This window comes from Coffea arabica, chromosome 2e, assembly GCF_036785885.1.
Source record: "Coffea arabica cultivar ET-39 chromosome 2e, Coffea Arabica ET-39 HiFi, whole genome shotgun sequence".
Taxonomy (NCBI): Eukaryota; Viridiplantae; Streptophyta; class Magnoliopsida; order Gentianales; family Rubiaceae; genus Coffea; species Coffea arabica.
Genome location: NC_092313.1, coordinates 14,643,907 through 14,713,521, shown reverse-complemented (window position 1 = coordinate 14,713,521; position 69,615 = coordinate 14,643,907). Strand labels below are relative to the sequence as shown.

General features: G+C 35.5%; 7 protein-coding genes, 2 long non-coding RNA genes and 1 pseudogene across 18 annotated transcripts in view; 4 read left to right on the top strand and 6 right to left on the bottom strand.

Moving 5' to 3' along the window:
- Window positions 1-11,240: 11,240 nt before the first annotated feature.
- On the top strand, window positions 11,241-15,900 carry LOC113731657 (uncharacterized). 3 transcript variants are annotated; one of them, XR_003458574.2, is made up of 7 exons: window positions 11,241-12,131; window positions 12,905-13,117; window positions 13,215-13,310; window positions 14,039-14,184; window positions 14,877-15,096; window positions 15,302-15,378; window positions 15,449-15,668. XR_003458574.2 is itself a non-coding variant. In XM_072079158.1 (7 exons), the coding sequence occupies exons 1-6, from the start codon at window positions 11,997-11,999 to the stop codon at window positions 15,311-15,313; spliced, it is 822 nt and encodes a 273-aa protein (XP_071935259.1). In that variant the 5' UTR covers window positions 11,241-11,996; the 3' UTR covers window positions 15,314-15,358; window positions 15,449-15,668. The 3 variants fall into 3 exon arrangements, 2 of the variants coding, with proteins under 2 accessions (XP_071935259.1, XP_027112837.1); XM_072079158.1 differs by having other exon boundaries at window positions 15,302-15,358; XM_027257036.2 differs by lacking the exon at window positions 15,302-15,378 and having other exon boundaries at window positions 11,242-12,131; window positions 15,449-15,900.
- Window positions 15,901-19,333: 3,433 nt separating this feature from the next.
- LOC140036706 (uncharacterized) lies at window positions 19,334-20,283 on the bottom strand. Its single transcript, XR_011840251.1, has 2 exons — window positions 20,152-20,283; window positions 19,334-19,422 (listed from the first exon to the last, which is right to left on the bottom strand). It is a non-coding gene; the product is annotated as an uncharacterized lncRNA (long non-coding RNA).
- Window positions 20,284-20,581: 298 nt separating this feature from the next.
- LOC140004576 (uncharacterized) lies at window positions 20,582-24,347 on the bottom strand (annotated as a pseudogene).
- Window positions 23,833-28,878, top strand: LOC140036705 (uncharacterized). Of its 2 annotated transcripts, XM_072079156.1 has the most exons (9): window positions 23,996-24,575; window positions 24,762-24,845; window positions 25,753-26,023; window positions 26,124-26,185; window positions 26,799-26,985; window positions 27,098-27,194; window positions 27,704-27,786; window positions 27,932-28,087; window positions 28,489-28,719. In XM_072079156.1, exons 1-9 carry the CDS (start codon window positions 24,531-24,533, stop codon window positions 28,494-28,496), a joined length of 993 nt encoding a protein of 330 aa, XP_071935257.1. In that variant the 5' UTR covers window positions 23,996-24,530; the 3' UTR covers window positions 28,497-28,719. The 2 variants fall into 2 exon arrangements, with proteins under 2 accessions (XP_071935258.1, XP_071935257.1); XM_072079157.1 differs by lacking the exon at window positions 27,932-28,087 and having other exon boundaries at window positions 23,833-24,575; window positions 28,489-28,878.
- A 147-nt stretch (window positions 28,879-29,025) lies between these two features.
- On the bottom strand, window positions 29,026-32,963 carry LOC113728716 (ATP-dependent Clp protease proteolytic subunit 6, chloroplastic). The gene is made up of 9 exons (XM_072077404.1): window positions 32,704-32,963; window positions 32,534-32,610; window positions 32,258-32,330; window positions 31,060-31,261; window positions 30,902-30,967; window positions 30,552-30,686; window positions 30,141-30,194; window positions 29,733-29,825; window positions 29,026-29,452 (listed from the first exon to the last, which is right to left on the bottom strand). Exons 1-9 carry the CDS (start codon window positions 32,961-32,963, stop codon window positions 29,333-29,335), a joined length of 1,080 nt encoding a protein of 359 aa, XP_071933505.1. The 3' UTR covers window positions 29,026-29,332.
- A 2,951-nt stretch (window positions 32,964-35,914) lies between these two features.
- On the bottom strand, window positions 35,915-37,389 carry LOC140037201 (BURP domain-containing protein BNM2A-like). Its single transcript, XM_072081387.1, has 2 exons — window positions 37,098-37,389; window positions 35,915-36,905 (listed from the first exon to the last, which is right to left on the bottom strand). Exons 1-2 carry the CDS (start codon window positions 37,152-37,154, stop codon window positions 35,997-35,999), a joined length of 966 nt encoding a protein of 321 aa, XP_071937488.1. The 5' UTR covers window positions 37,155-37,389; the 3' UTR covers window positions 35,915-35,996.
- A 1,484-nt stretch (window positions 37,390-38,873) lies between these two features.
- On the top strand, window positions 38,874-42,203 carry LOC140036704 (uncharacterized). The gene is made up of 3 exons (XR_011840250.1): window positions 38,874-39,194; window positions 39,609-41,346; window positions 41,836-42,203. It is a non-coding gene; the product is annotated as an uncharacterized lncRNA (long non-coding RNA).
- Window positions 42,204-49,716: 7,513 nt separating this feature from the next.
- LOC140036703 (calmodulin-binding transcription activator 2-like) lies at window positions 49,717-59,429 on the top strand. Of its 2 annotated transcripts, XM_072079154.1 has the most exons (14): window positions 49,717-50,338; window positions 51,175-51,294; window positions 51,629-51,744; window positions 51,967-52,055; window positions 52,687-52,729; window positions 53,622-53,799; window positions 53,984-54,106; window positions 54,195-54,329; window positions 54,428-54,486; window positions 55,467-56,036; window positions 56,444-57,135; window positions 57,505-58,087; window positions 58,580-58,903; window positions 59,180-59,429. In XM_072079154.1, exons 1-14 carry the CDS (start codon window positions 50,299-50,301, stop codon window positions 59,294-59,296), a joined length of 3,189 nt encoding a protein of 1,062 aa, XP_071935255.1. In that variant the 5' UTR covers window positions 49,717-50,298; the 3' UTR covers window positions 59,297-59,429. The 2 variants fall into 2 exon arrangements, with proteins under 2 accessions (XP_071935255.1, XP_071935256.1); XM_072079155.1 differs by lacking the exon at window positions 51,175-51,294 and having other exon boundaries at window positions 50,151-50,338.
- Window positions 59,430-62,156: 2,727 nt separating this feature from the next.
- LOC140036702 (ubiquitin carboxyl-terminal hydrolase 3-like) lies at window positions 62,157-66,277 on the bottom strand. 2 transcript variants are annotated; one of them, XM_072079152.1, is made up of 6 exons: window positions 65,755-66,270; window positions 65,347-65,463; window positions 64,075-64,173; window positions 63,306-63,479; window positions 62,840-63,021; window positions 62,157-62,762 (listed from the first exon to the last, which is right to left on the bottom strand). In XM_072079152.1, the coding sequence occupies exons 1-6, from the start codon at window positions 65,869-65,871 to the stop codon at window positions 62,357-62,359; spliced, it is 1,095 nt and encodes a 364-aa protein (XP_071935253.1). In that variant the 5' UTR covers window positions 65,872-66,270; the 3' UTR covers window positions 62,157-62,356. The 2 variants fall into 2 exon arrangements, with proteins under 2 accessions (XP_071935253.1, XP_071935254.1); XM_072079153.1 differs by lacking the exon at window positions 65,347-65,463 and having other exon boundaries at window positions 65,755-66,277.
- A 3,107-nt stretch (window positions 66,278-69,384) lies between these two features.
- LOC140036701 (tobamovirus multiplication protein 1-like) overlaps window positions 69,385-69,615 on the bottom strand; it is a 4,468-nt gene continuing 4,237 nt past the window's right edge. For all 5 annotated transcript variants that reach the window (XM_072079146.1, XM_072079151.1, XM_072079147.1 and 2 more), the window contains one exon: window positions 69,385-69,615. This exon is cut by the window's right edge and continues 743 nt beyond it. The gene's annotated coding sequence lies outside the window, so the exon portion shown is untranslated.

Genomic DNA, 69,615 nt, shown 5'->3' with positions numbered 1-69,615 from the left:
GAAAAGAAATGGAAACGATCAACATCAACTTCTTGTGATTATCTGGACTTAATTACATACGATCGAACAATTTCATTTGACAGGGTAATAATAAAGGAAATGTATGAGTCCGGGTCCTAAAACAACCATAGTCATGTTTCACAATTAATTTCATCCATTTAAATTCAAGCTACCTTTGGTAATTGGACGACCAAATCAAGAAGATGCTCCCATACAGAACTTATTAATAAAAAGGCCTGTCTAACAAGTGTCCATAAGATAGGGTTTAAGTGTTAATATTTTTTAAAAATAATAATGTCATAAGTGTATATTAATTGGTGGATTAGATGGTAAATTAAGTACGACATAAGCGTATTAGCGAGTGTCTAATGAATTACGAAGTACTCTTAAGAATTTAACCATATTAGTTGGTGGATTATTGTAACCAAAACATCATGAGTTCATAATTGCCACGGGAGTATTCCCGCATCAGCTTTCATTCAGCCTTTAAAAATAAAAAAAATAGGACAAACGTCAAAAGAATATTCAATTCATTCTTCGTTCTTTTTGATCTCCTATCAACGATTAAAATTTTTTTAAAAATAGACAAATGAATATGGCTACTAAAATACCGGAAAAATCCATGATCATAAAAACTCTTGGAATCCCTACATGATAGAGTACACCTAAAATTCCACAAAGGTCGATTTCAATAGGAAATGCAGGGGACAGCCGCATTTTCTTGGTTAATGTGAGAATTTATATAGATGTTCATATCATTTGATAATGTACCAAAATTTTGACAACATAATATGCTTGTGCTTCATCCGACTTTACTACCGGCCGTCAAGTTCATTGAATTTGCTGCATTGAGAAGAGGGGCAAATTGATAACAATTATTTGGGCTGTCAACTTAGAAAATACATACGGGCCTCCACATCATTCCTCCCTTGAGCTCTCGGCATTTTAAATCCACTAAACAAATGATGGGTCTCAAAGGATTGGGTCCAAGCCTAGCGGCATAGGTTTCGGACCCATACTAGCCCGGTAACGTGAATGTGCGATGCGGGTATTATTATTTTTTACCTTCTTTAAAAAAATTTTTTTTTTTTTGGTTAGCAAATTTTTATTTTTAGGAGCGATGGAAGTCTCCCTTCGCAAAGGGCAGACTGAGCGGGCGGGGGGGGTCCCGGCTCGTTTCTTGGTTGGTTCGTTTTCTCGAATCTAGGCGTCTGAGTTCTTCGGTTGTTGGATTTCGTGACCTTACGTCACTCTCTCTATCCACTCTACATTATTGTTTCAAAATTACAAAAAAAAAATTATACATTATTGTTAGTTTAAGGAACGATTGAAGCACAAAGAAACGTAAATAACCGAAGTGGATGCCGCGGACGGAGTTTGTTTGGATAAGAGTTTATTTGAATGATTTATTTGAGATAATTACTGTAATATTTTTTGTGATGTGATGTATGCGAGATAAAAAGATGATTAGAAAGATGAAAGGGTGGTTGAAATTTATGAAATAAATTATTTTATTTCAAATGGGTATTAATTTTGGGGTTTTGGTGTTGGCCGGTTGGGTGGTTTTGTCGGTGGCGGTGTTCAGGTGGGTTCACCAGAGTCGTCGGAGAGTGGACCAAAAGTATTTTACTTACTAGTGCTAGTAAAAAGAGCTAATGACGGTGTATCGAGATTTTTCACCGGTAAATGCACCGCAGCTGCTCGAAAAAGGCAACGGTGCCGACTTTGTGTTTCTCGTTTCAATGCTTTGTTTGATTTGGATGGACGTTTTCGCCGCGTTAAATGTAAACTGGAATTTGGATGAAACTTGGAAATGCAACAATAATACTTAGTAGAGAGGAAGGAAATGGACTGAGTTAAAAAATATATATAACAGCTTTCTCCATTAACACATTTCTCTAAATCCTAACAGCTTTGTTTGGATTCTAAATTTTTTAGAGTTTTTATAAAAAAAATATAACAATAATGATGTGATGTATGTAAAATAAAAATTTATTAAAATAATTTTAATAAAAACTAACCATCTAAACCAGCAATAAATTTATCGATGCCATACGAATGCATGAATCACTCAAACGCAACATGTTCAAATCATTCAATTTCTCTCTTCAAAAGACTGGGAAATCCAGGTAAAATTTCAAACTCGTCGCGGTCATAATAATTAGATTTTTGCTACCCTCGTGCGCTCGATTGATTATTCAATTCTAAACGATATTCATCTAGAAACTTTCTTAATTCATGCTCTTCAAAATTATTAAGCTTGACAAAGTTCAGCACAAAACGGGTTGTGTTTGTTCCCAACGCCCATACTTTTATTATTTCTACTCAAAAAATGCCAAAAAAAAATAGAGGAGGAGAAGCGTAACATATTTTCCAACCTTTCTCGTGATTGCATGACATATTTTCATTTTTTTTTTAGTTTTACTTAAACAGTATGCCACAAATTCTGTTTGACCATTTGATTTAGGAACATTGGGCTTTCTTGCTGGTAAAAGGTGAACAATGTACAAACTTTTGAAGTGGCATGTTTGAATGCGTGTGAATAAAGCCGGATGGAGGTAGGAGGCACGAAAAGCATTTCATTATATATACTAGTGTATACTCCCAAAGTCCACAGACTTGGCTTGTAATTGTCGCCCTTCAAAATTCGACCATGAATAAAAAATCACGTGTCCGTGTGCGTGTGGAGGTGGTGAAGTGAGGCGTTGTCGGCAATCTGAGGCTGGTCAAATTTGGACGAATCAAACTTATCTAATCACCTTTGCACCAGTCCAACATCAACCCCCGGTGGCCGGTGGGGGCCCCTATTAGTATTAGTATGATTTGGCGTTGTTCTTCTTCTTTTGACTTAAATGCTGGGCCCCTCTGGTTCTGATCTCACCGGTGATTAAACTAGCGGCAGCCACGTGTAAAACTAAACACCCCCTCCTTAAGGCTCAGCCTTCCTGGCCAGCCAGTATCTGTGCATTGCATGCTCTGCCAATCTGCTGCTACAATTTGCAGCAGGGGATAAGATAAGCTTCAGCTTCAAGTTCTGTGCTAAAAGTATGTAATGGGAATCAAGAATTAATTGAAGAAGAAGCACTGCTTCTTTTTTTTGCCAAAATGTATCAGCTAAACAGGCTTGTGATTGCTGACAAAAAGGCAAATTTTGCTGCCTCCCAATATCAGTAGCTTTGACATTTTACTGACTTACTCTTTTAGTTTTGTGGTCCAACTCCGATCAATTATTGTCCACCCAAAAACTTAGCGGTGTTTGGCCTGCAATTTTGTGTAAGAACGTGAAACGCATTTCTCAATCACCACGTTGTTGACTAATCGGCGTAAACGACGAATACCCAAAAGGGCATTTTCTTTCCCTGTCAATTACTCCGTCCATCGGAAAGGGGTGCAAGAATTGCCATTACAATTGTTATAATCGCGTCCAACGCAATTGGTTAATAGAAAGTAAATTGCCGTTTGTAATCGGTGGATAATGACAAAACAACCTTCTTTATAAAAAGTAAATTTAACATTCCGACTCTGAATGATGTAGGTTCTCTAGTAGTAGTAGTCTCCACACTCAGAGCAAACAGTCGTTTTTTTTTTTAAAAAAAAAAAAACAATTTTTATTTAAAAGTGAATTTAACTTTGCGTAAAAATGAAGGAAAAACTCACCTCAACAGGTAGCCCGTGAGAGCTTATCCTCTCTTTATCTTATTGCGCTTTTCAATTGTCAGCGAATCACATCTCATAATTGGAGAGACAATTATAACAAACTCCTAAGACTAACAAGAGATGAGATAGCACAGTGAAAGTGACCTTGAAGGCCTTTTATCCGCTAAAAATGATCGATTAAGAGAGTATGTTGGATCAACAATGATGGAGCTCTCAAGTCGGTTGTTTGCATCAAGTGTCAACTACTAGGTGTTAAAACATACTTATCACTCATTAAACTACTAATCCTCATTAGTATAAAATTTGCATCAAATCCCGCTCAATACCAGAGCCATAGATTCTAGTAATGCTGGAAAAAAGGATTGATCAGGTCAGGAGCCCGTGGAGGCAGGTAGCTTTAACGTTTTCATGGTGGAAAACAGTTGTTGTCCATAAATGCGAGTTGTGTTCATGTAACTAGTTTTGAGCCATCAATGGGTGAGAGCGGCACACAGCCTACAGTTGTGCAGTTCAGGCCCATCAAATTATTTAGCTAGCTAACGTATTAGTGTTTGGATTATGATGAATCTTTACGACGATAATGTGATAAAGATAAACTTCTACAATATGTAGTATGCTGTTTTTTAATATGTAGCATGCTGCATTCAAATCTCAAGCATGACAAATGGAAAAAAAAAAAAAAAAAAGGATGGGTTTGCCTAATAAACTTCAAAAGAGTGTGTTTGGACGGGAGATTATTTGTCCGAATTTATTTGCTTATATCATCATTGCGATTTTCAATATATTTTTTTATTTTTTTAATTATTTATATATATATATATAGTAGTCATTTTGGTGGGGCTGAGAGAGAGAGAGAGGGTGGGGGTGGGAAAGGAGTGTCAAGGAATAAGGACGTGATAATCAACCGTACCAAGACATAACATCTACCAGAATTTTGAGGCAGATTGATGAAGTAATCAAACGACAAGAGTATCCGAATAATAGAGTAAGGGGTCAACACTCCTATCTACAAAATTTGTAGCATGATTTTTGAGAGCTCCTCTTCGATTTGATGCCCATCATTCTCCCTCCCAGACGTCTCTTTTCTTGACAAAATGGCCATATCATGTACATGCCTCTATGTTAAATGCAATTTGGACAGCTACCAATCAGCTGTACAAATAGCTCCTCAAGTTACATGAATCTGCCCACCCGCATTCAAGCCTTTCAATTCCTACTACTACTACTACTACTTAGGGGGCGTTTGGTTCGCACGTCGGAATCGGATTCGGATTCGGAATCGGATATCTTGGGTTTGGAATGAGGTCATTCATTCCAATATATTTGTTTGGTTCAAGTACCTGGAATGTGTATCATTACTATAGTTGATGTTTGGTTCGTCGACTCTTTCGGAATGGAATATAATAAATATATTATAAACCACATCGTAAATGATAATTATTGGCTCTTTGTAAATAAGATATAAGAAATTTTCACTAATTAAATATATTAGTATAAATGTATTAGTAAATATATTAGTATAAATGTATTGGTAAATTTAGATAATAATATTATCATTATAAATTTGTAACTAATTCAATTCAATATCATATATATAATTAAATATAAATATATAATTATATAATTATATAATATATACAAATATTAATTATACTAATATTTTATATAAATATAATATATATTACATATTAAATATAGTTATTATTATATATTATTATATTTAAAATAATAATTATTATAATTATATAACTTATTAATATTACATACATGTATATATTATAATTATATGCACATATAATATACATTTATAAATATACATATATATTATAAATATTATATTATATAACATTAATAAATTTATAATATATATTATATAAGTATAATTATATTTAACTAAATAATTATAATATATAATTATATAATACAATAACATCATTATTGTAAGTTTGTAACTAATTAAATTAAATGTTATATATATAATTAATTATAATTATACAAACGCTATAAAATAAATACATAATTATAATTATATAATATATAAATATTAATTGTACTCATATTTTATATAAGTATAATGCATATTAATATTAGATATAGTAATTATTATATATTATTGTATTTAAGATAATAAATATAAATATAAATATAATTATATAATTTAATGTTATATACATGTGTATATTATAATCATATGCACATATAATATGCATTTATAAATATACATATATATTATAAATATATTATTACATAATATTAATAAATTTATATATATATTATATAAATATAATTATATTTAACTGAATAATTATAATATATATTTATATAATGTACTAATATTATAATTATAATATATTATATATATGTACATAATTATAATTATATAATATATAAATATTAATTGTACTCATATTTTATATAAGTATAATGCATATTAATATTAGATATAGTAATTATTATATATTATTGTATTTAAAATAATAAATATAATTATATAATTTATTAATATTATATACATGTGTATATTATAATCATATGCACATATAATATGCATTTATTAAATATACATATATATATTATAAATATATTATTACATAATATTAATATATTTATATATATATTATATAAATATAATATATATTTATATAATGTACTAATATTATAATTATAATATATTATATATATGTATATATTATAATATATAATATATATAAATATTAATTATATCATTGTATAATTATAATATGTAATTGGATTTGTTTCTTGGAATCAAACTTGGGAATCGGACAAAACCCACCAAAATACTAGGGAATGGAGAAACACCAAATTTTTAGAAATCATTCCAAGATTTCAATTCCCATTCCAGTGAACCAAACACCATTTATGGGGTTCATTCCATTCCCCGAATCCGATACCCTCTTACCAAACGCCCCCTTAGTTTCTTGAGTAAGTTGGGAACGAGGTCCACGAATGTGTGCATTGGTTATTTCTAGGTCTCTTTTTTCTTTTTTTTGCTTTACACGCCAAAGTTTAGTTAGGTCGCTTGATATCCTAAGATGTTACGATTAAATTCCGGCAAAGGCCACTCATTGGGCGTGTAGTCTATCAACTATTTATCGAAATTCAAACGCGAAAATTTCAGTTCATTCACATAGATTTTTTAAATAAATATATGTATATATTTTTCTTATTTTTTTAATTTCATATACATCACTTTACAGGAAGCACTGTAACAAAAAATTTACTTGAAAACTGCAATCCAAGCAAAGCCGATTGGAAAAGAGTTGAACCCTGGCACTAACTAAATCATGAGAAAAATGGTAAGTTTGTTTATGGTAATTCTTGAACACAGGCCGCCCGCAGCCATTAATAATACTACGTACCGCCTTCTGCACAAAAACAAATAAGCAACACGTGTGATAATGACACGTCGGTCAGAAGAATTCCTTCGCGACCTAATTTGACGTTGACGAAACATTACGACATCGTCTACTCATACTCAATGCGACGGCCATATTTTAATAGTATTAATGATTCTCTCGGTCCAATTTCTGACCAGTCCCAACTGTTCCAAAACTCAAAATTAAAAATTTTCTTCTACCGATTTTAAGAAAAGTTGCTGACGTGCAAAAATAAGGTCATGGCCTACACCATGGTCGGGTTATCCGCTTGAAAATTATCCGAATAACTGAGATGAAAAATATTTAACAAGCATCAACTGTATGATTTTTTGTAATATACCCCAAGAGAGAATAATAGGTCACCACCACATTTTACCGCACTGTTCTATCTTTCATTCTCAAGACTCGACTTAACTAGTAAAGACGTTAACCAAATACAAGGGAATTTTTTGGACTGAGAAAAAAAAAAGTTGAATCTCTTCTTCAACTTGCGTGTGTCAATGGAAAAAGAGAGAGAGAGAGAGAGAACAAAGATGATTAGTTTCCTAACTTTCATTTCAAACAGTTTAAGTTTAAAATTCAAATTTTGCTCATATGTCATTCATCTAACATCATTATAGTGTCATGCGTATCAATCATCTTAATGAAAAATTGCAATAATCTTTTTAGAGTTAATCTTATATACATTTACAGTGTATATATTGTTATCATTAGATGCATGGCAACTCATCTGAATTTAAAATTCAAATTTTGCCTATGTGTCATGCATATAACCACGACAGTGTATACATTATCTATCATGATTAGATGCATTATAGTATATGAGTAAAATTTGAATTTTAAATTTATATTTAGACAATTTGTCGTGCATCTAATTAATTTATCTTCCCAAGACAAAATTAATTTATCTTCTTAAGAACTATTATGCTCCATGAGAGAGGGGGGCAATGCAATGTAAGATTACCCCGTGCGTTAAGTCACAAACAGTTTGGTTTTTGGTTGTGCATGCGTCAGTCACAGCTTGGAGTTTCACGGGGAGCGTTATTACGTAGAGGTAAAGTTATGAGCCTATTATTAATAATAAGGACAGATTCGCAGCAAGTTGCAGAATTTTGTTGACTCGATAAAAGACTGGCTCGTGGAGCCAATTAAGAATTAATGCAGGTGAAGAAAATATACTTGTAATGCAGGAAGGCATATCCCTAAGTAACTCCAAGGCCTGAATAGAAGAATCATATGGTTTTTTTTTTTTTTTGGGTATCAAGAAGTTGTACGTACCGACATATAATTGTGCAGACTAATTATTATTGATTAGTATGTCATTGTCAATAGCAGCTATCCACCTAATTGATTTTTTAGGATGCATCCATCCTTCCTTCCATCCATTCCACATAAAATGTATGCATCCATTATCCAACTAAAGTATGCAGTTTAATCGGCGACACGAGTAATTTCGTGAGTACTATGTTAATGCAGGGAGCAGTCAAAGTAAAAGTCTCTCTCACTATGTACAACGAAATGTACCCGACCGCTTTTCCATAATTAATCGAATTGAAAACGTTAATCATGACAATTAACATTATATGGTGCGCCGGTAATAGAATTTGTCATCTCCGACTTTTTCAAATAGTCTTGTATTCAAATGGTTTTTCCGGTTAATGTTTATTGAAGGGAAGAGTAGGAGCGTAGTGGTTAAGTCATAAAACCGTATGTACCAAGCAAATAAGAAGCGCTTGTGATTCTAGTTTCTGGCGGCAGTAATTTTCGGCCCATTGACCATAAAATCATACATCAACAACAACTTCCAGTTCCAAGCAAGTAACGGGCAATTCCGTGCAAGTAGACGAACGAAACCAACACCTCCAATCCAAAGCTCCAGCTGCCTCAAGCAAGTAACTCCATGCGTGCTGTGGGTTGCGATCGGTGATGCTGATATAGTAGTATATGGTCCGGAGTTAGCTTTGGATTGGTCAAAAATTTGAGGCGGCTGGAGCTTTGGATTGGAGGTGTTGGTTTCGTTCGTCAGCTTGCACGGAATTGCCAATGCCTGGCGAGATGACAACTGCGCAGCATTCAAAACATTTGTGCTTTCTTAATCTTAATAATGCCTGGCATACTCATTTATTTGAAGATCCATATACACTACTGTATTTTGGTGAAGAAGACTACTACTATAAGTCTATAACCAAGCTCCTCTTTGTTCAACACTTTGACAGACATGAACGAAAGTGACTGACGACTTATTAGTCTTACTTCTCTTTTTATTCATATTTATAGTTTGTGTGTGTCTGTCTATATATATATATTGGGCTTTAATTAATGGTTATCTGCAACAATCTGTTAAAAAAATACGGCTCAATCGGAACAAAATTCAGAGAAAAATCATCCTTACTGTAATATCAAAGGCACTGTAACAGCCCTGTAAGTTACTGTGCAAATACTGCAAGACTAACGATGGAGCAATTCTTTTCTACCTCAACATCCAAACAAGGATATATATATATATATATATATATATATATATATATATATATATATATTCTTCAACTCTGTGACAAATATAAAAGTTGCACAAAGACTTTAGTGAGTGATGTAAAATTAACCTACATCTCAATTATTGGAAGTCTTCTTGACAATTTATGCAAGTTTTTGGCGGTAGGGAGGCCGGATGGATCAGATTCCACGGGCCGTACAATCACGTAGACCTGACCTGATTTATCATTTTTGTCCCTTTTCTCGGTCTTTCTTTTTTTCACAAATGGAAGTAGTAGTACTAGTACCAGTTAGTGCAAATTTCAAACTCGTGTGATGTAGATTTGTCCAGCTTTCTTTTTTATTTTTTTCCTGTGTTGGTCTTCGGTTGTTGTAATATCACTGTCCACTATTTAATCTCATGAATTGTAGTAGTACTTCTTTTCATTATACAATCCCTTGTCTTTGTCGGGCCGCATTTTTAGAATTAACCGGTCGACAAGACGTGAATGTTTTGCAACTGCATTATTATGCCAAAAACTCTTTCAACTCCTCCTTTCCCTTCCCCCTCCTCCCCTCTCCCCATGCCACCCCCAATTTTCATTTTAGAGTACTGATATTTTTCATTTTTTCTATTCGACTATTTCTTTAATTATTCACTCATTTTTCAATTACTTTTTGAACTTCTTGTTTTGGGTCAAAGATTTTGATAATACTACGTGATGCATTTATGAATGCAAAAAGTTCAAGACAATTGTCTCAAAGCAGAGTTGTTTAGGGAGTCTGACGAAGAAGCATCGCTTTGTTCGGATAGAACATTATTTTAAATAATAATATAATATTTTTTGTGACATGATGCATGTGAAATAAAAAGGTGATGAAGAAAATTTTTTTAAAAAAAAAGGTTACAAAATGTATTTATAATAGAAGCGAAATAATATTTGTAAATAACGACTATTTTAATGATACGAGATTCCTGGGCTGAAATGATTATAATCGTGTGGGCTTTTTATAAGCCCCGTTCCTATTAAGAAATTTGAGTCACGGTTCTGGCTCTAGATGAAGCTGCTGGGCTTTGCCTAAAGTGTTGAGGTAAGAAACGATACACAGCCCGATACGTCTTGAGACCACTTAGGAATCCCTTTATATAATCGTGTAATCGATAAACCAAGGTACAGAGCTCTAAAAATGTATCGAGTCTAATGGTGGACGAGATTAAAACAAAAAATAATCAAATAAATGAAGTGATTAATGGTGGGCTTTTTTATGTCAAACAACTAATGGCGGACTGAATGAAGGTTATAATTCTGATATCTGATCAGTGCTACAGTTTATTTCACTGGATGTATTAGTGAGGAAGCCTTGCTCTTTTAGGGCCCAACTATATCAATCAGCCCAATTTAGTTGGGTCAGCACTCAGCAGTTTGGGTGAATTGAGTTGAGTCGAGATGCGCCGTTCTAGTTCAACTTCAATTAATAAATTTACACTCGAGTTTAAATTTGAATTCAATTTTGTTTTGCAATACTCGAGTTCAATCTCGTGCTCATCGAGTCTAATCGAATTTAATTTGAGCTTAATTAGTCTAATCAAGTTTAACAGATATAAATTTAAATTTAAATAAGCATACAATAGATATTTTATATAAATCAATAAAAAAAATTTAAAAAGTGTGTGCGCGAAATTCTATTGGACTTGATGAGTTCGTGAACTCTTCACATATTAAATTCGAGCTCGCTTTAGCAAGCAGCTCAAGCTATTCAAATTGATCAACGTGGGGTCGAGTTTCAACTTTGATTGAGCAACCTCAATTAAGTTAGCGTAACAATTTGTTCCTTCTATTTTTTCCCCTTTGTGAGTGGCAATTGTTAAATAACGGTAGCCTAATTTTTTTTTTTTTTTTTTTTGCCCTTTTTCGAGGGAACGGTAGCCTAGTTCAAGTGGCAAATATCAAATTGATGTTTTCTTCCATGCTTTAAAGTTCAATCCTTTCTTGTTGAGTTTCCTCAATGGGTTTTTCCTGTTGTTCCACGATTTATCGGGAAAATTCAATCCAAATCCACAAGGCCAAGGCCGAATTTTGTACGACAGAGGAGCTGGGAACTAGGAACGCTAACCCAATCCTCAATTAAGCTGAAATACGCAGGGGCTTACGTTTTATTTGCTGTTTTGTTGTGTCCGATGCCAACTCAGATGGTGAAATAGCCATTTTAGACTGACTTTTTTCAGAGAGAGAGAATTTTCTACCAGGAGATGATGGCCTTTCGTTGGCACCTTCGGAAACACTCCCCTTTTAATTTTTTTTTTTATTCCCGCCCCGGTTTCTTCCCCCTCCCGACTAAACTAAACTAACTGAAGCAGCATACTATAAATTCAATGGACGAATGTTTTTCTGCTTAGAGTTAACAATAAGAAAAGTTGCAATTTTTCTTGACTTGAGCATCAAAAGAAAAGAAAAGGAAGACAAATAAATGGGTTGGAGAGGGATTCTGGGATTTGAGTATGGAATAGTGCAGGCACCATTGGGACCAGATATTTCAGGTCCAGAGCTTGTAGCTGCTGTTGCTAACGCTGGTGGACTTGGTCTCCTTAGAGCCCCTGATTGGGTAAACCCTTTTTCTTCTTCCTTTTTTTTTTTTTTTTTTTTGAATGATCAGTTTCTTGGTTCAGTTTTTTATGTCTTTAAATTTTATGTTGACATTTCTGCAGTGTACCGTTGAGCATTTGGTACCCGGTAGCTTTAGCAATTGCACGTTACTATTTCAAACTCTGGAAAGGACTACTTTCGTTTACTTTTTCTTTTATTTGCTTTTGATTTTCCTGTGATTTGCATTGCTTTCCTTACCTCCAAAAAGTTGCATTAGTGACTAGTTTTGTATTAGTCTATGGTTTTGAGCTTTAAAGTGTCTCCTAGAGTCAAATTTGATGCTAGTCTTCTCCCCCTTGAGCTCACAACTAATATGCCAGTAATTGCAATTTTGTTCCTTTTTCCAAAAATAAACTTGCATTGGCTTCAGGTTATGGCTTTCTCATCCTGATAGGATAATAAGGGTTACTGGTGCTACATTGAATGTTAGCACAAAATAAAAACTGGTAATTGTACTAATCATTGAGGCTTATGTTCATGATCCACGTTTACCCTTGTCGAATTAGTTACTACTAAGTTGTTGAAATGCCATGATGTGATTTCGTAGTCTTAATTCAACTCATTGAATAATATGGTGATTGTGAGAGGGTCTCAAGGAGTCAGATAAGAGAATGCTCCAACTTATCACTAACTGTAAGGAAGACGTGCATGCAGACTCCCGTTAAATGTTCTTTTTTCTTTTTATTTTTCGTAGGGTAATATGTAATATTTCTAAACGCGCTTGCATAACAGGAGGCACCGGATTACCTAAAAGAGCTAATAAGGAAGACCAGAACCCTGACTGACAAACCTTTTGGGGTTGGTGTTGTTCTGGCTTTTCCGCACAAGGAAAACATAAGGGCTATACTGGATGAAAAGGTAGCGGTCTTGCAGCTTTCCTGGGGTGAGTGCACAAGTGATATAGTGCTTGAGGCTCACAAAGTCGGGGTCAAGGTTGTACCACAGGTTAGTCTTGTGAGCTGATTTTGCTGTTTGAGATAAATGTCCTTTTTTGTGCTTGCAATTCCTTAATAACAGTTGAGATTGCACTAATATCATAAAGGTGGGGAGCTTTGAAGAAGCAAAGAAAGCTGCTGATGTGGGTGTGGATGCAATAATTGTCCAAGGACGGGAAGCTGGTGGACATGTTATTGGACAGGTATAGTTGTTAGTGTACTCATCAGATATATATTACTTCAGTTCAATGTAAAAATGGAGTGGTATCTTATTGAATTTGCTTCATTTTCACAAAACATTGCTTTGCTATTGCATACAAGTGCCCATAAATTTTTACATATTGTTATACTATACACCGTTGTTATGTTAAGATTGTGTTATGAATGGTTTTGTAAGTTGTTTTATGTTTCATATTGTGTTTGTATTATAACAGTATGCTTCCCTTGAAATGAAATTAACTTGACTAGAATGATATAACTTAATTTGTTCCTTCTCTGAATCTGCATTTGGGTATAAGTAATGGGTGTACCTAGATATAGGAAAAGGTTATACTCTTGTACAGGGTACTACAATTGTAGACCAACATTTAAAATTCGATAGGGAATCTGTAAACTATGTGTTCTGCAGTTTGCTAGTTGCCTAAACATTTCAGGCTTCCAAAACCTTCCATTTTTTAAGAGCATCTTTACATTGCAAGTGACTGACTTGTATAACTTGTAATTTAATTTTTGAGGGCATTTCTTGAGACACTTCATTTATACTTTGAAATTGAAGTTCCAAGGTATAGTTGAATCCTAGCTCCACATCTGTGAAATATTTATGCCATGGTTTTTAAGGCATCTGTTAGTTAAACATCCTCTGACCATGAGCAGTTTCTCTCTCCGTATTCTCTCAGAGTTCTGAAATTGACCCGCATTGGAAAATTTGCAGGGTGCCTTAATTTCTTTGTTGCCAAGGGTAGTTGAGCTTGTTCAGGGTCGTGATATACCAGTTATTGCTGCCGGTGGAATAGTGGATGAACGTGGTTATGTAGCTTCCCTGGCCCTTGGAGCTAGGGGGATTGCAATGGGCACTAGGTATGTGACTTCTTTGGTTGTTAGTTTTCTTTATACCCGCTTTTATTTGATGAAAGCACAGTATCTGGTTAATCTTCGGACGGAGTAACAGGGATTCAGTCTGCTTTTATAAAAGTTTCCACTGTATAATCTCTGTTCTTGGTGCAATCGCTAGAAACCATTGCATTCTGCAATGAACATTCTAATCATTGGCAAAGTTCTTACCATTCAATGCTTATCCACTTTTTCTGAACAACTTTTGGATTTTGTGTCCTACAAACTCTCGATTAGCTTGATATTCTCTGGTTAGAGGTTTTGGAATCAAAAAAACGAGAAGTAAACTGTACTGTTATATATACATTTTATGTTATCAAACTAAAATGTCTGTTGTGGAATTGGAGCTATTTGGTCAATTATTTTGTACCATGATTGTACCTGGATTTAGTGGCATCTAACATCAATATGTTTCACAAGTGGGTACCAACCAAATGCTACACAAGTAAAGATATGAGCCAGAGTATATGTCAGCCAGCTAGAAATATATGGTTCAAACATATTTATGCCTAAGTAATTCACCAATATGTGTCCAATTTCTTTGATATTTGATAAGATTGGTCTTGCATTGCCATTTTCCTAATTCCATTAGACCATCTTTGATAGTGCATCATAACGATGCTTGGTGTACTGAACGGTGGCTAACTCATTTTTCCTAGATTTCTTGCTACGGATGAAAGCTATGCTCACCCAGCATATAAGCAGAAGTTGATCAAATTTGATGAAACAGAGTACACAGATATATTTGGCCGTGCAAGGTGGCCTGGAGCGCCTCAACGTGTTCTGAGGACTCCATTCTTAGTGGAATGGAGAACTCTTCCCAGTGATGAGAATGAGACTAATCAACCTACCATTGGTCATTCCACCATACATGGAATGGTAAATACTTTTCACTACTTGCCTTTCTTAATCATTTGGATGTTCCTCCTTGAAGTTTTCCTCTAATGTGTTGTAACTGTGATTGAAATTAGGAGATAATCTTGCTGAGGAGCTCATTTATTCAGTCACAGATGCAGTCATATAACTAACGAATTATCTTATTTGTATCAATAACTCTTCTTTTTTTTTTTTTTTCTGTGAACAGTTAATTGAGTGATGTAGGTTTGTCTTATCAGACAACCAAATGATGCTGACTATGCACGTGTATTATTGCTTCATTAGGTAGAGTGCTTGAGGTTGTGGTTGGGCTAAATTAAATTTGCCTGACACAGTTAAATTTGTGGTTGTGCAGGAAAAAGAGATTCGTCGATTCGCTGGCACAGTTCCAAACCTGACAACAAGTGGTGATGTTGAAAGCATGGCCATGTATGCGGGTGAGGGAATTGGCCTAATTAAAGATATCTTACCAGCTGGGGAAGTCATTAGGAGGATTGTTGAAGGGGCTAAGCATCTGATCAATCAACAATTTGCCTGTGACATGCAGGCTTAGGCATCAGTTGAATCGATACAAATAGTTAATGGTTGTAGTAGTATACAAGATTGCAAGTTTTTGGGAAGCCATCCGCAACCCAACCTCCGTCACCCCGTCTTACCCCGGAATGCCGGAGAAATAAATCACTGTGAGAAGGAAAGAGAAATTATGTGCGTTTAACCAGTCAAGTTACTATGTGCTGTATTGTAGGAAAGAACAAAATATTGTATCATCTTCTTTAATAGGCAAGAAATATTTTTATCTTGTGTTTACCTCCTTGGTAAGCATGTGCTTCAGGGTTTACGATTTCAGATGTGCAACGCAGTTGATCTCAGTACAAGCCCATCCTGGTCGAGTAAGCACTCTACAACTTAATAATATTTGTTCCAATGCTCATTCTACAAGAGTATATGGTAGAAATGTGGTGGTAGCAGCGTGACAGTCAATTGATAAAATAAGATTCAATCAAATTTTGAAGGAGAACATTTGCCAATCTCGTGTACGTCGGTCTTTCCTGTCAACCTTGTGCTGTGATGGAAGCTATTCCGTCAGTAGCTAGTAAGGGGATTTAATAATGTGGTTAACGTCGCCATGTTTCTTTTTAACACCATCGTCACCATTGTCATCAATTTTAGCCAGTACTTACCAAATTGAATGAGTCGATCTCGAACTGTTTCTGAAACGTGAACTACTAATCGTGCAACTTTAAGTTAACTCGATAAATGTTCGAGTATAGTTTGATTATCAGGCGCTCGAGCTCCTCGACTCGGCTCGATTAACAGCACCACTCCTAGCAGGGAAATATCCCATTGACGCGTCAATTCAGTCGCTATAACTAGTCAAGTGTTACTGTCATGCAACTTGTTGACCACGCTGAACGGTACCCTAAATCCCAGCCAACTCCTCCCACTGAACACACTGCAATTTCTTATTGCATTACAATATTGAAAATCACACAATATATGCCTTACCAATTCAAAGTTCAAGCTTCTTCTAACCCGGTACAGAAATGAATGAAATGCAATAAACAAGACAGATTTGCCAGGGAATGACTGGGAAAATAGTAAGTTCCAACACTTGCTACAAATTTCTGAATTGAGACTCGCACTCCAGGAAAGAAAGTGCAAAACTCCCAATGTCACCAGTAAGTCTCCACCAAGAGAAAAGCTGGCCAGATGAAGCATCGATTAGCACCTGTCCAGCCACGGAAATCAACGCTGCATGGAAACCGAAAGGAGAATTGCTGAGCCGGTGTTGTTGCATTGCAGGCGGCACATGTTCCAGTTCGACCTCCACGTCAAACCAGATGGCGAAAACTCTGTCATGTTCCAGTTGGACGTCCATCATTTTAAACGTGGAAAGATGATTAATTTAAGAACGGAGACCAACTGAACACTAAATTGCAAGTGGCCCCTAAAAAGGGCTGGCAAGTAAAAGGGGTAATTTCAGAAACATCCCCCGAGATTTTTAACAATTTCACCGAACTCCCTCTCCCTTAAAAATTAAACAATTACATATACCTCCCTTGGGATTTAAAAAGACAATTTAACTCTTAAATATTTTAACGAAATTATCTTATTTGGTATACATATATTTACAATGAGTTTCCAAATTATTTGTTAATTCTTTTTCCTTCTTATTTCTTTTTGTTAATTTTTCGTCAATGAAACTGTAGAACTGCCACTATTGTCTCTAGTTTCTATTGTAACTAAATGTCGAATTAGTACTTTTTTTTATGAGTTAATTTTATATGTAATTCAATATTTTTGTTTATCTTGTTTTCTATTTTTTTCTTTTTAATTAACAAAAAGTGAAAAAGAAATGGGCCAAAACCAGTATTAAATTATGATAATTCCATTACTTGAAAATTTAATAAACTCTAAATGAATTTTTCAACATATTTTTTCTAGCTAATAAATCTAAATCTATAATAAAATACCATGAAAAAGTTTCCAATCTAAGCTAGTGCAATCTTTTTTTTTGCTTAATGATTAATTATGAATTGATCCAAGGTGTAAATAATTGTATAATAATCTTTTGTTAAAGTATTCATAGTTGTATGAAGAAATAATTGCATTTGAAGTATTGTGTACCATAGTAGTCTTTAAAAAGTCATGTATACAAAAATAGTGTGATGCAATCATATCAGCTAAATACTAAAATTCATACAATAGATGAAATGTATTCTCTGGAGTGGTAATTAAATTTATGATGTGTGTGATTATATTGACATCGGTATTCATTTTGAGTAGAAATAAAAGGAAAGGTAGCATAGTGCATTCGTGCGTTAGTGATGTATTACTAGCTAAACCTCGCAACTAGCTTAAACTAGGTGAAAGGGTGCCTTAGGTTTGAGTTAATCGAATCTTTGCCTTCCCTTTTTCCAACCGTGACTCCCGAATCCATTTTCTCTTGTTTTTCAAAGACCTGCAGTTGTCGAAAAGGGTTTTATTTTATTTTATTTAAATACACTTTTTGGGTGACTTGGTACACCAAAACTCAATACCAAGTGGCGACTCTTTTTTTTTTAAAAAAAAAAAAAAAAACCCTTTTCGACTAAATTTTGGATCCAAATCGTCGCAAAAAAAAAAAAAAAAACCCTTTTCGACTAAATTTTGGACCCAAATCGTCGCATTTTTTAAAGTCCCATTCTAGGTCCCTTTTCATTTATTATTAATAAATCACATCTTTTTTATAAACTACCTTCTTATTTATTTTTCCATCACGAAAAATGGGGCGCGACAAGTATATTTTATTTAATCTGTACCAGTTAACATCCACGTCCTAAGGACAAGTGGCTAAGCAATTATTAAGGAGGTACGTGGTTTTGTTCTGCTTTTGATGATCTATTCAAATCGTTTAGTTTAAGAAGGGTCCAGACTCGAAGAAGCTGCCGATTTGGCGTTGACCCTGTGCAACCACGATCCTGTATTATATGTTAGAGTATATCTTTTTCCCCTTCTGGGGCGTGAAACAAGTCTGTACTACTTCTTGGTATAGCAACTACTGTGCATGCATTCTCTTCTGCCAATATTACGTAGTGATCATGCTACATGTGGTCATGTGTTAATTAACCTGGACCACGAAGCACCCAATCGCCCCCGCCCAACCCATTTTGCTAAAGACTAGGAGGATAACACCGTGCGATGCACTGTGTAATTTTTAATCTTGACCATAAATGCCCAATTATTCAAATTCAAATATTAAATATGAAAAAGATTATTAGATGCTTCTTCTCTTATCGCATGGACGAATACCCTGCAACCAGATTATTAGATAAAAAAGATTCAGGCTTCAATATGAATGTAGAAATTATGCAAATAAAATCTGAATCTTGAGTAATATATTTACCTCTACCAGCTATCCTCTAGTCTTTCATAAACAAGAAAAAAAAGGAAAATGAAAAATTCACTGGATTTAAGTGGAAGTAGTCGTAATATTTGAGTTCTAAAAGAAATATTCAAGAGTTCCAAATAATTCCCTTGAACTGGATAAAGCATTTGAGCTTAGTAATTAAATCAAAGGTTCCTTTCTACCCGACTTGAAACCAAGAAGATCAAAATGCCATCCACAGCCACAAGAATGTTCACATTTAAAATCAAAAGTGCACACATAACCTTCAAAGGACCTACCAAATGCTCTCGACAAAGTTCTAATGCAACGATAGGAGGACAATTAAGATTTGAAATTGCAGCACGCCGACTATTTCCTGCATTTGCCAACATGAGTGGCAGGATATCCGTCCTGTCTGTATGCCATCACCACCAAATACCCCAACAATAGTTTGCATAGTCCTGTAGTGTAAGAATAAATCATCATAATCAAGCATACAGTCAAGGTGCCAAAGCATGCCTTTTCATATCAGGTTAGAGCTTGTGGAGCAACTATCCAGTTGAATGTATAACGGTTAACTTTAGTCTCCTTGAATCAGGGGACAGTAGGTATTGACAGCAATTACACTATAAAACGTCATTCCATTGTACTTGAAAATGTGTGTTCAACCATATGGGCATGGCATTGACAGACCACAACTTAATACTCAAAAAAAGAAAGGACCAAAGAAACAGTCATTGATCTATAATTTAGAGGTACTATCAGGTTTTGAGGCTAGCTGCAGCCTAATTCTGTTGGAGTTTCTTTCTTCATACAAGAAATTCAGTTTACGTAGTTCAAGAAATGAAAATATGTATGTTTAAGCAATTGGATAAGCAAACCCAACATTGACTGCAAAAATGCCAGAATAGAAGAGTTTGAGGAGTCATTCTTTCCAAAAATGATAGCTTATGGTAGTTAATACACGAAAAGTTAAGAGAATTGGTACCGTAGCAATGGAGATGTGACAACTAATTCAATCCTGTTCAAAAGCCCACTTGTATGTACATGCTTGCGCAAATTATCAACTTGATACAGGAGCTAAAGATTGTCATACCCTATAGTCACCATTAAGGACTTTGTTCTAGATTGACAACAAAATAGAGGTAAGAGATTCAACTGTGCATCACAGGAAGTCAGCTATTTCCTACCTGTTGCCAGCCAAGTGGAGTAAGGTGTGCGTCGAAATATTCTGGAGACATATATGCTTTATAGTTCTTATCCCCTTCCACATTATAGATTCCTTGAGCATGCCTCACCTAAGTTATTTCACAAAATAAAAACTTAAGAGTAGCTCCCAAAATGCTATTCAGCATAAAAACTCTTGGCAACATTGTGCAGGCACAAACACAGATACATGTAAAAACTAGAGCTCCAACACTGGGAAGTCAACACATTTTTGTCTCTAGCTTTCCTGCTATACATTGATCATCCCATAACAGAATGAGAAACTGCATTTTACAATCTAATAGGCATCAACTCATGAGCTTATCTTGGTGTAATTCTGTCTGGATGCATATAACCCATGCCCTCTATCAAATTAACAGCATGCAGCAGTAAACGCATTGGGAAGTAATGTGGTGATAAAGAAAGCAAATCTCAGGGTTTTGTTGAAAACAAAATTCCTTAAATGCCTAAACTTCTAACATCTTACAACTGCATGAGGGAAACTTCTCCATCAAAACTGGGTACCAATCCAAAAAGAACTTGATGCTCAGAGAGTTGAGAAGCCATTCCCTTAGTAATCCGAACACGATGGCACCAATTCACCCTCAATGCATGACAGAGTAACATAGTCATTGACCAGCATAGTGAGTTTGTAATCTCTTCCTCTCAAACTCAAGCTAGCAAAAACACAGAAGATAAAAAAGTCAGTAATTAGGTGAGATGACACTATGCATTTCACTTAATAGAGTTCAACTTTTAGAAGCATCCCAGTTGACAGTCTCACCACTTTCTCCACTAGCTCATTGGCAGCTGGAGTTCCTCCAAGGACGGACTCAGGAAGATATGGGCTAGTAATGCGCACTTCATTCATCACAACTATAGTAGTCTTGTCCCAGCGCACTGGAAGCCTGTATACATGATGAAATTAGTAATATGAATCATAATCCTTTGTTTCATCTTTATTTGGGGTTATGCATAAGATAAATTTAAAGGTAGAACAAATACTAAATGAAAAATAGCCACTAACAGTAAATAATACCATAACAATCACTAAAACAACTCTTCTTAAATGAAAACATACAAATGGTCATCCAGATAGTTCTTTTCTGGATGACATAAGGTAGCTGAATGTATTAAATATTCAAATGTGATGGTCTAATCAGGATATGTGTGTGTATGTGTGCGCACGCGCACGAGAGAGGGAGAGAGAGAGAGAGAGAGAGAGAGAGAGAGAGAGAGAGAGAAATTTGGAGAAGCATTCTTTTTTTTTTTTTTTTGGGAGGGGGGATGGGGGAATCACCACCGTGTAGCACCTCTATTAGCTTTGCCCAAAAATGTCAGCATGCTATGCTATAATGGATTCAGGATGCCAGAAATGCTGTAGAGTTTCACTAAAGTACCAAAGCCAGCTGCTTGCACTCATGTCCATGAGTCAGTTAACTGCATTTTTAAGAAGCTCAGGGGGCTTACTCTTCTGTTCTCCTGAGAAATTTCTAATGAAGACCATAGACATTAAACAATTTCAGGCTCGGTTAATCAGATGATTCTAACCAGATTCCTATATGAAGAAATGAAAATTATATACCAAAGTTGAAAGCAGAAGACTGCCATTTAGAAGGATTGACATGTTTCCTTGAAGATGTCTCCCTTGGTGGTGTTGGCAAGAAGAAATATATTAGTCTTCTCATGAATTTAGACAAGATGGATGGATTTGTTTTGCGTACAACATTCATATGGTGCACAATGGCATTTGAAGAATTAAAAAAGAGATTCCGCATAGGAATAAGATTGTTCAGCAGTCTTGCTCTCTAATTCTGCATCTAACACAACTTCTAAAATGGAGTTGTTTTATGCATCTGACGCTCAAGGCTAAGCTATTCCAATAGCCCAATGAACTTTATGAAATTAACAATCTCAAACCTGATAATAGCATCTGATGCTCAAGGCTAAGCTATTCCAATAGCCCAATGAACTTTATGAAATTAACAATCTCAAAATAATAGCCCAATAATAGCATCTTTGTGAAATTAACAATAGCCCATACTATCTACTCAACATCTATGATCTTTCACTGGAAACAATTATTTTGATTAGTAAAGATTTCTTTATGACAATAGACCCTTAAGAGTTGTATAACCACAGTTAATTCTTGAAATAGCATGCCATTTAGTTCATGCAAAAATATGTTTTTTGCCAACAATTGGATGTCATAACAACACTAGCATTGCCAGAACTTATTTATCAAAAAATTGAAATAACAAGTCAAGACTGCAAAGAACCAATATTTTCAACCAGTACAAGAGGAAAGAAAAAACTTCTTAAAATATACTGAAAAATCATATTGAGAAAGTCAAACCGGTAATAGAAGATCAAGAAACAGCAATAAAGAAATGACAAACACAACAACTTACGTTTTGGACAGAGCATAAAAAATGCTCTGAGCTTCAGCTGTATCACCAATCCCAAATCTTTCAGCCTCTAACTCACCTTGCCTGATGAAAAATGCCACTTATAAAATCAACCACAATAATCACAAAATAGTCCAAATCCACAACTTGGTCAGAAAGTTAAAAAAAATAATTCGAAATACCTAATAGCAGAGTCTTCTCTGGCTTGAAGATTATTAAGATCAATAAAACATTTCTTGAGATCAAGAGGGTCTTCACCTTAACCCAAAAAAGTAAACTCCTTTGGTTTCTGTTGTTGTTGCCCCCTCAAATACACATCTCAGCTAGCCTTGCCTGTAAAGCCTCTAATCCTGCATACAATTATGTTTTTGGAAGAACAAAATCAACTCTACTCACTTAAAGATGAATGAAAAGCCAAAAGCAGAAAGCAGAAAGGAAAAACGTCTGGTATATAGAATTTCGACAAAATGTCAAAAGCTCAGCGTTGCTCATCTAAAATGAACCCGAAATGAGCAAAAGGGACAGTAACATTCCAAATTTATATTTAAATTAAAGAAAAAAAATGCAGCGAGCAGATTGGGAAGGAGAAAAGGTTGACTTATTGGGTTAGGAAATAACCCATTTTTTAGAAACTTACCATATAGAGGCGACCTTCAAAAGAGAAAACAGAATTTACAAAATCCCATGAGGGTGGTGGAGCAAATTTTCAAAATCTGTACCTGCAACATTACAACATCATAAAAGAAAAAAATTAGACAACAAAACTCGCAAATAATGTGGGGGAAAAAGAACCAGAAGGCTGAAGAGGCTTTGGAAGAAAGAAGAGAAGAAGCAAGAAGAGTTTTTTTTTTTTTTTTTGAAGAAAAGAACCGAAACAAGCACCTAATCCTCGGGATAGAACAGAAAGAAACAGTGGGCGAAATGTACAGCTGCTGAGCACAAAGTTACTTCGCCCACCTTCTCCAACACCACATTACCAATACAACCTCCAGAAAATAGCAGAACAAAAAAATTCAATAAAAGGGCAACCGTAAAAAAGAGCAAAGCGGAGTGTTAAAACGGTAATATCAACGGGGCTAGGAGCCCAACGACTACATTAGCCAATGACTGCTTCACCGGTTCAGGAGCAGCCACAAGGAGAAAATAGCCTGTGCAAAAATTGTACGACAAATACACAACCACATGAAAGTCAAATGGCAAGGAAGAAGGAGAAAGAGGAAGCAAAGAAAAGTCACGATCTCTCATCAGAGGAATTGTACGGTACAGTACAGAAATAGAGCTCCGATGGGAAGGTGAAGAAAGAAAAGCTCTCTGCCAAAGCCAGCCAACAACCGACTACCAAACAACTATTCCGCTGTTTTTTGACCCAAAAAAAAAAAAATTGGACAGCATGAGGAAGTTGTACAGTATAGTACAGAATAGAGCGCCGGTGGGAAGGTGATGAAGAAAGAAGCTTACTACCAAACAACCATTCCGCCGTTCTTTAACTGCAAAAAAAGAAGGGAAAAAAGAAAAACAGCAGCACCATCCAACCAATCGTATGCTGCCACGTGACGGACGACCACGCTGACGAGGCAACCGGGTTTTCGTGCTTAATCAGACAAGCTTATCGCCACCACGACTCTGTTTGTCGGTTCCATACAAGCACGCAGAACACACCGCATCTACGCTGTAACAATATCACAAAGCAGGCATTGAGCACCTGCAGGACTACAACTTTTCCACCCATCACAAAGCGACACATCAGCAAACCGCACACCCTTTGGCAACATTCCTAAGCACTTAATCTACTTTAGGTTAAATAAAAAATAGTGGTGGTATTGAACTCAAATCTTGTGGTGAAGAACTACATATACAAAAGTCAGAGGAGCACAGTTTCCTTCCCCCAGATAAGTTGCAAAACAAGACTAGAAATTCAACTAGTACCTTTCCTAACTAATTTGAAGACGGAAAATATGAGATCTTGCTTAGTGATCCTCCTCTTCTTCTCAGTTGTTTCGGTAAGTGATTTGCTCTCCCTTTGACCATATATGCTTCCGTACTTTCTCTTTAACAGAAAAACATGCATCTACTCAATAGTACTTGTTCCTCGATTCTGTAAGTGTGATCAGGTTTCTTGTGATTTGTTACCCTCAAGAATCTACCACTGCACTACTAAGATCTTCTTAATTGTACATGATCATCAGCTTGTGTGTATTAGCGAGGCAGCAAGACACGGACCAGAGAATTATGGAAATGAAACACAGGAGCTTCTTAAATGGGCTTCCCGGGTGAGTGATTGAGGTTCAAGAATTTTACTCTTTCTTTTTTCCCAAATCCCTATTGTTGGTTTTATTTTCAAGTGCTTCTTAGGGCATTTAGTTGGGTTGAGTTTTAACATGGATAAAAATTTTCTTCTATTGGAAAATTTTCATTCAAATATGTCTCCAGATCTTGGTTTTTTTTTTTTTTTTTTCTGGGCTTATGCCTCTTTGTGTTCATGGTTTAAATACACAAAGTAAGAACTTGCTAACCATTTGAACTATTGGACGCCACTACCATATTTATAAGAGCTAAAATATGGTGGAACACTCGCCTTCACTCGATTAACTTTTTGGAATCACTTTTTCTCCTCAAAATGACTTCTGTGTAAGAGCTTGTTTTACCTATATAATGGACTACGAGATAAGCTCCTGGATCTTCCACTTGTCTCATGTCATTAGTTTGGGCTATTTTCTCTTTATAGGTGTCATCACTGAATCTGTTCTGGGACTATAGCTACTTCTTAATCTGCTTCAGTCATTTTACGCAATAGGTCACATTTGTGATGCTGGGTTTGGCTTTCTTTACGTGGTGATGATTGTGACCTTGACCAAGGGATAGCTTTCCTTATAAACAATATTAGATGATTCCCAGTCAGAACATTCTAAAAAGTAGAATTTAAAGTTTATCCAGGAAAAAGGGTAATTTATTTTGCCGTGCTGTTAATCAAATTCAAGCATTTTTCAATCTTAGTCAATCTCAAATTGGAGATTACTTGGCCTTATGATTGGTAAATGCTTGATATTTCCTTACTTCAATAACTAACAATATCGATTCATGTTGTTGTTTGGGCTGATTGGTGTACGATACTTTTTCCGTGTCCTCGGATGATCATTATTCTGTGGATATTCATTTGACTTTACTATTTATGTTTAGAGTGGAAATCTGGGTCTTCGTGCACTTTGGCTCATTCTGCATTTTGCCGTCACCATATGGTACTTTCTGCTGGGAGTAGTGCAGTCTTTTGAGAGCTTTCTCATTGCTAGTGATATATTGACGAAATATGAAGCCCTTGATATCAGCAAGGTTCGTTATTTGGCAATGGTAATAGACAGTGAAGAAGCTCAAGAACTTTCAAAAGTTTTGGAGTTATTGCAGTGGGTTGCAGATATTGGTGTGAAAAGTGTCTGCCTTTATGATCCAGAAGGTAAAAGGGATATCCAGAAAGTGAAAATGCTTTAGAATTTACTCAACATTTCCTTTGGTAAGTTTCACCTGACAGGTGTGATAGCATTTTCCTGTTGCAGGTGTGTTGAAAAAGAACAAGGAACCTATCATGCAAAGATTCAGCAGTGCAAACTTGTCTGAGGTATCATGATCTTCATCCACAATTAGCTAGATCCTTTTCTACAAGTATTCATGACAGTATATGTCATATGTCAACCTTGTCAGTTCAATATTCCGTTGTGATGCATATTTTAATGAAGTAATCAATTTTACATATCTATTTTGTGTAAAAGACATTAGGGGCGGTTTGTATGCATGACTTAATATCTTATGTTTGGAATCTGCTGGTTCAGTGTGTTATTATGGTGAAAATGTAAATGAAGTTTTGATTTGCCGAGTTGTTGAGCCCAAGAGATGTGTCAAAGCCCTTTCTCCTGCTTATTGCCTGAGTGGTAATATTTTTTCAAGATACATGGTCTCTGTAGCCAGTCCAATTATTTGGATTGAAGAGTGAAATATTAACTTTGTAATGGTGGACTGAAGGATAATAAAGGTGTTAGGAAACATGAAAGGAAGCAACAGGATATGATTATTTAAATGGAATAGCTAAGTAACCCCTTTCCAAGTATGGCTTTAGTGGGGGAAAAAGTGTTGATATAGCCAATGTCATAGGTTTGATGCAAAGCTCTAGTTGAATTTTGATAAACTTGAAAGAAAGATGGTGCATAATAGACTTGGATTGTGATTTCTTGCAGGAGGCTGCTGTTAATGGTCGGCTTGTTACCCGCAGAAATCTGACTTTGGAGTTTGTTTCATTTGAGGATGGAAAAGAAGCAGTTGCCAAAGCAGCTAATTATCTCTTTGTAAAGCACTATGCAAATGGTACTAAGGAAAAGTCAGATTTTACAGAGCCTCAAATGGCTGAAGCTTTAGGAGCCATTGGTATCCTGTCTTGCCTCTTTTTGGCTTCCCAGATTTTCCGAACATTTAGCAGATATTTTTCTAGCATTGTCTGTGCAAGTTTATATTATTCTTGTTAGTATTGTCTTAACAGGTTCTGGAGGAGCTGATCCTGATCTGCTACTAATTTATGGACCCACAAGATGCCATCTTGGGTTTCCAGCATGGAGACTTCGGTACACTGAAATAGTGTAAGTAAATTAGTAAAGTGCTACGATGTTATTTTTATAGGAGTAAATTCCTCATTGCTGCTGTTTTTGTCAATTCTTAAGGTGCCAAGAACTTTTCTCGGATATGCTTCAGTGGATTACTTTGTAATAGTCCCACCACAGTTGCATCTGTTTCTGCTTGAAATTGTGTAAATAGACTATTGTGCTATTCTGGCCCGGTCACTGTGGTTTTAGTTCATTGCTTTGCCTGCTTTTTGAAATATCTTAGGCATTGGTATCATTGAAATTCGGATTTCAGGTAGAATCCCTATAATAATTGATCTATCCTGCTTCTTCCCCCTCCCGAGAGAGAGAGAGAGAGAGTGCGCGCTATTTTTTCCTGATACTGGCACAAAACGTTTTAATGCGACTTTTGTAAATCGCGTTTGTTTTGCTATAAATATTGACTATTTGAGTGTGTCAAATGCCAATTTCAGTTCTTGCATCAGAATGGTTCGCTTGAATTATTTCTTGTTTGCTGTATGTTGCAGACATATGGGGCCATTGAAGTCTATGAGTTATGGTTCCCTTGTTAAAGCCATTTTCAAGTACACTATGGTGCATCAAAATTATGGTAAGGTTCTTTCTCTTGATCTCCCAAATGACCTTCCATCATAACGCATGCAAAAAAATAAACAAAAACAAGAGTCCTAAGTAGGATAAAATAGAAGACTTTTAAATACAGAAGGAAGTAATTAATTCCGTTAATCTATTCTCAGAAACAACTGATGCTCTGGTCGCTGTGCCTTCATGTGGTCAAAAGTTTGAAACAAGTTTCCATCCCCCTCCTTTTGGGATCAAGGAAAACTATCATGTTATTCATCTCCATTTCCATCTTTTTACCTTATTTGGCGAGTTTAATCTAATGAAAAATGGTGAGTTGTTGCTCTTCATTGATAGGTGGAGGCTGTGGTTGGTTTTATCATGTCGAGCAATGTGCGGTCTAAGTTAATAATTTCTGTATTCCAATAAACGACTTTGGGATCTGCACTTCTTGGTGTCTTAAACCTCATTTTTTATTAGCTTTCTTTTTTCTTTTTATGTCAAAACTTGAAAGAATGCTTTTTTATTGGTTTGTGGGCATATTTTGAATAATAAACATGGGAAACGCAAGTGAGCCTCGGTATAACCTGAATTTATTGTTTGGTCCGAGTAAGAGGGGAAGAGAGAAAAGGGAGGGTTTGGGAGTAGAATTCGAGATATCTTATGATTAGGTGGCGTCTCGGGAACACGATATAACCTGAATTTCATTGTGCTTGATTTCAATTCTTCCCAGGTTCATAAGCAATTTCATCCGCAGTGACGTCATCTTGTGGGACGAGCAGAGTTCGGAAGATGGACCTGACAGACGCTGCTAGTATGGTTTGCATTTTATTGAGAATGTTCTTCTTTGATTGTAGGACCAAAGTTAAAAGGTATCTATTGGCTTGTATGCCCAATTGATTGACCTTTTCGTAAACTCATCCCGTTGTAAACTCATCACGTGATGGAAAATGTTTGTACTCCATTTGCTCTTTTTTTCCTCTTAGGAGTAGGGGGTTGGGAGATGTCTTGGTCCTATGGGGTTGGGACATATATAGTTGGTGGCATTAGTTGAAAGGAATAATAAGAGGAAAAAAAGGCTTCAATTGTTTATCATGCTTCTTATCTACCATCGCAATTTCTATGTGCCTGGGAAAGAACAATTGACTCTAAATGTAAGAGATGTACTTGACAGCTGCAGCATCACGAACGTAAAACCACAAATTTCTTCTGCCCGCCACCACGCACAGTGCTGAATTTGCTTAGTGCAAGAAATTAAGAGGGAATTGAATGCAAGAAACCACGTCACTTTTGACTTATGACTTAATTCTAGTACAAACACGGCAGAGCAACTTGAAGAGAAGCACCGGCCGTACCAATAAGCAAAGATGTTTCATTTTACACCTTCGCCAGGTTCTATTCTTACGCATAACACGTCCAGGTTAAATGATTCACTAAGGTTCTACTGGTATCACAACAACAGAGACTCATTCCACGACTTCCAATTACATAAGCGATACAATATGCAAAGTGTGTTGTAAAAAAGCAAGGAATTTCAATAAATTTTGCTGGGGAGAGTTTGCAATTTAATGTCTCAGTCAACAAGATGTTCCAAGAAGGTTGCAAAACAAGCATTGCCTGGCACCTGCTAAATGGCACATGTCCAATGCCATGCCGTGCTGCCACTTTGCTTGTGCAACATCAAGCCCCGCTATGCTCTGCCATTTTTACTAGCGCAAGTCACTGTTTGGAAAACATGCTATAGCTTCACGTATCACGTCTACGTTTTAGTATTCTGTTTCTAAAACCCCATCAATTAGACCAAACTCCATAGCCTGCAATTAAGATAGCCATGAAGAAATGCTACTTTTGCTAACAAATGTGGCAGCTACAGTAAAAAAAGCCGATGTTCTCAAACTAATTCCACTTAATGGACAAAGTCTTTTAATAATTTGTGTAATATAAACTAAAAGGAGAGGACAAAGCTAGCAGCATTACCTCAGAGACAGATAAGAAACGATCCCTTTCAGTGTACTGTTGCACTTTCTCAAGAGGTTGGCCAGTAAAACTAGCGTACATTCTGTCAATATTCTGCATTACATAACAATTTAAGGAGTGAAGAACTATAAGTTGACAGGTAGTAGAAGTACTAAAAGAAATTATAACAAGTCTGGGATCACAGATAAATATCATACTAACAGAAACCCAGCCTAAGCAATCAAAGTTTCATTGACATCAGAGGAGAGATGTTCTATACAAAGAAACAACAAATTGGTTGTTGGTTTCTGTTTTAACAACATGTTGGTATACCAAATTCCAGCAAAGAAGCCGGAAGAGCCAATCATAAACTGAAATAATTAGTGGAGAACATCAAAGTAAAGAAGCTGATTAGGAAAGAAAACTGACATGACGAGATTGAACTGCTTCATTCACTTGGCGCCTTACATCCTCCACATGTCCCTGCAAGAAGAAATAAAACCATTTGTGACGGACAGTTAATCAATCTTGCCAAGCATAAAAAATGGTTTCTTTATGTCAAAAGAAGCTAGCAAAACGGTGGTTTCTTTGTGTCGAAATAAAGATCTGCCAAAGATAAAATAACCTATTTATCATCATTCTGTACCATCCTGTCCTTTCCTTCTAGGAAATGAAGTTGAATAAGGGAAACCCAAGAGTAACAGAAAGTTGGTGCACACACCATTGCACTTTATAAGCTATTATTAAATTTGTTCCTCATTCTCTCTCTTTTTTAAGGTCCATCAATGATGACATTTACTCCAAAAGCAGAAAAAATTGAAATAAAGAATGGCATTGTACCCCGCATCCACTTTGCGGTTGATGTATCATAATACGTGCATTTGGCATCGCATACCGCATGCCCTTTTCTCCACCAGCAAGCAGCAGCGCACCTTGGCTTGCAGCAACTCCAAAACATACTGTACCGACCTTAGGCTTTATCAGAGACAAAACAATTGCCAAAAGAGAAGCTACGCTTGTAAAAGCAATGAGTGAAGACATTAAACCAACTGCAAATCTTCTAATTACAAACTCTTAAAAAAACATCGAAAATTCAAGCATAATATGAGCTTTACAGAGGAGAAAAGGCATGCAATATCAATCCAAGTATAAAATCACTGACAGAACTTTGAAAGAGTAGTTATGCCTACCCAGGACATGCAATCGTAGATTGCCAAGACAGAGTAGGTGCTCCCTCCTGGGCAGTTCAGATACATCTGACATGCAGAAAATGCAATACTGGTTATCAATTATTCATGTCACTCTACTAAAATTTTAACTTTATGGTTGATAGGTAATATAACATCACCAAAATATCAGTATCTTCATCAATAGTGGCCAGAGTCACGAGCTGTGATATAACTTGTTGAGCCACCTGAGAAGTAACTGGCTGACCAATAAAGATAATGCGATTCCTAAATAGGACAGTACAGAGATCCAGCGGTCCCCCTGGTGTCATTACAGCCGGCATAATGGGAGGGTTCCCTTTTTTGGCTTCTATAGGACCATAACTGTAGGCGATGAAATATCATAAGAACATAGTGTCTCAAAATCAAGGAAACCATTCTCCATGTAAAAGATGAGCATGAAAAATCTAAAAGAAACTTTGGATACTGTCCATGTCAAATCTGCACCACAAACAACCAATCACAGAGAATTAAATTGTCTTTAGTGATTAAGTGATAGTAAAGATACTAATGTTAGGCACTTTTAGAACAAATATTTCAACGACAAGGTGTACTCTGGTCCACTACAACGAGTTTTGAGAGGAAGCCCTGAAGCAAAATTCAACAATATCTACAAAGGAACATTTCATTATTGCCACCACAATTATTTTCTAGACACCACTTCATCGCAGATGGAGTTCCTTTTTTCACCCTAGCTAGTAGCTAGGCAAAAATAGCCTAGACATATATTTCATGTGGGCATGTTCAAACTTAATGTACTATTTGCATAATAACAGCATAATGCTGGATATTTGAGATGGAGACAGCCACCTTATTGGATCAGTACAACAGTCTTGTATCTACTTTGATTTCTCAATAGTTGAAAGCCCATGAAATGTGGATGCTTTATGCCCCAACCTCAGAAAAAAGAATGCCATAACTTTTTCTTCCTCAGACAATAAGCATAAGATAGCTGAAATTTTTTAACTTAAAAAAAAAACCCCTAAAAAAATGATGGTATTAATTAGATAGGAGCAAAATCGTCCTTATGTTACACCTTTAATAGTCAACAATACTAAATTGTGCATGAACATTCGTTCCTTAAAGAACAATCCAATCCCTTCATGACATTCATAACAGTGAGTTCATTTTGTCCCAAACACGCAGAAAATGAATGAAACTTAACTGCTCATAAACACGTGCAACATTTGAAAAAAAAAAGAAAACTGCAAATGAGTCCTATATCCATAAAGACGCATTACACACATGGAAATGAGCATACATTTAGAGTAGGGACTAATATTTGTAAGCTTAATACAATACAAGGAGACGATAGACAACCTGGAATTCGAGCCAGCACAAGGATCATTCTGCTCATGCTTTAACAAGAACCCGTTTGTTTTACTAGATAATCCTGCTAATTTACCAATAACGTTGTTAAGAAACTGATTGGAACAATAATTAACAAATGTTCCTAAAACCAAATAAGGACCTGATTGTACGGGGAAAGAAGACAAGAAAAGAAAATGAAAAGATAGTACACTTCTTTCCCCAATGGGTATTAAAAATAATAAATAATTTAGGTTTATTATCAGTTCAAAAATATCAAACACTTACCAATTGCAGATAAATCAGCACGGGGATTGGGCAGAGCAGATGGTAAAGATCGCTTCTGATTCCTAAGAGAAAACAATCTATAAACAGAATTGAAATTATCAAAGTAACAACAAATAAGTGCAGCTTTGAGTATCAGTGTGTGTGTCTCTGTATTGTGAATTTGAGGATACCCATCAAGGGATGACGCAGCTAAATACGGCGTCGTTCTCGGTGGATAAGAGACTCTGGGTGAACAAAACGGAGCTGCAATTGTTGAAGCCACCATTTTTCTGATTATGCTCTCGCAGTCTCTGTCTATGCAGGAACGAGAAGCAGCAGAGGAGACGGGGCTGCGTACCACGGCAGCCTCGACAAGGTTTGAAAGGGGATAAGAAGTAATCAAACTAAGAACTGGGCATCTTCGCAAATAAACGAAAGGTAAAGGACTCATGACGATAATTAGTGTCAACCATCGCCAATAAAACATATTAAAATCTGTTAATCGAATGAAACCATGTAATTAGTTGGTGAGTATTTGAAATTTTATTAGGCTTATAAATTGGAGTGTATGTTTAATATGGTTTTTTTTTCCTAAAGAAAAGAGGTTATTGGTAGTTTTTGAAAATTTTATTTTAGTTATAAAGGTGAGAGAAACTACTTAAATGTGAGGGTCAAGAAAAGATGAGATGGTTGTAAAATAAGATTAGCAAGTAATTGAACATGATAAGAAGACTTAGATATGTATAGCGGTAAGAGTCATATAACTTTTTAAAAAACTTAGGATTCGTTTGGATTAGCTGTTTTTGGGATTGTTTTTCAAAAACAATACTGTAGCATTTCGTTTTTCAAATACAAGTCCGTTTGGATTAGTTGTTTTTGGGATTGTTTTTCAAAAACTATATGAAAAACTTTTACTGTAGATGTTTTATGGATTATTTTTAGATGTATTTTTAAAACATGTTTTCGATTATTTTTATAATTTATAATTTTTATAATAATATACATTTATACATTTATAATACATTTATAAATATTTATAAATAAATATATTTATATATTTATATACAAATATATAAATGTATTATGTTATATATAATACATAATTAAATATATTTATAAATGTATAAAAGTATATTATTATAAATGTATAAATTATAAATGAATATTATATAAATGTATAAATGTATAAATGCTTAAATTATAAATAATAAAATATAAATTTTTATATTTTTATACATTTATGCATTTATATTACATTTATAAATATTTATAAATAAATATATTTGTATATTATAATTTATAATTTATAATTTTTATATTTATATACATTTATGTATTTATATACATTTATAACTATTTATAAATAAATATATAAATGTATTATAAATGTATTATATTATATATAATACATAATATGAATATATTTATAAATGTATAAATGTATATTATTATAAATGTGTATAAATTATAAATGAATATTATATAAATGTATAAATTAATATATTATAAATATACATTAATATTATGTATAAATATACTGAGTGTGTATACACTATTATAGTTGAATGCATGACACATATGTAAAATTTGGATTTTAAATTCAAATTTAAATTATGTGTCATGTAATTGTAAAAATGTATACACTTTCAATGTATAGAAAATTAATCAATTAAGAAAACTACAGAAGCCAATATTTTCTCTAAAAGCCACATTTATTGAAAAAAAGAAACCACATATAAAATCCTATCAAAGTATCGTGCCTATTGCCTTCTTCTTCTTCTTTTTTTTTTGTCATTCGTCGCTATTTTATCTATATCTTATTCTATCCTAATCTATTGGGAGGCTCAACTGGACTTATGGGGAGACAGGTGGAGACTAAATTATCATCGGACTAAACGAATGCACTACATATCCGTCTGAATTTTTTAGAAGAGCCACTTATTATGTGTGGCAATCAGTGGAAGGCAAGATTTGAAATCTTGCCTCCCACCCCACCAAGGCCACCGGCCCATTGTTGTTGGAGAATTGAATCTCAGACGGCTTCTTGACCGGCATCATCCTTCCAATTTGTACTGCGATAATACCAAGCATAGAGTGCAATCTGAACGAGTCCAGAAAGTGCTCCAATACCATTGGGAATCGTAACGTTGTAATCAAATTTGAGTGAAGCATAACATAACCCAAACAATACCATTGAGCAAATTAGCAAGCGATATGTACTTCACACTCTTTTTTCTTGATCACATTTTTCATAATTGTCAACGAAGCATGCAAATTACACCAACGAAGATAGACCTTTGCTTCTCGGCGTGCTAGACGGCAAGAGTAATGCCAATTACGATGGCAGTTGCAATTGTTTCAGTCATGAGCAAATAAATGATCGTTTGCCTTTCCCACAAATCAATCGGAGTGAACAAAGAATAATGTGAGAGGTAGATGGCCTCTTTAACAAGTCCAATACCATTGATGGTCGAAACTAAGACGGTTTGAGATTTTACAAATGAAATACCATAAAATATCCACATTTGCACAATTCAATAGCGTCACAATATAAGGGTTTGATCTGAATTCCGCAACTGATTTTGCTTTACATATTTTTACGAATGTTGGGACGGTCGAGAGAGAGGTCGAAAGATATAAACATTTCCAATTATCCCAATAACAGTCCTTATCGAATCGATGTTCACCATCTTTGATGTACCTTTCAAGTGTGCAAATGTGATGTTTTCAACTGGAATTTGATAAAAATCTGACCCTAAAAGAGATATAGAGCAATTGAAGCTACGATAATTTAACCTTTGAAGATATGTGCAATTGCTATTTATAAAGATGTAAGGTTTTCCAATTCTCTATAAAAAAAAATGATACTACTAAAGGAAACTCCAATTCCAAACCATGATTCAGATTTCAGACTAACAACAACATAAAAAGTAAAGGCAAAAATAAAAAAGCAAGCGCAAAAGAGCACAAGTGACTTTCAAATTACTAGAGTACCATTCATAAATCGCCTCTTTCAAATTACTAAGAGTTATACAACATGAACCCCATTCTTTGGACTGATTGCTTGTCCGCTCGAAACCAAATTTAAAAAAAAAAAATTTTTAAAAAAAAAGGAATAAGGAAAAAAGCACTTACCGCTGTGCTATCAACGTAAGCTCGATTTAAGTTTATCATTAACTTCTCAAATTAGTAGCAACTGAGAATCTCTAACAATTACTCAGCACAGAAGGATGCAACTCACAGATGTAGTTAGTAGAGTAGTTATCTAAACAACAGCACCACATAGATTTTTGCTAATTTCCCCAGTTCTGAGTTAGATTCCTGCAGACGATGAAATTTGCTAGTTGGCCGTCGCTTCAAATAAAAGCAAATACAAAATGGAACAAAAACAAGCATTGTGGATTTGCACAACAGGTAGATTTCATTTCGGGAGAGTACTGGGATTAGCACTCCAAACATGTAGAATTTACAAAACTGGCTAAAATTAATAAACAGGAGTCGATGCAACCCACACAAGATTATTCTCTGGGAGAAAATGGCAAATAGGAGAGCCTCCGGGCACAGTTTTCAGGACACGAAATGCTAAATGATTAGGGTCCCAATCCGAGGTATCCATATGACAAACAGCTGCAGCATCCACTCTTCCTCCATTCTCGCCCACAAGCGAAACCTTGAGAAGCTTGTTATCCTTTTTAGTATGGCAGTAGAAGACTGCGTAAGGGTAAGACAGAACATGACATGCTACCATTCTGGCAGGCGAGATCACTCGGGGTTCATCCTGGATTGTATAGTTCTGCAATATGCTAGAGGTTTGTTCTGTTAGGTGATTCGTAGTTACAACTTTCAGTGGGGCTTTTGATCCCAGGATCTCACGTGCAGAGTCAAGCATGGATTCCAGGGACGTTGCGCAAAACTTGGCGTCCTTTGTCGCTGGTTTGAATTCGCAGTGGCTCAGTGTATCTATCATCGCTTTGGCTTGGCGGGAGTCTTGGGAAAAGGAAAAGAGATGGAGAAGATACGGCAGTTGGGACGATGAAAACGGAATGGAATCAGCTTCTTCTCTAGACAGTAGAGGGGGTCTGGCAGAAGGCTCTACGACGGGGAAATAGATTGGAATCCTGTTCCCAAGTTTGATCTGTTTGTCGGTGAAGAAAACCTTTACTGCAAGCTCGTACATATGATCTTTATCCGACGACACAGATGGACTCATTTGATCAAGCTTTTCCGGCACTCCATTTGCTACATGCTTGCGGCCGAGATTGTCGCTGTCTGGTGCGTAGATCGGAGCATTAAGGTTGTGCCTGGTTGTTTGTAGCATCTCGCGCGTCTCTTTATGATCATGAACATTTAAGGGTTCTTCAGCAATTTTCCTGGCTCTACTGCCACAAACACACTGCAATCGAATTCAAATTGATCAAAGTCATGCACACGCTTCAGATTCTGTAGCAGTATGAGATTCATAGCATAGCAGGAATTAGAACGAGCTGTATTGGTGGCAAGAAGCACTTCTCAACCATCAAATACTTGCAAAGCAATAAAGTAGTAGTAGTAGTAGTGTTTTGCATGGCAGAAACTGAAAGATTACCTCCAAGACAACTAACGTGTGAAAGAAGAAAATGCAAGAATGGAGTCCAGCAGCCATGTCTGCTTTTCTGTTAAAACTTCCTTTGCTTTCTCTGTTGTACTCGTGGAAATGAAATTAATGAAAAGGAAGCGGTACTGCACTGCTAAGTTTTTTCTCACTTTTGACCATTACTTATAAATAAGAAAAATCTTGAAGTTCGTTTAATACTAGTACATCTTCTGCATGCTGACCAATTAAGCCAAATTGTAAGCTTTAAATTAGTGGGGAAATGGCATGAGCCACATGGCTACTACTAGCTCAAGGCAAACAAGTCGCTGACTGACTCATCGGAAGCTTATTTTGCAATTCTTTCACTCCACTGACCTACCACTTATAAGCCCCAAATCCGGGAGGAAATGTAGTAGAAAGACGTTAACTAATTTTGACACTTGAGAGTGAAATGAGAAATTTTTTTTTCCCAGGTAAGTCGGGAGAAACTTATCGGCCAATCGAATAAAAGTTCACCTATAAAATAAAGAGTGACTTAAAAGACATTCTATATCTAAATAATAGATACAAGCACGGCCCCCGCGTAAATGGTCCAGCGGTAGCCTCCTCCCACAGGGACCGAGAGGTCCCGAGTTCGAGTCTCAACTCCGCTGGATTCCTCCGCGCACTTAACGTGCTAGGGTTGGGTTGGGACGCCGGGCTCGGGCCGCAGGGGATTAGTCGGACCCCGTAAGAATTGATCCGGACACCCATGTGTCGAAAAAAAAAAAAAAAGATACAAGCACGGGATGATCTATCTTATCTTTTCTTTTAGTTTAAGTGCATCGAATGAGTTGAGTTGTATGTTGGATATTGTAAATAAATCTATCTCCGCAATTGTGTCCCTTTCTATGAGCAGGAAACCTGTCTTACCGCTAGCGGATCAGAATTAAATGTTTTCCTTGTTGGTTTTCTTGAATTAAGGTCTCTTTCGGGGCAAAAGACCAGGGGAACTCTCGTAATAGCAACCCGTAGCTCAGCTCATTCATGATTCAGCCAATGCAATTGTTGAATACCTGATTGATAAAAAAAAAAATTTTTTGGGTTAGGTAACAACAAATCCAAGAAAGTGGACTTTTGGAAAGCATATAAAAGTTGAAGAGATCACACAAAGTATAAAAAAAAAAAAAAAAGGAGGACACTCTGTCTGGGTTGGAATGCACCTGTAGCGAATTTAGCATTTAGCAGAGCATGCATGAACCTGTCCTACAGCATACATTATTTTATTTTATTTGAAAAAAAACACACGCACACGCACGTACGCGCGGAAGTAGCAAATGAACGGGTAATGGAGTTGACCGTTATGGCAACACAGGGGTGTTAAAAGAAGGTGCAGAGAATGTTAAAAGTTTTTGACTTGGAGTCTTGTCTAAATGCGTGAGTTATTTGATTCGACAACTTATGCGAGTTTTGTCTTGACTTCTTACTATTATATATATATATATAAGGACAATGCTACAGTGCCTATAGTTATGGTAACGATATTAAGGAAACCTGCTATTACAGGTTTCTATTACCTTTAGTGACAGATCCAAATTTTTAGCGACTTTTTAAATATTATATTAAAATAATTAATATTAACTTTAGTAAGTTTTTAATTAAAACTAGTAAGTTTATGCCTGAAAGATAAGTTTTAGTCAAAATAGAAATTTACACTTTGAGTAATTTAATTTACTTATTATTTGACAAAATTTACTTATGGTTGAATCAAACTTACTAATACTAAAAGTAAAAAATGTTCATATTTAAGTAAAAAAGTTACCGGTTTCTGAAAACGATTTTGGGTTCTGAAACACTTCCGGGTATCATCTCTTTAAAGTCATCTGCCTTCTTATTACTTAGTTCTCAGTTCCAACGATACAATTGAATTCCCAGGCAAAGGATTCCACTTTAGTCCACACTTTCTCTTGGTTTCAATTGCATAAATTTTCTCACTTCCAAATTTTCATCTTCAGTTCCCACTTTCCCTCTATCCTTTCTCATCGATCGGTTGTTTTTGGGTGCTGCCATATGCGGATACAATAAAAGGGTTAGCGACGGTGGTAGCCAATCAAAGAGAGCAGTGCCGAGGTTAGTCCATCATGTCCACTTGAAATCGTTTGATTATATTGCTGTAATTTATTTATATTTCATTTGTTTTGTTTGTCAAGATTTTCTTACGAAATCAAGGCTGAGTATTTGAAGATTTTATTGCAATTTTGGGGCTGAAAATGTCCACTGAAACATCTAGGAAATGGTTGTAGTTTTGATTGTCTACGGGTAAAATATGGTTAATAGCCATATGAAACATCTAGGAAAGGACTTGAGACTAGGCGTTTAAGTTAAATGTGATTAATTTGTGAATGCATATAAGATGTTTGGTGAAATGTCAAAGAGAAATTTCTGTGTTATGATTGCTACTCGGTGCGAAGGCATTTTTTCTGTGTTATGATTGCTACTCGGTGCGAAAGGACTGAGAAGTGTAAGAATTTTTTCTGCCTGCAGTTCCACACTATTCTGGTCCATTGCCGCTGCAAGACCCCTGTTTGATGGTATAAATGATTACTCATTTTAGAAAGAAAGAAAGAAAGTAATTGTAATACTATAGCATGAATTTGAAATCTGCTCAGGAATGAAACAATAATATTATCACCATCAGATCAAGTGCCTGACCAATTGATGAAAGTTATTTGTCCACCAAATACTTTGTAACATGCTAACATTTATGTGCACATTAACATAAAGTACATGCCTATTAGCTCATGAGTGTGTGTACATGAACAAAAATCAAATGCCAAGTTTTTATTTCCCCCCTTTATTTATCTGCACATGCACCTTTTGGTTATCCATCGATCTGGTATAGATATTCCCCAGTTCCTTATAAAAGTCATGGTTCATGTCCCTAATCAACTTCTTAAACAGAGGAAGATTATAATGTCAAAGATAAAACTACTGATGACAAAGCAATGCAATGAATACTTTTCCACTAGCTCATGGATTCCGGATATAATTGTTAGCATAGCTAAAGCAAGTGACTTCAAGGCTCTAGGGAAAGTGGTGCAGGAGATACGAATAAGTACCACAACAAAAACTAAACTAATTCTTGTTTCAAATGACCACTATTGCCTATGTTTTAATAATGCATTAATTTAAGATTAAAGAAAGGTTACATGATTAATGGCTATCTTTTCCAGCATTAGTAATCCAATAAACTAATCCAGACCACTCTCCCTCCAATAAAAGCTTTCAGATAGTCAAAACAGAAAAGTTCCAATTAAATATCCTTTTTCAAATCTTTACTGATGCTCATAAGTAGGATCTTTGATTTTTTTTTTTGAGCCAAATTATCCTCCAATATAACAGCATTCTCGGCTACAGGGCTAAAAGGCAGTAAATTTCATTTTAATCGTAACTTCCTGCAATTGGAGTTACAGCTTTGGCGGTCAGATTTTACATACAATTATTTCTGACCAAAATTTATGTATTTCATGCATGTTGAAAAGATCCCTTTTGTATTAGTGATGATTTATTGTTGTTTTGAAAATTCTATTCAACAATTAACCGCATAATTTTGCTACACAAAATATACTACAATACTCTAAACTCCTGCAAAAGGGCCCGCATACAACAGTTTAGTTGAACGATTTTAGCTGACATGAAAGTGAAATAATAAAGAAAGATCAAGAAAATTAAATACAGACCTGTGAATCTCTGTCTTCAGTTTCCAATTACCTGCTGCTTGTTGCTCTGTGCTTGATGGAATGATTCAGAGACTAAAAGAGCGCTTCTATGAAGAAAAAGTTTTTTTTTTTTTGGGCAAGGAATATTCCAATATAATCAGATTTAACTAAATGCCTTAATAGACAAGAATGTGATTGCTAGAGTTGTTACTTTAATAAAGGAAAAGAGCAGAGAAGGAAAAAAGGACTTGACAGTGCAGGCTATACGATCCTCCCCAAGGGAACCCAAGCCCCTTTAAATTCAAGAAAGGAAGATTATGAAATTGGGACAAAGTGTAATTCCTCAGCTGAAGCTAACTCAGGGGTCCCCTGTCCGCCCTTTTTCTTTTTGAAATGGTCCCTTGATCAACAGGTTTGGCGGCAGGACAGCTAATGGTCAGAAGAGTTTTGGGAAAATTTTGGACATCGGAACCGTATTATATTACATGGGATTGAATCTCCCCCTTCTTCTTGGTTCAAGGGAAACTGAAACAAAATAGGAAACAGTGTTGCAAGATATCTAGGTAAAAGTATTCATTTCTCTTTTGTTGATAATATTGATCATCTACTTCAAACTGTTTGTTCTTACTCCTAAAGCTAGTATTGTTGGTTTACTGGGCACAGAAGGTTTGGACTCTCTAGGATTCTTGGGGTTCTGCTTTTGTATGGCGGCCATATGCTTTGTTTTTTATTTTATTACTTATTAAATCTCATATCATTCTTAGATATTTGAGAATATTATTAGATAAATTTAATATTGTCTTGATGATTGGAGAAGGGTGGTTTGGTTTCTCTGAGTTGTTGTTGTGGCTTTCAGCCTTATTCTGGTTTTTTATACTTATATTCTCAAAATTGGTACAGGTGGTTTACTATAGAAATGTTCCTCGCATGGCTTGTTCTGCTGCTAAAGCTTAGGGACTTGAAGCACGCATACGTTTTACTGTTATTATTGTCATCATTTGGTTATTTCCGCTTCCAAATATGCTAAAACTAAAAGTCATGTTCTTTTTCAGGACTGGATATCTCAACGGGATGGAATAAGTGAAAGGAAGCAGGAAAGATTAGCATTAATCATGGAATTCCATATGGATGGTTCTAGTTAAACATGGGGTGCATCGGACACAGTCTCGCTTTTGGTCTTAGTTGTTATAGCCTTATAGGTGTTTTCTGATTGCGCTACTACTCTTGTAGTTGTGACCCTCTCACATTTTGTTCAGCTTAGTCAGGGACTATTATGCAGTAGTTGTTCTAATGCTTAACCATGAAAAACCTCAGTGGTTTTATATAAGCAGCTACTTACTACATGCTACATTTTGCTGTAAAGTACTAAAGGGATTTGCCCTTACCACATTAATAGCGGTGTAACATCCATTCTGTCGTAGGAGCACATACTCTTATTTATTTCTGCGAGCATTAGAAGTTCCTTTTTATCCATTCGTTTCGGTGCGACCAAAAATAAAGTGTGTTGCTTTCCTATATAGACTGACGGCACTTTTATGAGAGAGCATCGGCCTTTGTGAAGTTAAGTGCTGTGATTTCCTCAGTAACCGATTAGCAGAAGTCCAAACAAATAGTATCTTCCCACGTCCTCTACGAATAAACAAGTAATCCACCTTTCTATTTAATGACAATCTGCCATTAGGAATAATGGGACAAACTAGTTTCGACTTTCTTTGTCCATTTATCGTAACCGAGGAAACAATAATTGTGGGGGTCTCATAAATACCTTCAATGAATCCGTAAAAAGGCTACCAGCTTTAGGTACTATGAATTCTTTGGCATAAAGAAATTCAAGCGTTACTAGTGCATCGACCTTTCCTACTCTAACTAAAATTAATGGCTAATAAAAGTCACCTTTGTACTTATCTCTTGAATTCTTAACTGTTTCAAAATTTAATAAAGAATTCTATCACAACCACAACACTTTTGAATTCAAAACTACAAAAAGGCCTATCTTTTTTTTTTTAAATTTTGGGTTAAAGTTAGCAAAAGTTCTACTTATTTTCACCTTTCTTGTAAAAAATATTTTTTGTTGCAATTTCAAATTTTAGTTATTCATTCGACACTAGTACGGGCATAGATACGGATTAAGCAACCAGTTTGAGGAATAATATTTTTTATTATAAAATTAATTTGAATTGAATTAATAATTTGATATTTTCACAATAAAGTGTAAATTTTTTGTCATTTTTCAAAAAAAATTAAGAAATCTATATTTTAGCAATTGTTGTCCTTAAAATTGTCTTAATTGAAGTTCGTTAAGAATAATTGAAGTTCCGATATCAATACTCTATTCAAATGTAAATATTCAACCTAAGTAACAAAATAAATGATAGCTTAACAAACGAAATATGCGTTCAATTGATCGTGTTCGAACTACATATTCTGTTAATGGTTAGTATATATGAAATTGTACTTTCCATTTGTAGAAAATTAATATGCATTTTATATCTACTAACGAATAAATTACCTATGTTTTGAACAAATCAAACCTAAACTTATGGTGTGATATGTATATAGTTGCTCACATTTATACTTATGCCATCATCCTTTCTTCCACTTGCTTTTTAGTAGTGCAAATTTCTTTTGATTATATTTAGGGGTGGTAATTTTCGATACGACCTGAAAATACAATATGAACCTAACACGAAATTAATTGATTCGGATTGAGGTTTCGTGGGTTCGGGTCAGAATCGAGTCGAATCCGACAAACTCGAAAAGAAAATGGGTCGAATTCGGGTCAAACCGTGGGTGACCCGATACGACCCGATCACCTGTTTATGAATTAAAAATTATTTTACCTAACTAAACTAAGTTATTCTTTTTTTTCAAAGGCATTCATCACTTAACCCTAAATGAATTTATTTAACTTATTTGAAGTTGAAATTATTATATTTGGACAAATAATGTATTATATTATTTTTTACTTTTATATTGCTTTTATTTATTTTGTATTTGGTTCGGAATAAAACACTTTTACGGTGTTTTTAATTTATTTTAGATTAGGTTTGGGATTATTTATTTAATTTTTATTACTTGATTATGTAATTAGTCTTGTGCGAATTAGAAATTACAGTGGTAAATTAATAAATTAAAATTACGTTTTGGGTCATTCGGGTCGTCCCGCCAACCCGACAACCTGAAATTTTCAGATTCGGGTCAGATATCCTGACCCGTTTCGGGTTGGCCGGTCAAGTTCGCGTCAGACAGTTTTCTATTATACCTGGGTCTCAACTCGACCCGCCACTCCGATTTGGACCCGGTTGCCACCCCTAATTATATTGGTAAAAAAATAACATATTTTACAAATTATTCCAATTTATTTAGAAAATGTTACTAATTCCATTAGAAGCATTGAAATGTAATCATGGTTTATTAATTTTTTACTAAATATAAATACTACATACAAAAGGAAAATATATTTGACTTTGTTTTACTTTGATTAGAAAAACCTGTGGTAGAAATAACGAAATAGTAACAGGGGTGCAAATTTCAAATCAACAACCAACGTACACTTAATTACGATAATTTTGTAGTTGACCAAACTAATATATGCCATAAAGTAGTAAGATTTGATCATTTATAAATTGGCAATTTTAGCAATTTTTTTAACAATTTATATACCATTCACCTATAAAAATTATGATTATTATAAAATGCTATTTTATAATAATTTACATACTATTTGCCAATTAAAAGTAAGTTTCATAAAAAATGCATATAAATCCATACTTTAAATGATACAAAATATATTTGAATCTCACGAAACTTAATATGTGGGTAAATTTATTATAGTTTTCAAAGATTATGCCACATTAGTACAAATTTAACTGTTATACTTGTGACCTAGAAAATAAATTTATTAGAACACATAACCTTGATGAATGATACATACAATCATATATTATACATTTACGTTACCAGCAATTACTAACTATAATATTAAGTTTCAATCATTTTACTTAAAAAATCTTAGCATTATTTTAAATAAACTTCCTAATACTTGTTTCATATAAGTTTCTTTAAGTAAAATTGTAAATTTATGCCACAAACTAGTAAGTCTTGATGGTTAACCAAATTTACTATTCTATCAATAGGATTTACTTTTAATCCGTGAAAACTTACTATTACTTGAACTAAACTTACTCTCCAAAAAGTAAGTTTCGAATATAGAGTAGTAATATATTTTTTAAAAAACGTAACTTTCATTTTTATTTCAATTTACTTTTTAAGACATAAATAGGATAACACTTAGATGACCTTTTTCGATTTATTTTTTATTTGCTTTTAGCGACCATTTAATTATTTGATAGGTCTATCCACCTAATTAGGATAACACTTAAAAATAAGAAAGTAAGTTTTCTATCTAAAATAATAAGTTAACAGTAATAAATTAGTAACTTTTATACTTCAAAAGGTAAGTTGGAATAAATATTAAACTTACTTTTTAAATAAATAAATTACTACTTTATATCCCAAACTTACTTTTTAGAGAGTAAGTGTAATTCAAGTAATAGTAAGTTTTTATACATAAATAGTAACTCTTACTAATAACATGGTAAATTGATTAATAATCAAAACTTACTGATTTATGGGACACATGTGCTATTTTATTTTAAAACATATTTCAAACTAGTATCAGGAAATTTATTTGAAATAACGATAAAATGTTTTATTAATCATTAATTCTTAGTACCTTAGTTAGTAAGTACTCATAAGATACCTGTATAATATATGATTATAGGTATAATTTAAAAAAAATTATTTGTATATTTTAAAATACTATGAAAAATAGTTTGAATTTTCACATATTCTTGTAAATATGTAATAAAATTTTGTTGTATTATAAGTTTTAAATCATTTTCAATTTTTGAAAAGTTTGAAAGTTTGGATAACTGTTACAACAAATCTTCCTAGTTATATATAGAATATTACTTGTTTATATATCAAAATTTTTATAATTTTACGCCTATGAATATAATAAGATGATAAAGTTTTAATAAGTTTACATCTGAGACACAATAAATAATAAGAGTAAAAGCCTAAACAAATGAGAAATAATATAATAATAAAAATGACAAAATGTATAACAATTAATATAAGAAAATCAGTATGCTCTGGATTTTTTTTCCTTGGGAGATTGTTCATAAGAATAGGATCCAATAATTATAAATGAAAATCACATGCATATATAATCTATTGTAGAATTTAAATTACATTTAGTTCACGTATAAAATGGTCCTAAAATAATTAGTACACTATGATACAATGTTATTTTAACAACAAAAATTTTTTTTACTAAAAGTCTGAAATATACTTGACATACGTATGAGGGATACTTTACCATTTTTAGTATCTGACATCTAATCATGAAAGTTAATTTGAGAAAAACTATTTTTGACAATAGAATTATTTTGAATTTAACCAACAAGTTGAGATTTTTTAAACAATAAAAGTGAAATATTTTGGGAACTTAGTTGTTTATTTTCCCATAATTAAAAATTTAAAATATGACAAATTATTCTTACATATTTTATAAGGTCATATGCAAAAAAAAAAAATTTTCATAGTATATTTAAAATGCTTCAAACATATAACATTTATAAATGATATGTACAATTGTAAGTTTCTTTAAGTAAAATAGTAAATTTATGCCACAAACTATTAAGTTTTGATGATTAACCAAATTTACTATTCTATCAGCAATATTTACTACTAATCTATAAAAACTTACTATTACTTGAACTAAACTTACTCTCCAAAAACTAAGTTTCAGATATAGAGTAGTATTTTACTTCAAAAAAAAAAAATAGTTCCATATTTATTCAAGTTTACTTTTTGAGACATAAAAGTTACTAATATATCGAGTTAACTTACTATTTTTTATGCAAAACTTACTAACCAAAATTTTAGGTACTATTTCATTTAGATGACCAGTACAACAGGTAATCAAATGGTCGCTAAAAGTATTTTTACCTATTATATCAGGTAAAAATAGTTTCGTTATCGTAACTGTCGTTACTTCAGACTTTTCCTATATATAAATGCATTGCGTGGTGAAGTACAATTAGTTGAGCTGCATGGACGTGGCATGGGCAAAGCCATTCCGGTAAGTGAAATTTTATGGTACTAATATAGAATTGGGAAGAATTCAAGAAGGCTAGAAATGTTGTCGTCTTGCCTTGGCTAGTCAAGGATGGCCGATGCATTTTTTGTCATCACAAGTAACCAGGCCACCTGCATTTGACTGAGCAACCGTGTTACGGCACCTGAACACCACCATATGGGTATGGGTATGGCATCTCCATCCATCTTTTCAGGGATAAAAAATGGGCTATTCTGATTACAGAAATAAACAGCAATACAGCCACAGCCTTATTATTATATATCATTGACATTTAGAACGTGTTAGACGCAGAGTCAATAATACCACAAATCAAGTCCATCTTGTTTTCCTTGATCTCTGGCCACTAACTAGATCATTAATTAATGTTAAGCCTCACAGCTATCATTGCTAGCTAATCTTCAAGTCATACAAAGACACATCACTGGGTACTGTACAATGCCCATTATTGAGGAAATTCCATTTCCCATTTACGCTATTGAGTTACCTGCTGCTCCTCCTGCCGACCTTCCCACTTGGGCTATCAAACAACAAACAACGAACAAAACCCAAACGAAAGCTCAATGACAGCTAATCTCTTTCCTCTTTTGGTCTTGCCGACAAAGACAGTTTTTTAAACAAATCAAACAAGCAATGAAAATGAAGAAGTTGAAGGAAGCTGTCAAGTTTGTTTTGGATTTTGGATTTGAAAAAATAAATTATGGGGCACCTGATAATCAAGAAATAACTACCAATTATGTATACAGGAAAAGATTAAGGTACCATTTTGAATTCAGAAATGAAGAATTTCCCCATCCCCGCCTGGCCCAAAAAAAAAAAAAAAACTGAATTTGGAAATGAAGAAGTATGAATATCACTACAGATGCATTTTAACGAAGAGCTTCTCTGTCTTTCTTTCTTGAACAGTGGAAGGTCTTTCCAGCTTATGTAGCATTTCATCCTGTTATCGGCTTTGTCCTCCAGGAATCAAAGTGGAACTGTTTTTTTTTTTTTTGAAGAGGTGACAAAAGAGCAACTAACTAATTCAGAGCCCAGCCCCCCACGGTTTGCTCGGGCGGTCCTTGTAGCTCCATTGAGTGAGAAGGGCCTGGGTTCGATTCCGAGCTCGGGCAGCCGGGGTAAATTCCTGATGATTCGGTGGGGCCCGCTCTCTCAGGCGCAGTGGGATTAGTTGGGGTTAACGGCGGTGTCAGGTATCCAGTCCCAGACCGCTACCCCCAGATACCCCTGTGTTGACAAAAAAAAAAAAAAAAAAAAAAAAAAAAACAGGTAAAAGCCCAAAAACCTTTTCTTTTGGCCGTGCGTGGTGTATTACGTTTTCATATCCAGAAAGAGAGTCACTTTTACATGGTAACTTTGCAGACAAAAATAAAAAGATATCAGATTCAAAAAATAATGATTAGGCTAGAGAACGGTACGGATGGTTATATGGTGGAGACGGTGTGGATGCCTCCAGGAAGAGTAAAGCAATGGTTTGGAAGGATGTGGTGTGCCATGAGCCACCGCAGTAGCACTAATGGGGACGGCCAGCATGTGTTGTTTGGTTGCAGCCCATCGGTGTCGGTTTCCTACCGGTTTGACAGTGAGTGAAGTGCTATCCATGGGACCCGTGAATACTTAGTGATCGGTCGAGGCGGCAGCGGGTAATGAAAATAATTCTATATCACCGGGGACTGTTTTGCAAACTTAGAGTACAAATATCTTGAATAAAATAAGATGAATTGAAATGGTATTTTGTAAAGGCATGAGTATCTTGAATATATTTTTTCAATTGCCTGGAAGGGACAAAAGAAACATCCTGTTGTTTTTTCAATAATTTTTTTTATTTTTACTGTACCTCTCAGTAGAATTCAAATCCAGATCAAATTATAACCATCTATTAGAGACATAACACTGAACCAATCTTGTAAGATTTCCAAGAAATTTTTAGATTGCTTTGGGAAGAATTCTCTTTTAAATGTCCTCAGTATTGGCTATTTTAGACTAAGGTAAATTATATAAGTACAAACTACAACACACTTCCATATAATTAGTTATTTCATTTTTAAGATTCACGTTTTATGTCATCCATAATTATGTGAATACTATTTTGTACGATAGGCATTCAAAAATTATACATACAAATGAGATGCATTGACACCTATGATATATGTTATTAATGTTACATTCGTTGACCGATTTTAAACTTTTTGGGACTTGATTAAAGCAACATATTGCATCACTAAGTTCCTCAAAAAAGGTTCCCATTTATGAGGTTAACGGTACAACTTGGCAATTTTCCCATTTTTTTAATCAATAAGGTCATTTTTATGCAATGGTGTAACTGCATCGAGCAGATAGTCTTAACAATGTTTTAAAGCATTACTAATATCTTGTGCATTTTGCTCTCTGCCAAATTACCCAAAAAATTTTTTTTGCCTTTTTTCTACTTAGCAAGCGATCATTCATCTACTTTCCATTCAGTTTCTTTACCATTTAATTTTACTAGATTCACAGATTTTCTTACTTTTATTATACTTGTATAATATGTTTTCCATGAGCCAAATCCATTTAATTACATGATGTTCAAGATCTGTTCACATATTATATGAACATTATTCGATCTTGATTGAATATTAAATGACCTAAAAATGTTGCTTGAATTCGCTTCAATAATTTGTATATATGTTTGACTTCAAATTTGATGTCAATTTGTTAAATTAAATGAATCGAATTCAAGTTTCAGCTCTAACTCCAATTTCAATTTGAAAACTATTTAATTTGAAAAATTAAATTTAAATGCGATCCAAATATATTGAATTTAAAATAAGGCCCGCCCGACCCACTTTTCTTCTAGTACTTTCTACGGAGGAGTTTGCATTGGCATGTATTAGCTCCGCATCCAAAGGCTAGAAAGTTGAGGATCACAACCGGTGCAGTTACATCCAGGAGTTGGGTTGCCTGAGGGCAAATCATCAAAGCTACCATTTTCAGGCTCCGAGGGTCAACACGTCATTCGTCACCACCTGCCCCCACCACTTTGCGTTTACCACACTTGGGACAGTCCCTCTCAAGACTTTATAAAAAAGGACTTTAACCTTCCCATTTCCTTCGTTTCCTTCATTTTTCTTCCTTCCAGAAGTATACTGTATCCGTACCACTCCTCAGCGGACTACAGTAAAGTAAAAACTTATTCAAAATCAAATCACATCACATTCCTTTTCATTCTCTCTCTCTCATCACTCATCAGTCATCAAATCATCATTCCCCTGGCTGTTTATTTTTTAGTCCTAGTTTTTATGAATTTACTAATATTATGTAAGCTGACTCGGTTAGGGTTCATCCGTCGCTGATTAAGTTCTTTTCTCAATTCATGGCCGGGAGCGGATCGCAAAACCTAGGGTTTCGATTTGGTACGATTTCCAGCTCGTCTTTGCTGAGCCGCCAGATTAGTTACTGCTAATTTTTGTTTGATTGGATATTATTAGTAACTTCTTGTGTATGGATTTATCCTTTACGGAAGGAAGGGGAAATTGAAGTTTAAATTGGGGAAAGTCAAATTGGTGGTCAAACTAGTGAATTGGGGTGAATTGTTGTAAGCTAATTGGGAATTGTTAAGCGAACCTTTTGGATTCAGGTTTTAGCTTGGATGTTTCCAAACTTTGTTCACTCTAGTATGGCATTTTTTGAAGGTTTGTTTTAAGTGTTTGAATTTTGCTTTGTTTGTCTAGTGAGCTCAGAAATGTTTAACTGCCAAGGTGATGTTTGAGCTAGAGTTTTGTTTGGCATGGTTGGGTTTTGTCTACAGCAGTTTTTTAGTTGTATCGTTATCCAACGCAGGTATGGGAGTCTCAGTTTTGGGGTAAATGTAGATATAAAGGTTCATAAGAAGTAATTGCGTAGGGGAGTCTTATGTTACTCTAATCCATCCAATGATAGATCCTACTGTGCCCCGTTGGAAAAGTTTTTGAGATTGTTACACATGCCTTGGACTACCGCGCATTATTCAAAAATTCTCTTGAAATTTTACACTGGTTTCCCGTGAACTTATTTATGCTCTCAAAAAGTGGTGCAGACTGAAGAGAGTTCTTTTAGTTGTCTGACTTGTGCAGTTGGTCTGCAAACTTGTTTATACCTCATTGCTGTACTTATACTTCCATTCTCCAACATAATTTTCTGGTGGATGTGATTATCTTGGATGGATTTTCTAAACATTGTTCTTATGATGAATGACTCTTGGTATGCGCAGATATTAAGCAAATTTTATCAGAAGCACAGCACCGATGGCTGAGACCTGCTGAAATTTGTGAAATTCTGCGCAACTATCAGAAGTTTTATATTACTCCTGAGCCTCCAGTCAAGCCAGCTAGTATGTTTCTACCTTATGATCAACTATCAGTTGGTTTTGTTTAATCTTTTTTTATTTTTCCTTCCTTGTTTAATTCATGCTTATGCGTGACCATTTTTCAGTCAAAGCAGGAAGGGAGATACCTTCTTATTTGGTCTATCAAATAAAAGTTATAGGCATTTGGATGAGAAACACATTTCTACCGTGTCGGATTACATAGCTAGTTTTGATTTTTCGAATTCTTTGTGTGCACTGGACTTGTTTACAAAATTATGAGCTCTTCCTGTAATAATACGAGTTGGTTTTGGTCTGAAGCCTCCTTATTTATTCTTGATCTTCAATCAAATCACTTCAGGTGGATCTGTCTTTCTGTTTGATCGGAAGGTGCTGAGATACTTCCGGAAAGATGGGCATAACTGGAGGAAGAAGAAGGATGGTAAGACTGTGAAGGAGGCACATGAAAAGCTGAAGGTGAGTGTGGGGAAAATAAAGACTTTACCTATGATTATCATTTTGTAGAGATTTTCTTTTTGAAGCTATTATTAACTTTAGGGACATCTTTTGGAAATTATAGTGACATAATTGTGGATGAGTTCTTACTCAAGAAATCTAGATCTTTGACACAGTTCGGTAATCGGGGTGTTTTCTTGTCATCAAGAGATCTCTTATTCCTCTTTCAATTTTTTTAATCAGGTTGGGAGTGTTGATATGCTACACTGCTATTATGCCCATGGAGAAGAAAATGAGAATTTCCAAAGACGCAGTTACTGGATGCTTGAACAGTAAGTATAAGCCCAGCGAATATTTTGTCTATTAGTATGGTGTGTTTTGATCCAAAAGCATAGTTCGCTGCTCTATGTTCATGTTGTTTTTTCAGAATCTCTGTTCATGTTGTTTTTTCAGAATCTCTTTAGTATGTACCAGTGTTTTCACTTTCTGTTTACTAGATCGGCAGTTTTTTTTTTTTTTTTTTTTAAATACTAGATTGGCAGTTGTTTGTCCAAGTTAATAATGTGATTGATTTTGAAATGCTTATTCCTGCCTTTCATACAACACTTCTAAAATGATACTGAAGGATTATTTTAGTTCTTATGACATATGCATTAATGCAAGATGTTGGATTCTCTGTATTTTAGTTCTCGTATTCTGACATGCATATTCCTGCCTTTTGTACAACACTTCTAAAATGGTACTGAAGGATTATTTCAGTTTTTATGACATAGGCATTCAAGCAATATGTTGGATTCTCGTATTTTAGTTTCTAGATTTGCCTTCTTTATTGTTCCTTTTGATTGCTGATATCTGTCGTGGTCTACATATAAGAATCCTTTAACCCCTTTAAAAATTAATGCCTGTTAACCTTGGAGATGATTTGCTCCCAGATGTTTCTTATTGATTCTTCCAATGGTGCAGGGATCTCATGCATATAGTTTTTGTTCACTACTTGGAGGTTAAGGTAAGACTACATCTCTAAAAATGGAATTTTTATTCTCTCAGTCAAAAAGTTTCTCGGTATTCTTGATTGATGCTATTCATTTACCAAGTTGTGCGCTGTAGGCTAATTCTAGATGCTATGCAATGAGCTTAATTTTGTCTTTCTTTCATTTTGGTATTCGCCCAAATCCATCTGAGATTACAAACAAGCTAAGGTTGGATGAGACACTGGATGTCATGTCATGGTTCTTTCCTTGCATATGGAATAATGGTAGCGCATTGAGTTGTATTAGTATAAGATGTGGGTTCTGAGTGTACAAAATCTGTTGAATTATGTTAAAATGAATTTAACCCTTTTGTGGCCGCTAGTAAGCTTCAAACTTGGAACAGCAGCTTGCTTGTTGCTTCATCAAGGAAGAAGCTGCATGCCCACCCTCCCACTACATTACTAGTTCTGGATTTTTTCTTTCTAGGTATTTTGAAAGTATCTGAAGACACTCCTACATCATGTTAACCATAGCATGATCTCAGAGTGTGAATAAGCTTCCTTGGCATGTCTATTCAATTTGGCAAAGTTTTAGGAATTCAATTTGGCTAAGTTTCATTCCTCATTTAGTGGATTGGGTCTGTTCCTGGAAAGAGTCATGACTTTCAAATACTATGATAGCTGGGCCTCTAGCCTTTCGGAAGCCTATGATAATCATCCCATTAGCATCCAAAAGTTTCTTAGTAGATTTTGTTTGTTAGAGCTCTGAAGATATTGTCTACTGATGATAGAAATTTGAGGTCTGCCCTGCTGATTCTTATCATGCTGAATTCGTCATCCACTAAATGTATGATACCTATTGCTTCAAAGACAGTAGTAGTGACAAATTGTTCTATTTCCAATTTTTGCTTTGTCCTCTCAACTTCAGGGTAATAAAGCAAACATTCAATGCCTCAAGGATGCTGGAACAGTGTCATCTAATTCTCAAGATGACAGTTCGTTGTCCTTTGGTTCTCCTGCAAATTCTGACAGATTGGCTTCACCATATACCGACATGACGAGTCCTACAAGCACTCTAACATCTGCATGTGAAGATGCTGAATCTGGTAAATTGGCCCTTTTCTGAGATTTATGATTCTCGAATCAGTTGAGTAACTTTTTTAAATGGGACTTGTAGATTGGATTTTATAGCTTATCACACAATTGTAGTTTGAATTTGGCTTTGAGATCTCTGCTGATCTCTTTTTCTGTCTTCTTGCTCTGTGACAACTTAAATGTGACTAAATGCAGAAATTAATCACCCAGCAAGTTCCAGATTTCATCCATATCTTGAAACAACGCAAGAGGACTTCAGGGGGTTGGAGAATTTAGATGCTGGCTTCTCAAGCTCTTATAATGTGCTTCAGTCTTTGGGTATCTTTTGTGACTTACTAATTTCCTTTTCTTCTGATGTATTGCTTAGTGAATATTGGTTGATTTTAAAACACTTTCCAACATATAGGTGGTCAGCCTACTTCTTCGGCTTCAGTTCATGATGGATGCACTGTTGATCACCCCAAAAGTAATTTTGTACCTGGTGTTGAAAGAACACTAGATTCAGCATCTTGGGAAGAGGTCTTGGGGCAATGTACAACAGGTATCTGAGGTGTCAAGTTATCAACTCTATTTGTCAGTATTGATCCTTAGAAATTCCTTTAGTGAAGGGAATCAATATGTTAAGCTAAACGTTGGCAGGTATGGTTGGTGATGGACACAAGTCCTGGAATGCCCCAGCACACCAAGCAAATTGGCAGGTAGCAAACTTTTCATGACTTGAAACTGTGTTCTTTCAAGCTAATAATAATTTGCCTTAAAAACTTAATAATTAGTTTACAACTCCAAAAGTTCACTTGCTGCTTAACGTGAACAAAGAGTGGAATTAGAGCTGATCAAGGGTGTTAATAGACAAAACCTTTGTCAGCAATTTTAAAGTTTTCAAACCTATATTTGGTCAGAAATTTTAACATTTACTTTCCTTTGAACAGTCTCAGATGTTCACTTTTATTTGATGTGACATGATTAAACTTCCTCTTTGAATGGTAGGACTATGTCACTGATCACATATTTTCTGCATTATTTGTGCTGCTCTTGGTTTTGTTGGTTAGTGTCTCAGAACTTTTTTGTTCAGGATCGTCCTAATTTGTTGCTAGTTGTAGAGTGGCATATGGGAGGATAATTGTTTAGCATGAAACAGTTTTTCCCTTGATATGATGCTGGATGCTTTCACTAGAATCTCATTGGGTTACAGATTTTTCAGTTTTAAATTTAAGTGCTTGTTTATGCATTTCGATCCTTCCGGATATTGTCAGCTCATGTAGCCAAAATTAAGTCTCTGTAAAAATTAGTTGACACTTGTACTCTTTTGAGCTAGCCAAAATTCTGCAAAATTTGACACTTAATATGCTTCCATTATATTTGATATCTATGTTACCCCTAGTTTCTATAACTGCTTGGTCTGTATATTAGTGTTAAAACAAACTTAAAAGATTCTTAAAGCCTTCTGAAAATGCCTAATACGAATGCATTTGACCTAATTAACGGCATCAAAGTTGTATTTTCTTTTTTTTCCTCATTATGTGCCAAGTCATTTTTTCTGATAACTTGTGTTCCCTTTTCTTTTGAAACTTTACAAGTTTTTTATGTTGTGTCTTGGAACAATTTGCATCTTTGACTATTATTTCTCATCTAATCATGCATATTTACAAGCTTAGGTTATTGGCTTTTTGCTTGTTAGGGAGATTGTTTATCGCCCATGCAAGGAGTGCCACTTAGTCAGAATCTGATTCCGGATTCAGCTTATTATGGCAAAGGAAGTTTATGGGAGCAGAAATCTATTTCTGCACTTCTTCAATCTGCTGCAGATCCATTTTACATGAGGCCTGATGGGCAAGAAGACGAAGCTGTGGAAAGGGACGTACAAAAACTGCGACAAAATGTAGAAGCCGGATATATGATGAGTTACAAGGCTGAGACTAGTGTGCCTTCTGCAGGGTCTGGAAACTGTTCTTTGGTTTTGAAACAGCCACATCTGAGTGGAATCCAAGCAGAAGAAAGCTTGAAGAAAGTGGACAGCTTCTCCCGATGGATGGCTAAAGAATTAGGAGAAGTTGAGGAATTGCCTTTGCACTCAACCAATGGATACTCATGGAGTGTGATACAGACTGAGGATGTTGTTGGTGATTCCTGTACTCCCACCCAGCTGCAACTGGATGCAGACACATTAAATTTCTCACTCTCCCAAGATCAACTATTTAGCATCACTGATTTTTCACCAAATTGGGCTTACTCAAGGTTGGAGACCAAGGTACATAGCAATCATCGTTCATCTTGGTTACTTTTACGAAATAACTGGTTTGATAACAAGCAGAAATGGATGTTGCTTTTGCTTTACTGTCTGAAAATTTGTAGTTTTTGGTTACCATGGTTATTATCATGTGCCTTAACAATGACGACGTATATATTGGCATCTTTGCCCACCCCTCTCAACCTGAACCCTTTGCTAAGGGGATCAATAGGTTTGATGAGTTGTCTTAACAGATATTGATTGCTTAATTTCATATATTTGTAGTCAAAGATTTCAAGCTAATGGTTTTAATATCTAGGTATTTTACGGTTTCCACTTTGTTGAGCTAAGCATCAGCTTAGGACTTGACATGTTTGTTCTTTTAGATTGTCATTAGATTAATATGTCTGAAATTCTGAACAAAGCAGGTCCTAATTACTGGAAGATTTCTCAAGAGTGGACAAGAGTTTACAAGATATAAGTGGTCATGTATGTTTGGAGAACTGGAGGTGCCAGCAGAAGTCTTATCAGGAGGAGTTCTTTGTTGCCATGCGCCACCACACAAGGCTGGGCTTGTCCCATTTTACGTGACTTGTTCAAATCGGTTGGCTTGTAGTGAAGTACGAGAATTTGAATATCGAGCTGGACCCTCGCAGGAAATTGATTTTGCAGATATTCCTGGAAGTGATGCAATTGAGGTGCATCTCCAAAGACGGCTCGAGAAATTATTCTTGACAGGACCGATAGGTAGCACCCAGAGTGTCTCTGAAACTATTACTGACAAAAAAGAAGTTGTCAATAAGATATTTTTATTGATGGAGGCAGAATACAATCAGATGGCAACTCTGTCACCGAGGGATGTCTCCCCACCCAATGGAATAGAGGAGCAACATGGTGAAAAGCTGTTGAAGGAGAAGTTTTACACATGGCTGATCCAGAAAGTGACCGAAGGTGGAAAAGGGCCAAGTCTTCTTGACGATGAGGGTCAAGGAGTTTTGCATTTAGCAGCTGCTCTTGGTTTTAACTGGGCCATAAAGCCAGTCATTATTTCAGGAATTAGTATAGATTTTCGTGATGTAAATGGATGGACTGCACTTCACTGGGCTGCTCTATGTGGCAGGTAAAAAGGCTTTTGGAGTTTATTCTGCTAAACCAGAGACACCCCATGGGTCTTGTCTTTCCGTTTTTGTGTATAATTCAAATGCATGTAATCTATATTACTTGTTTTTCCTTTAATTTTTTTTTCTGTTATGAGAAGTGATGGTGCCTTGTCACTTATGCGAAAGTCAAATCTGACAGTGTCAATGGGTTTTTTGTCATGAAGTTTAAACACTAATTTTCTGTAAAATTTAGATTCATTTCATATTTTGCTTCCCAAAAGTGAGAAGCAACTGAAGAAATAATTTTTTGAAGTTTGATGTGAGCTAGTGTTTAGCTTTACATGGTTTTGGAGGAATGCTTTTTATATTTTCCCTCGCTTGTTTGACAGGGAGGACACGGTTGCTGTTCTGGTCTCTCTTGGTGCGGCTCCTGGAGCATTAACAGATCCATCTGCTGAACATCCTTTGGCCAGAACTCCTGCAGACCTTGCTTCCGCAAATGGACACAAGGGGATAGCTGGTTTTCTTGCTGAGTGCTCCTTGACAACACACCTTTCAACATTGACTGTGAAAGATTCAAAGGATGATGATACCTTGCAATACTCTGAAGCAAAAGCTATAAAAACAGTTTCAGAACGTGTTGCATCTCCAATTACTGAACAGGATGTGCCAGATTCACTGTCATTGAAGGATTCTATGGCTGCTGTATGTAATGCAACTCAAGCAGCTGCTCGGATTCATCAAATTTTTAGGATTCAATCCTTTCAGAGGAAGCAGCTTGATATTCAGCACATTAATGAGTCATCATCTATGGACGAGCATACTCTCTCTCTTATAGCAGCCAAAACAAGCAGGCTGGGTAAGAATGATTGGACTGCTCATGGTGCTGCAATAAGCATTCAGAAAAAGTTTCGTGGTTGGAAGAAGCGAAAAGAATTTCTAATTATTAGGCAAAGAATTGTTAAAATCCAGGTGGGTATTTCCTTTTTCATTTCTTAACATGTTGTTTTAACTTTTGTTTGGAAGAGCATAGTTCATTCTCTTCAAAAATAGCAAGAATATTTGGTCATGCACCCCAAATGAACTTTGGTAGTGTAAATTTTGATAGCAAATCTTTCATTGGTTCACTAAGTTTGTGCTTTCCATGGCTGTAAACTTTGCATTTCATTTTCCTCACAATTTAGGATCATGATTTGCTATAAAACTTGGCCTAATGTTCTGGGAAACTCGCTGGTTGAACAATTTGAACTGTTTTTGTTTGGGGGTAGGGGGGGGGGTGTGTGTGTGTGTGGTGGTTTCGTGCTTCTAATTATCTTTAGTATATCCTCCTCGGTTCTGTGGGTTGGGACCTGTATGTACATTATATATCTTTCTTAAACATTTAGATATGACCAGTTCATTTTACCATGCACAAACCATGTGGATTCAGAACTCATTTCCTGTTTCTGTTGTTCTGGTGTAAAGGCTCATGTACGGGGGCATCAGGTGAGGAAGAAGTATAAAACAATAATTTGGTCGGTGGGAATCCTAGAGAAGGTGATATTGCGGTGGAGGCGGAAAGGGAGTGGTTTAAGGGGTTTTCGCCCAGATGCAGTTGCCAAATGTCCAAGCGCTGAAAACATGCCCAGAAAGGATGATGATTATGATTTTCTAAAGGAAGGAAGAAAACAGACTGAAGAGAGGTTACAAAAAGCACTTTCTAGGGTCAAGTCCATGGCTCAATACCCTGAGGCAAGAGCTCAATACAGAAGGCTGCTAACTGTTGCTGAAGGATTCCGCGAAACTGAGGTACTTAATCAACATAAATATGTTATATCCTTGTATTCGCTCGAACTTCATCATGAGCTAAATAGATCACTTTACCAAAGGAAGCTATCTTTTAAAACTGCAATTGGAGTTATCTTTTATACTTGTTTTGAAGTGGAGCACTTGTCCACTTTATTGTGGCAAAGGATGCTTGAAGCCAAAAAAAAGGAAGTCCCAGAAATACCCTTTAATAATGCACAAACACACTGAGCTCCCTTTAGCTCTGAAATCGCTGATAATGATGATTATCTTCAACAGGATACTTCCAACCCGACACTTAGTGGTTCTGAAGATGTGAGCTACGCTGATGAGGAACTATTTGATGTTGAAAAATTGTCGGATCACGATACTTTCATGTCCATGGCATTTGAATGAGCCTCGAACACAAATTGTGCCTATTATTGACGCTGTATTTATTGACTGCGCTCGGTTCATTGATGGAACGCTAGTGCAATGGTTCAATGTATGTAAATATGTAGTGTATAAAATCAACTGCTACTTTTTGCTCTCTCTTTTTTTTTTTTTCTTTTATAGCTTTCACGTAGACCATCGACTGTAATTTTTCATGGTTTGAGGATTAAGTTAAAAATCATTCTGCAATTCTAGTCTCAAGTGCGTTGTTAAGAGTTATGAAAACGAAGAAATATTTATGAAGGATAATAATGAGATTTTGGAATTAGTTTGTTGGTTGGTTAGTTTAATACCGTGTTGTATTATGGAGTTTCGAGGATTTTGGGGTGTGATCGATTCTAACACAATTCTCAGGTGGTATGAACGCTAAAGGTACGCACGGTACAAAAGTAAATTAGGGAAAATGTTGGAATATGCAACTTTTTCTACATATTTTGCTAGATTTTGTTTGATATCAAAATAATTTAGTTATTAAAAAATAAGGATATTTGTTAACCAAAGATCATGTTGGTTTGTTAACAAATATTTTAGATAAGATTTGCTAGTAGTAGAAGATTATATTTTGTTGAGATTTTTAGGATAATTATTAGTTGAATATTTTGCTAGTTTGTTTCATATAATCACTATAAATAGTGAGTTGATGAATGTAGAATATAAGCTCATCTTCCATCTTCAATACAAGTCTCTTATAAGCTTTTTTTGCAACACTAAGGTGTTGTTTCTTAGTTTATGTCCCAAAAAACCAACAGAAAACGATGGATTGTACTTAAAATCATGAATGGTGGATCTGGTTATTTCGAGAGTCCTAATGCCCAGTGGTGTGGTCACTGACTGACTGACTGATTACATGCATAGGATTTCTATACCTCTTTAAGATTTTTAGCTAGTCGGTGGTTTTAAGGCAAAAGACGCTTTCGAAAAAAAAATAAAAATTCAAATCAAGTTTCTTTCATCTTTCCCTTGGTTTTATGTAAGAAGAGGTGGGTGGGATTAGGATGTTAGAGATAATAAAAGTAGAGGACTTGAAGTCACAAACATGGATGAAAGCATCGGTATATACAAACGAGAAGAAATCTGGAAACAAGCTACTAGGATATTACGAAAAGCCACTACAGTGTGACTACTACCTCCTTTTGACATGGAAGGGAGAAGGCTACGTTTGTGGTTTCTTTTAAGGATGGTGAACCTCATCAATTCCAATTCAGCGTCTCGAAACAATGCAAGCCATCAAAAGCCGGAGAGAATCCCAGGAATGATTTCTTGTGGCTACTGGGGTGGTGGTGATGGTCAGTACCCTTATTCTGGACCTCGGTGGCAGCAGGTTTTCCAGCCACCCTTGCTGCAGTATTCTTCCCGCTGCTTTTGTAGCTATCCATCTTGTTATTAAGCTTGGGCAGAGGCAACACAAGTTCGTCGCCAAAGTAGTCGGCGCAGATAACTTCCACTTCCACGGATGGATGTAACACCGACATTGTAAAACACTTGAGAGACTTTGGTTCGATGGATTGGTCTTCTTCTGCTGCTGCTGCTGTGATGAAAAGAAGTACTACGTGAAGAAAACTGGGGAAAGAGTACCTTTATACATAGAGAGGAGCTACGTACCAAATCCTATGCATATTTGGAGACTGAGTGAAATCATTTAGCAAGCTTTGGTTTCTGATGTTTCCAAATCTCGCAAAGGCACATCTTTGTTGTTGTTGTGCATGTAATGATCCAATTCCATGGGAACTTGCGCAATGTTGTAGGACGCGTGGCACCACGCAGAGTAGTGTTACTCGTTGCTTAAAGTAGTAGCAAGAATCCCTTCACATTATTGATGTGAGATTTCACTACAGGAGCAAATGCGTATGGTAGTTGTCCCCAAAAAAAAAGCAGCGTTTAGAGAACCATCAAGAAATCTGTATGTTATGTTGTCAATCGTTGATTCTTTTGGGTATCCACAATAACAATGAAAATATTAGACGAATCATGTACATTACTTATAGTTTTACGTCACTTTATACTTCATGCGTAACCTTTCAAATTGGAGTTGGAATTTTAACCTGGAAAGCATGTGCTTAAAGGTGCAAGATGCCTCATTTCAATTCTTTTCCCGGTGGCTCTAGGATCAAACCATGTAAAAAGGAGAACTAATTTGGAAAATTAAAGTCGGCTATAGTCCCTCTTGTTTACATTAACGCTTACCTGTCACGACTTTTAGTGCTTTCCGACTACGTTTTCATTCAATGATAGACCATATATATATATATATATAGGTTTCCTCAGCCCTCAGCAAGATGCATACTTTGAGAATGACTAAACAAATACCGGAGCCAAATTCTTCCTGGCGGTACATGCCTTTATACAGATGGGAAGATGCAACCGAGAATCCATCTTTTTTTTTGTCTTTTTCCATTTTCCTTTAAGTGGGGTGCTGTTCACAATTTAAGGGGCATAAGCCCCATTTATGCATTTGTATCAAAATGTACAGAAGCTAGATCAGCAAATAACGTGTGTGTAATGGAGTTGGGTGGGTTTCCAACAGTATCCCTGCAATCACCATTAGCAAACATGCTGTCATAAAAGGAGAGAAGAAAAAAGGTGTAGAAGAATAGGAGAAAAAACCAGACTTATTAGCAAAATTCTAGCCTAGAGACTCTCATTTTATGAAATACTACTATATATGCAAGACTATACCCATAAAAGGAAATGCATGATTAAGCCTGTGGCTAAATGAAATCCCGCAAGAATCTGACACAAATGAGAAACTCTCAGTTTTTAAGGTGTGGGATATGTAAAAGTTTCAGTCACCTAATCACCAGCAAACATCTGAAGACAGAGAGTATTCCTGTATCAAGATTTGCACTTGTTTTTATTGCGACAAATAGTTGTCCGGTATACATCGAACATCCACTCTACAAGCATCTAGTCTCTGAGCCGATTGAGCGTGATGGGTAACAAAAGGAGATCAAATGAGTAGAGGACAGAAAACACTTTGCTATAAAACGGCAAAAGTATATAGTCACTTGATTAGATGCCCTTTCATCAGCTCTTCTCATCTGAAGAAAGGCACTCATAGAAGAGGATGTATCCATGATCCGTATTGCTTGAGTACTCCTGAGCAGATCCAAAGAAAGTCTGAACAGCCGACTCATCAATCATCTCCACATTTTCATCATCAAAAAACAACCAGTGGTTGTGGCTTTTTACAAGACTAACATAATGCCCATGGTTGGGCCCACTCCCCACATGAACGACAACAGCAAACAAAGAGTATTCAGAATCGGCGTTTTCCACAGTGTTGCTCAGTTTCAGCTCTAGAGGGAACACTACGCGATAGGACAACTTCTTGTATCGACCAAGTTGTTCCATGTATTTGAAACGCTTCAGATGGATGACTAGAATTTGAGGTGGCTTTTTAATCTTCATCCTCTTTTGAGCCTCTTGCAGGCTAAATTGCAGAATGGAACACATTATTGCGTATTGCATGGATTCTTTTAATGAAAGAAAGCAAGCAGAGAGACCTACCTACTGCACTTGTCACAGAAAAACTTATCCTCCGCATTCAAGGTTTCTGTGGAACTGAAGTTTTTGAGACAGCTAGTGATAGAACTATTCTGTTCAATATCAAGGCTCAAGTCAAAGAATGTCTCATCCCTTGCTGTAACCGTCTCACACCTTAGACACCTTGTCTCATTGGTAAGTATTCCCTGAACAAGAACAAATAACAAACAATGTGCGAGCCATCAGTGCAGAGGAAAAAGGAAAAGTACAAAGATATCTCCCCTTTGAAGGACTAAACGCTGAATTTTTAGATAAACACACACCCCAGTGACTTAAAAATTAAACCTCATATTTTTTCCATCTAGTATCAGCGGACAAATAGAACAAATGGAAATCATGCACAAATGTCCTCAGGGATCACACATGCTCTTCCTATCAACGATGGTATTGAAACTAGGGGAAGCATCAGAGGAACATAAAAGAGCATTACCTGAAAATTCTTGTGTACCCAGGTAACCAGTGGCTCCTTGACACCATTTGACTGAGCATTATTCTGCCCATTAGCAATCCTTTCCTGAGATGGTGGACATTTTGCTGCTTGCGACTCTTTCTCCAGTATATCAACAAGTTCATTGAGCAAGAAGTTCAAAAATTCATGGGCATCCTACAAAAGTACATGATACGTAGAAGGATATCTAATATATAACATTCTCCATATATCATAAGAAACAAAGCCACACAAAGGAAGGAGACGCAATTGTATACATGAAAATAAAAATAATTGAGTGCAGAATGACTAGCTCAATACAGTTCAGCATACTTCAGCTTCCTATCCCAATGTCAGATTATCTCAACCTTATCAAAGTTCATATTATTAGCTTCTGAAACATGTATGGCTTACCATAGACTCAATCTAATTAGCTTGTACAGCATGTATTGCTACCAAAGGTTCTTAAAATCAAGAAAGATCAGGCATATTGATATGAGCTGTGGCTCGATGAGCATAGCATTTTGCCAATGTTTCAATAACCTTTTAAGAAATTCAGGAAAAAACACATTTATGCATAGATAGACAACAACTACGATTTCACTTGTTAATTTTAAACCCTTCCCCCCCCCCCCCCCCCCCCAACCAAAACAAAAAAAAAGTGAAGACTGGTTGAATACTTGCATATCTTTTTTTTTTTTCTTTTTTTGTTTTTTGAATACTTGCATAACAATGTAATGTAAACACAAAAAAATTAGATCATAAGATATACCTGATGCATGTAGCCACGGAAAAGTTCATTTTGTTTTCTCACTCTCTGAACAAAACGCTTTGGTGCAATGACCCCTGTTTTCTTCTTTTGTGAACTTATCTGGGGGTAAAAGTTCAGATATTCATTAGAGCCTAAAACCTAAAGTTGCAATTTCTACTCGAAATATCAATATTATCACTATGTATTTAAATAAAGCACAACAGAGTTATCTAAAATAAACATCACTTATGGAGTGTTGTGCAATATATTGTAGAACTGACAGATCTCCCAGTTTGACCTCCAATACATCCTTCAATGCATGCATGTCCAATGTGTGGCATCTCCTTATCTAGTTCTCTCTTAATTTAACTGGGCTATTACTTTGCTCGGCAAGCAAAAACTTGGTTGCCTTTTGAAGTTAGGACGTTATAGAATAGCTTTTCCACTTACACCAACCCTTCAATTAAGTAACAGTAATACAAGAAAGATTCCACCAAGTGTCTAACCAAATCAGATTCAGTTAAAAAAATATCTTCTGATTGTGAAGTTTCCTCTTTGATAAGGAACATTTAGTTGGCAAATTAAATGTTCACCATAAGCAGCAAGACTGACATGACATGTACCTTTCTAGTCAATACTCTGGACTCGAAAGAGTATGCACACAAAACTCCTAAATTATCATCCAAATCATGAAATAGAGCAATTAAATTAGGGATTATGGGCACAGTAATCGACAACCAGTTGAAGTATCAAGAAGCAGAAAAGATGCAATAAAAATTAAATGTGATCTTGGGGAAGGTGTAAGTACTAACAATCAGTTTATCTAGGACTTACTGGGGCCAATCTTCACAAGAGAGTGCTACGAATATTCACAACCAAACAAAGTGTTTTGTACAAGAAAATAGATCCAAAAACGTTCACAAAAAAATCGAACCATGTAGTCTCATGTTCATGAAGCTATACATCTTTGTGTTCAACACAAAGGACATACTTTTACTCCTCGTACATGCAAAGACAGCAGCTTTCTGAAGGAAGTTACTGTTAGCTATTCTTGTACAACACAGACAAATTGCAAAGGATAACTCATCACAGCCATTGAACTTATGATTGTAGGACATAACAAAAGGTCAAATCACAGCAATGTTTGAGGACCGCAATATATATATATATATATATATATATATATACATATATATCGGAAAGCATAGCAGAAAAGAATGCGTACAAGTATGAGCGGAAACAAACACCAATTTGAAAGTAGATTTAATCAATTTTCAAGCAAATACACCATACCTGCGAGAACAATTCTGCCAAACAAGTCAAGAGATTTTCTTCTGCTTCCCCTAGAGTTTTCCCATTTGCATAATACTCTAAAAGTTGTTCCCTAAATGGTACACAGAAGTATAACGCCTGCATATCCAATCACCAGCAACCCCCCCCCCCCCCCCCCAAAAAAAAACCAAAAAAAAGCAGAAAAATAAACACCATTAATGATTAAAAAAAAATCAATCCAAATATAAAATCTTGATACGCCACTGGAAAGTCAAGAAAAACCAAGCCCATCATCGCAAATGAATCAAAGTTCAAACCAAAAATAGAAACTTTGACCAACAACAAGAACGAAATAAGTGCTCAAAACTCGAAGAAACCAAAATTCCAGAGAAAGAAAAAAGACAGAATTTTTATGTAAGAAATAAAAACCTGCAAGACACTGTTGCAATAGCAAGTATTCCCAAAATTTTCAAGGCCAAAATAGCGTTCTCCTTCAGGAAACTGGTCTCCGAGGGCCTTCTCGAGCTTGGAACCCGTGGCACCCATTACTTGGAGACCATCTACAAGATACCAAAACTCCTCTATTATTTTTCTTTTTTACTCTTCAATTCAAAATCAAATTCCGTCTCCCTTTATTTAATTGATGGGTTTTAGGGGGTTTTAACTCTAGCTGTTGATAGTATCAAGTGAGATTAGGAGGAGAGAGTCCCAATGGTCTGAGAAGACTGGAAAGAGTGAAAGACGCAACAAAGGATTTTCCGTAGGGCTGTTGAGCTAGAGCTACGCTTACAAGGTTAATTTTGTTGACTTTAGCTTTGCATCTTTGGCATACAGGCACGCAGGCATCAGGTTTGGCACTTGACCCTTTTAGTTGTTTTTTGTTCTTTCAGGAAAAATAAGTTGAGTCCCTATTTGTGAAAGGTGGTTTAGTCCTGTTATTCTTGTATTGTGATGCATGAATTGTTTCTACTTTCAAAACAAAAAATGTTACGAATCATTGTACATGCCGGAGAGCAAGAACTGCTAAAGTGGTAAAGTAATCCTTTGACTTTTTTTTTTGGTTTTTTTGTTTTTTTGGTTTTTTTTTTTGGTTTTTTTTGGGGGGGGGGGGGAGGGGGGGGGGGGTTTCAACAATTGTTTTTTGTTGGGTTTCAACAATTTAACCTTGATACGTGCAATCTACAGCACGTATTCTGCTTTACTAAGAAAGAAAGAAAGAAAGAAAGAATTGTTTATCTTGTTTTGACTGCTGGATGCTAATTGTTGGCCTTCAGAGGCGGGGCTTGCCCATTTCCAGATCCAAAGAAGGTCTCTTTTCTCCTTTCTTCCTAGCTCCTAAGGTCGGCCCTTGCCCTCTTTTGACTTCGTTCCCAGTACTCTTCAAATAGAGCCTTGCACCGATTGACTTCAGGTTCAAGCACAGAACCTATTCAAGGGGCCGAACGGTTACCAAGAAAACGTTCGGGCTGTTTTATGCAACATGCACATGGCGTAATTCTATCTGTACACAACCTAAATCACTTTCAATAACGTGTAACTATAGAACAAAAATTTTGTGAATCTCACGATATAAAAAATAAGGTACAAGATGAAATCTAAATCATAGTACTTTTTTTTTTTTTTTTTTATCAAATCTTGGCCATGAACTGCTAAGAACGTTGTAGGAAAAGGAGAAGGAACACGGTAGTGTGCAACTTCATCAATGCCATTTACCCTTATTTGGAAAATGTATTCTACGTAAAACATTCTTTTTTGTAGTATTAGTCACAAAACATTACCAGTATTATGCAGAGACATTTTGTGGCATCTTTGCTATATGAGAGCAATGCTGCAGATTTGTTGGAGTCTAAGGCTCCGTTTGATAAAACTGAATCTGAATTCTGAATTCTGAATGCTGAATACTGAAACAATTAATTTGCTGAATATTAAGCACTGAAAAAAGATATATGAATATCTGAATCTTAATGCTGAACATATTTATACTGTTTGATAAACATTTATAACTTAATGCTTAATAAGCTAAATTGTACAATTTTGCCCTTCTATCTTTTAATCCAAAAAGGAAATGGAACCTATGATTTAATTAGCTTAAAATTGTTAGGTATGAAAATGACAATATTTATTTTTAAATCAAAGTAATATAAAAGAATAAATATATTATGAAAAAGTCCAAATATCGGTGCAAATATTTTTTTAAATCAGAATTTGATAAGAAAAGTCCAAATATAAGCAAAAGGAAGCTGCAATAAACAAGTTTTAAATTCATACCAAATTATTTAGAAATTTAATTACTTCAATGGAAAAATGTTGAAGCAAAACAACAAATAATCAATGTCACTTACCTTGGAAATAATGAATTTGAGATCGGTGAGTACGGTAGCAATAAAAAAAATTGGGAGGAAAAAAATGACAAAATTATGAAAGAGTAGAAAGATGGAAAAAAAATAAGGAGTAGACAGATGTGAGGAGCATGGAGAAATTGTAAAAAAGTCATTAAATAGGGAAAAAATAGAAGTAGAAAGCCATTAAACAGAGAATGGCATGTTGTTTAATTAGATAAGGATTTTGGATAGAAAATATTAAGTTGTTTAATTAGATAAGGATTTTGAATGTAATTAACAAACAAGGATAGATTTGGTAGATAAAATAAAGTAATTGAAGTAAATCTCTTGATTCTTATCAAATTAAGCATTCAGTTACGATTCTTGTGCTGAAAAAAATACATACAAATTCAGCACCACTTAATAAGTTCAGCAGAAAAATTTTTATTTATCAAACACCCAAAACATCTGAATGTCTAAATGAATTCAGTTTCAGCACTTTTTTATGTTATCAAACAGACACTAAAGCTAAATATACTAATCTACCGTTCTGTAGTTGTACTATAATTGCTCATGTAGTAGTACTACAACTGCCTGTTTAAGGCGTGTAAAAAAAAAAATAATAATAAATTGACTGCCTGTTTAAGGCGTAAAAAAAAAAAAAAAAAAAAAAGATTGCCAGTTTAAGCCAACTTTGCTGAATCATAAAAATAATCATTTTGAGAAATCACATTTGACAAAAACTAAGGGTCGATTCAGCGCACTGAATTGCGTTTTGTCTCCAGATGCTCTGGAACATATAGTTCCCACTTTATTGTATTACCTCAGCTTTCGTGTGATTATGTGTTGTTTTGTCTTTGTGATTTAGAACTGCGCCACTACACTCTGGTCTGGAATCTAGCGGTTTATTTGTTAAATATATACTGTATCAAATATTTCTTTTGCTTAACCCCACATTGGCATCTCGCATCAGAGAACCGAAAGTTCTCCTTAGAAACTCAAAACACTCAGTATATCATAGAAATCCAAGATTTCAGAATGCAAAATTGGCTTAATACAAATCGCAAGAAATTAAAACTGATGGTTCATGTTTGCTGGACCATAAAGCATTGAAGAGAGAGCATGATTAGTTTTAACTAAATCATGCATGACAATAGAGATGCGAAATTAATGTCATAGGAAAATAAGTAAACAAGAAGCATAATGAATCGAGAGTCAGACGTGAAATTGGCTAGCACAATAGTCCCTAACTCTCTTAATGAACTTGGGGTCACTGAAGCCCGCGAACGCTTCGGAAAAGCAATCATCTGAAAGCTCGGAGATGGCGTCGCAACAATTTTGCCCGACTGAAGAACCATCTTTCTCGAAAAAGAAAGTTATGAGATCTCTTATGCAACCATCCACGTATGTCAATGCATCCTGGCAGTCAGCGGGATCCTGGGAAGCTCTGGGAGTCGGTGGTGGTTGTCTTGGAGGACGAGAAGGTGGTAGTGATTTTGGAGGAGGTGCGAGTGGCGGTTGTGGATGCCTTGGAGGAGGAGGAGCTGGGGTTTGCGGTGGCGAGGATCGAGGAGGTGTTGGTGATGGCGGCTGCCACCAAGGAGACCAGGGCCAAGGCCAGCCCCATGCATGGGTAGCACTAGGCATGCAAACCAACATTAGGGCAACAAATTTAACTCTGTCACCCTCCATTTTGATGGTCACTGGTGAGTTTGTTAACGCAAAAAATAGAATAAAATAAGTTCAATCTAGCTTCTTATGCATAGGTGCTTTCGGATGAACAAAGTGAAATTCTCAAGTGTCCAAGACTCCTGGTTAATCAAGAAGTCTTTTCCTATTCTATTCATAATAGCGACTACTTTCTGTCGTTCCTATTTATTTTCTACCGCTGCTGCGGCGAGGCTCCTTCCTATCCATGCAGGAGCCAATCATGTTCGAGATTCATAGAACCATACGTATATTAATCCTA

What these genes read in the sequence shown, in the direction of transcription:
- LOC140037201 (XM_072081387.1), bottom strand. Translation starts at nt 37,154, where the DNA reads ATGGCTGCTGGACTCCATTCTTGCATTTTCTTCTTTCACACGTTAGTT. An exon ending in ACACGTTAGTTGTCTTGGAG is followed by an intron (nt 36,906 to 37,097) that starts GTAATCTTTCAG and finishes ATTCGATTGCAG; the next exon opens with TGTGTTTGTGGCAGTAGAGC.
- LOC140036705 (XM_072079156.1), top strand. Translation starts at nt 24,531, where the DNA reads ATGAGATCTTGCTTAGTGATCCTCCTCTTCTTCTCAGTTGTTTCG. An exon ending in CTGCCTTTATGATCCAGAAG is followed by an intron (nt 26,024 to 26,123) that starts GTAAAAGGGATA and finishes TTCCTGTTGCAG; the next exon opens with GTGTGTTGAAAAAGAACAAG. An exon ending in CTTCGGTACACTGAAATAGT is followed by an intron (nt 27,195 to 27,703) that starts GTAAGTAAATTA and finishes TGTATGTTGCAG; the next exon opens with ACATATGGGGCCATTGAAGT.
- LOC113728716 (XM_072077404.1), bottom strand. Translation starts at nt 32,963, where the DNA reads ATGAGTCCTTTACCTTTCGTTTATTTGCGAAGATGCCCAGTTCTTAGT. An exon ending in TGCTGATTTATCTGCAATTG is followed by an intron (nt 32,331 to 32,533) that starts GTAAGTGTTTGA and finishes GTAAATTAGCAG; the next exon opens with GATTATCTAGTAAAACAAAC. An exon ending in AAGCAGTTCAATCTCGTCAT is followed by an intron (nt 29,826 to 30,140) that starts GTCAGTTTTCTT and finishes TATGTAATGCAG; the next exon opens with AATATTGACAGAATGTACGC.
- LOC140036703 (XM_072079154.1), top strand. Translation starts at nt 50,299, where the DNA reads ATGGCCGGGAGCGGATCGCAAAACCTAGGGTTTCGATTTG. An exon ending in AGTTACTGGATGCTTGAACA is followed by an intron (nt 52,056 to 52,686) that starts GTAAGTATAAGC and finishes CCAATGGTGCAG; the next exon opens with GGATCTCATGCATATAGTTT. An exon ending in TTCACTACTTGGAGGTTAAG is followed by an intron (nt 52,730 to 53,621) that starts GTAAGACTACAT and finishes TCTCAACTTCAG; the next exon opens with GGTAATAAAGCAAACATTCA.
- LOC140036702 (XM_072079152.1), bottom strand. Translation starts at nt 65,871, where the DNA reads ATGGGTGCCACGGGTTCCAAGCTCGAGAAGGCCCTCGGAGACCAGTTT. An exon ending in ATTGCAACAGTGTCTTGCAG is followed by an intron (nt 65,464 to 65,754) that starts GTTTTTATTTCT and finishes TTGGATATGCAG; the next exon opens with GCGTTATACTTCTGTGTACC. An exon ending in TGGCAGAATTGTTCTCGCAG is followed by an intron (nt 64,174 to 65,346) that starts GTATGGTGTATT and finishes TTTTACCCCCAG; the next exon opens with ATAAGTTCACAAAAGAAGAA.
- LOC113731657 (XM_027257036.2), top strand. Translation starts at nt 11,997, where the DNA reads ATGGGTTGGAGAGGGATTCTGGGATTTGAGTATGGAATAGTGCAGGCA. An exon ending in GGGATTGCAATGGGCACTAG is followed by an intron (nt 14,185 to 14,876) that starts GTATGTGACTTC and finishes CATTTTTCCTAG; the next exon opens with ATTTCTTGCTACGGATGAAA. An exon ending in ATTCCACCATACATGGAATG is followed by an intron (nt 15,097 to 15,448) that starts GTAAATACTTTT and finishes GTGGTTGTGCAG; the next exon opens with GAAAAAGAGATTCGTCGATT.